Source organism: Apium graveolens, chromosome 4 (assembly GCF_009905375.1).
Source record: "Apium graveolens cultivar Ventura chromosome 4, ASM990537v1, whole genome shotgun sequence".
NCBI classification, from domain to species: Eukaryota; Viridiplantae; Streptophyta; class Magnoliopsida; order Apiales; family Apiaceae; genus Apium; species Apium graveolens.
Genome location: NC_133650.1, coordinates 315,668,267 through 315,740,355, shown reverse-complemented (window position 1 = coordinate 315,740,355; position 72,089 = coordinate 315,668,267). Strand labels below are relative to the sequence as shown.

The 72,089-nt window shown below is 32.2% G+C and overlaps 4 protein-coding genes and 2 pseudogenes across 4 annotated transcripts; all 6 read left to right on the top strand.

Annotated features, from left to right (window-relative positions):
• The first annotated feature begins 3,811 nt into the window (after positions 1-3,811).
• LOC141720275 (uncharacterized) lies at positions 3,812-7,906 on the top strand. Its single transcript, XM_074522623.1, has 5 exons — positions 3,812-4,958; positions 5,298-5,469; positions 6,100-6,995; positions 7,047-7,377; positions 7,456-7,906. The coding sequence occupies exons 1-5, from the start codon at positions 3,812-3,814 to the stop codon at positions 7,904-7,906; spliced, it is 2,997 nt and encodes a 998-aa protein (XP_074378724.1).
• Positions 7,907-8,604: 698 nt separating this feature from the next.
• LOC141721867 (S-type anion channel SLAH3-like) lies at positions 8,605-10,739 on the top strand (annotated as a pseudogene).
• Positions 10,740-23,143: 12,404 nt separating this feature from the next.
• On the top strand, positions 23,144-25,582 carry LOC141721868 (S-type anion channel SLAH3-like). The gene is made up of 4 exons (XM_074525009.1): positions 23,144-23,266; positions 23,580-24,350; positions 24,660-24,691; positions 24,789-25,582. The coding sequence occupies exons 1-4, from the start codon at positions 23,201-23,203 to the stop codon at positions 25,183-25,185; spliced, it is 1,266 nt and encodes a 421-aa protein (XP_074381110.1). The 5' UTR covers positions 23,144-23,200; the 3' UTR covers positions 25,186-25,582.
• A 22,459-nt stretch (positions 25,583-48,041) lies between these two features.
• Positions 48,042-48,941, top strand: LOC141720274 (uncharacterized). Its single transcript, XM_074522622.1, has one exon. The coding sequence runs from the start codon at positions 48,042-48,044 to the stop codon at positions 48,939-48,941; it is 900 nt and encodes a 299-aa protein (XP_074378723.1).
• A 119-nt stretch (positions 48,942-49,060) lies between these two features.
• LOC141720273 (uncharacterized) lies at positions 49,061-51,411 on the top strand. Its single transcript, XM_074522621.1, has 5 exons — positions 49,061-49,780; positions 49,875-50,485; positions 50,584-50,689; positions 50,786-50,972; positions 51,086-51,411. The coding sequence occupies exons 1-5, from the start codon at positions 49,061-49,063 to the stop codon at positions 51,409-51,411; spliced, it is 1,950 nt and encodes a 649-aa protein (XP_074378722.1).
• A 759-nt stretch (positions 51,412-52,170) lies between these two features.
• On the top strand, positions 52,171-54,339 carry LOC141720272 (S-type anion channel SLAH3-like; annotated as a pseudogene).
• The last annotated feature ends 17,750 nt before the right edge of the window (positions 54,340-72,089 follow it).

The window sequence follows — 72,089 nt, the reverse complement described above, 5'->3', positions numbered from 1 at the left end:
GTTATTTAATGAGTGATGGCCCTATATAACTAAAATTGCAAAATAATTGTTTAAATTGCCGAATCCCGGATGAAGATGACCAAAATCCCGGATGGAGCTGACCAAAGTCCCGAGCAAATACGGTAAACAAATATTGTCTCAACTAAATACGTCACACATATCAGCGTATATTTGTTTCACGCAAGTCCATATATCGAATCAATTCTCATATGTGAATATCAACAACTTATCACATTCATATGCTAAATAGGATATCCTATAATTTTGATACATTAGAGTTAACAACGTACACGTGAAATGTAGAGTGTTTACTTCGGGAGCACGAGGGGTAAACCATGTACAAAAAATATGACAGCGAATCTTACATCCATTCCAATAATTTATGTATATTTACCATTTGAATTTCCAATGGTCTAACAAAGCTACGAGTACGAGAGTAGGGTAAAAAAATAACACCAACTGAAGATGGTGGAGAACTAATGATGCTAATTGAGATTTGAATTGACTTGGTTCATCAAATAACTTGTAATGAAAAATTATGATGTCTAAGTGTAAAAATGGAAAAGAAAGAGAAGAGAGGAGAAACTGTCCGGAGAGAGGTCGTTAGAGGTGGATATGACGATAAAAGAAGAATGTGATGATGTTGAGGGAAGAGATGAGTACATATTGTTAGAAAATGGAAAGTTTGAGGCATATTTTATATATGTTCTTGATATGATTTCCGGAAACTAACACTTGGAGGTTATTCCTTGACATGAGGACTTAAACTTTCATATTTGGATCTAAGATATTTTCTTAATGGAATCCATGAATATATTGAGACAAAGTTGCTTGTTTGAAATGGGTTATGGGGATTTTGTCCCACATTGGTATTGTAAAAGAAAGATATTGAGTTTATATAGCATCTTGTGTTAGTGTTGTTTACAACTACTAGCATAAGTGGAATTCTCATTTCCATTCAATCTAAGTATCAACATGTTTTTACTAGTTGCTGTAATTTGCTGTAATTTGCAAGTATTAAGTATGTTGAACTGCACGTATATACGTTTCAGCATGGAAGAGAACAGGAACCTGAGTTTGGAAATGAAGGATTCCCCTGATCCACTACCACCACTCATTGAATATTTGTCTACTCATGAATTGGAATGCTTTTATAAATATTTTTCTTCTTAAATATTAGAAAGTAATTAAATTCAAAATGATCCGCCACTAATAAAAATCTTCTTTTACTAAGTTACCGTTAATACGTAATCAAAACTAGTCAAAATTTAAAAAGTTAGAATACAAAATAATATGCAAAATAAATAAATATGAAATGAAAATATAAATTTGGTTCTTTCGGTTCAGAACCGAACCGAACCGAATTTTACGGTTCGATTCCGGTTCGGTTCTTACATATAAACGGGTCCAGTTTGGTTCTTAAAATTTTCCTATTTCGGTTCTCGGTTCTTTCGATTCGGGTTTGGTTCGGTTCGGTTCTGACCCGTTGCTCACCCCTAATTAGTATGACAGTGTCTATCATACTCTGTGTCATCGCAGCAGTAACGGCCCTGCTCGTGACAACAATTTTCAGATTTTGGACGAAAGAGGAACTTAAAAGGTTGTGCTTGATTGGATCGTTAGTGTAACTTTGTATCATCTATGCCATGGACTCAATCCCTGGGAATCACAATCTCCTGATTTCTTGTTATATAAAGAAGATAAGGCTGGATCCATTGAGAATTGTCCGTATGCCTTTCCATTTGAGTTAAATATCAAAATGGTCACTAAATTGAAAGTCTGTTATTCCCTAACAATACAACAAGGATTACAGAAGGGGGGTTGAATATAATTCTGGCTACTTTTTCAAGATTTTAAAAACAGTTCTAACTCGATAAATATATAAGTGTTTGATTTGCAGATTACGGAATGAAGTAGTTATATAAATCAAAACACAAAGTAATAAAAATAAAGGCTTTTAAAACTTTTTGGTGGATTTGAAAGTATCCACCAGATATATATATATCTATATATATATATATATATATATATATATATATATATATATATATCTCGTGAATCACATGCTTTCCTTGTCTCGTGGTAAGTCAATATGTAATTCTTCGAGATTTTTGTTGTACTTAATTGATACTGTGAATCACATGCTTTTTGATTTATTGGCATACTTAGATTTAGATATTAATGTGGATTGTCATATTTGTGTTGCTTTTCCAAATAAAACATTTTTACTCCCAAAAATGTTTGCTTGCTACATCTTTTTTTTCATAGATAGATCAGCTTTTAGTCTCTACATGTTTTATATAACTTTCTATTCTGCACTGATAGTGATGCAAGATGGTTATAAATCTCTCAATCTTCATGATTCAATTGAATGATGCATTTCATAGTTACAAGTTATAACCAATGAGAAGACCGACAAGCAACAATCACTTTGCTCCTGTTTAGCTGCTGATCCTGTTCTGTTTCTTTTGTAATGGTAGTTCAAATTTTATTGGAACTTAATTACTTTAATGTTTCGTAATTTTGTGCTCTCTAAGGTCTGTCATATTAGGCTTCTGCAATAGCAAACATCACATTGCTAAAACATAAATAGACATGGGAAAAGAATATTTTGGTGTTGCAGTCTTTTTTTTTTTCAGTTTTCTGTATGTGTCCAGATCTCCATATCAATCTTATCTTAAATCCTTAACTGCTTCGACAACAAACTTGTTTGATTAGGGTCATGCATGTGATCTTTGAACACTAGTGAGTTTAAGTTGATCAAAATTAAGTAGTTAAGAGGACAGGGCTTTTTTGTCAAATTCAAAGGATTTGAAGTGATAAAAGTATAAAACTGATATTATGAATTCATAATGTTGGACTCTTCGGAAGAAACTTCGTTAATGTCTTTAAAATTCAACTTTTTGTTATGTTTTTAGTCATATACTATCTATGTAAACATGTATACCAAGATAGCTGTTATTTAAGCTCTGCAGTACCATGGACGTATGTGCTATTGAACATTTAATTAACTCTGGAGTTTATAGTCCAAAACTATATTATTTTGAAAAGTCTTTCCCATTAAATATTTCGCTAAACCTATGTTTATTTGTTACTTCTTGTAGTTTACATGTCATTTACCGGCAGTCTCACTACTTAGTAATGTCGTTGCAGCTGTTAGATTATTACTCTTCTATCTTTTAGATTGGCTATAGTGTTAGAATGTCAAACTCTTCGAGATGCATAGTTAATGAATAAAACAAAAGAATAATGTAATGCAAATCTTCATCCAGGAAAAATGGTAGGCAGCTCGGTGCAATAATTTGTTATACATGCATGGTCAACTATTCACATAAGAAATACAAAGAAGTCTTCCTAAGAATCAGGGAGTCGTATGGCGTTGGTATGCAGCAGCTGTTAAAATGAAAGGCTGGGTTTTATCAATGAGCTACTAGTTGGAAGAGTCAAGTTTGAATGCTAGATATAAGGTAGGCTGCATGTTTTCTAGTTAAAATAATATGTAAGCAATGACATAAGAAGTTTGTACACTATAAATAGACATACCCAGGAACATAGCATTACTACAAAAATTTGAAAACATCAGAGAGAAAAAAAGAGAGTCATAACTCTTGAAAAAAAGAAACAAGGCCGCAGCCTTAGTGTTATAAACAAAACAAAAGCTGTAGTTTTTATTTATATATAAAAAGTGTGCTTTGTCTGTTTTATTATCAAAAATAATTATACATACATAGCAGCAGGTGTTTTAAATATTAGAGTTAGCCCATTCACGTTTCCAACAACTGGTATCCGAGCCAGCGTTCCGTTCAAGAAAATGGCAAATATGGTGCAACCAAATATTCCAAAATTAACGGCAATAAATTACGGGAATTGGAGTATCCAGATGAAGGTGTTACTGGGTTCCTATGACAATTGGGATATTGTCGAAAGTTGGTTTATTGAGCCCGCAGATGCTGCCGCTGAAGTAGCACTACCAAATGCCGAGAAGACGGCATTAAAGGAATCCCGGAAAAAAGACAAGAAGGCGCTATATACAATTTTTCAAGGTGTTGACGAATCTACCTTTGAAAAAATTTCAGATGCAAAAACGGCGAAAGAGGCATGGGAGATTTTGCAAAAATCTTTCCAAGGTGTCGAAAAAGTTAAAAAGGTGCGGCTCCAAGTTCTTCGTGGCGAGTTCGAAAATATTAAAATGAAGGCCTCAGAAAATATTGGTGAATATGCTACTCGTTTAAAAATAGTGACAAACGAGATGAAGAGAAATGGAGAAAGTCTCGATGATGTTCGGGTCATGGAAAAATTACTCCGTTCATTGACAAGAAAATTTGACTATGTCGTTACTTCTATTGAGGAGTCAAAAGATTTGTCCACAATTTCCATTGATGAGTTAGTTGGTTCACTTCAAGCGCATGAACAGCGGATGAACCAGTATGATGATACAAGCCATTTGGAAAAGGCGTTGCAAAGTAAGGTGTCCATTGTTGAAAGTTCAAGCAGTAGCAGTTCTGGTCGTGGAAGAGGTGGCTTTAGAGGTGGCTACTGTGGTGGAAGAGGACGTGGAAGACAGTCCTTCAACAGAAGCCAGAACACTGAAGGTTATCGTCCATCTGGCCGTGGTCAGAATTTTAGAAGCCGAGGACGAGGAGGATTTCAACCAGGTGACAAGTCTCAATTTCAGTGCTATAATTATAATAAATTTGGCCATTTCAGTTATGAATGTAGATCACCAAAAGTGGAAGAAAGGAGTCATTTTGCAGCAGCAAAAGAAGACAACGATGTTGGCACTGCTATGTTCCTCACTTACAAAAGAGACGAGGAAAGCAAGAAGAATGTTTGGTATCTTGACTCAGGGGCCAGTAATCACATGACTGGTCACAAGGAATTATTCACGGAGATAGACGACACCATAAGCGGAGAAGTTACTTTTGGTGACTCGTCAAAGATTCCGGTGAAAGGAAAAGGTACCGTCACAATCATGTCAAAGAAAGGTGAAAAGAAATATATAAATGATGTTTATTATATTCGTGCATTGAAAAATAATATTATCAGTCTTGGTCAGCTTGTGGAGAAAGGATATAATATACAAATGCAGGACAATTCCCTCATTATCAGAAATCAAGCTCGGGAATTGATTGCAAATGTTGAGATGTCAAAGAATCGTTTGTTTACGCTTGATATGCAAATAAATGTGCAGAAGTGCTTAAAGTCGGTCATTAAAAATGACTCGTGGTTGTGGCATTTGAGATATGGTCATCTTGGATTTTCTGGCCTGAAATTATTGTCATAGACAATGATGGTAGACGGTTTGCCAGAAATCAACGAACCAGAAAATTTGTGTGAAGCGTGTGTCAAAGGGAAGCAACACAGACAAAGCTTTCCCGTTGGAAAATCGTGGAGAGCCAGGAGGCCATTGGAGATAGTTCATATAGATATAGCTGGTCCATTTGATATTCCATCACTTGGAGGTAATAGGTATTACCTAACATTTATTGATGATTTTAGCAGGAAAAGTTGGGTGTATATCATCAAAGAAAAATCGGAGGCTCTTGATAAATTCAAGGAGTTCAAAGCACTGGCGGAAAAACAAAGTGGATATTATTTGAAGACACTCAGATCAGATAGAGGAGGCGAGTATACTTCAAACATGTTCAAAAGTTTTTGCAGAGCACATGGCATCAATCATCAGTTGACAACAGCATATACTCCTCAACAAAATAGTGTTGCAGAAAGGAAGAACCGCATAATTCTTGACATGGCAAGGAGTATGGTGAAAGCAAAGCACTTGCCAAGAACTTTCTGGGCGGAAGCCGTTCAATGCGCAGTGTATTTGTTGAATCGTTGTCCAACAAAAAGTGTCAGAAATAAGACTCCGAATGAAGCATGGAGCGGAAGCAAACCATCAGTTGGACATCTCAGAATTTTTGGGTGTATTGCTTATGCCCATATTCCCGATTAGAAAAGAAATAAGCTGGATGACAAAGGCGAAAAGTGTATTTTTACCGGATATGACAAAAGAAGCACGGCGTACAGACTCTACAATCCCCTGACGAAGAAATTAATCATTTCTCGTGATGTTGAGTTCGATGAACCAGATTACTGAAGATGGAGCGAGGATGAAAGAAAAGTTGCTGGTTTATTTTTCAATGGTGATGACGATGACGGTGATAACCAGAACATTGAAGATGACAGAGATGATGATCAAACTCCTCCACCAAGTCCAAATCAACAAACTCCTGGATCGACACCATCCACGGGAGGAAGCAGCAGTTCAGGGAGAGCACCACGAAAGATGCGGAGTCTGGATAATATTTATGAAGCAGCAAGTCCGGTACAAACATCCTTTGATTATTCCTTATTTTGCTTAATGGCTGAATGTGATCCAGTTACATTTGAAGAAGCTTCTGAAGAAAGCAAATGGAACAAATCCATGAATGAAAAAATTGGCGCAATCAAGAAGAATGATACATGGGAGCTCACAGATCTTCCAGAAGGACACAAAGCAATTAGTGTCAAGTGGGTCTATAAAACCAAGACGAATCAAGATGGAGAAGTGGAGAAATACAAGGCGAGGTTGGTGGCTAAAGGCTACAAGCAGAGATATGGCATTGACTATGACGAGGTATTCGCTCCAGTTGCAAGAGTTGATACCATACGGCTTCTGACAGCAATTGCAGCTCAGAACCAGTGGAAGATATTTCAGATGGATGTCAAGTCAGCATTTCTAAATGGTTATCTCGAAGAAGAAGTCTACATCGAACAACCTCCAGGATATGTTCAGAAAGGCCAGGAAGATAAAGTCTACCGGCTAAAGAAAGCTTTATACGGCCTAAAACAGGCACCGAGAGTGTGGAATACAAGGGTTGATGAGTATTTTCAGAAAAATGGTTTTGTGAAGAGTCCATACGAGCATGCTCTCTACACGAAAACAAATTCAGGGGGAGATATTATGATCGTTTGCTTATATGTGGACGACATGATCTTTACTGGAAACAATCCTGGTATGTTTGATGATTTTAAGAAAGTTATGACTAACGAATTTGAGATGACAGATATTGGTCAAATGTCATACTTTCTTGGATTCGAGGTGAAGCAAAACAAAGACGGGATTTTTATATCTCAGAAAAATTATGCGGAGCAGATTTTAAAGAAGTTCAGAATGGAGGAATGCAAGCCAGTGAGCACGCTAGCAGAAGCAAGCATAAAGCTTAGAATTGATTCAACGAGGGAGTCGGTAAATCCGACATTGTTCAAAAGTTTGGTTGGAAGTCTGAGGTACCTAACTTTCACTCGTCCAGATATTATGTATGCAGTTGGAATAGTTAGTAGGTACATGGAAAAACCGAAGCAAGATCACTTCATGGCAGCTAAAAGAATCTTGAGGTACATAAAAGGTAAACTTGATCATGGTCTGTTTTACACGCATTCTCAAAATTCAAAATTAGTAGGCTACTGAGACAGTGATTATGGTGGTGACTTGGATGACGGGAAAAGCACTTCGGGTTATGATTTTCACATTGGTTCTGCAATTTTTTCGTGGTCATCAAAGAAGCAACAGACAGTTGCCCTCTCAACATGTGAGGCGGAATACAAGGCAGCAGCAGCATGCGTATGTCAGGCTATGTGGCCAGGCTACATATTGGGCGAGTTAAATCTTGCAGAGGAAGGTAAGGTTAAAATTTACGTGGATAATAAAGCCGCTATTTCACTCGCAAAAAATCCAGTGTCCCACAGTCGAAACAAGCACATCAATATTAAATATCATTTTCTTCGAGAACAGGTGAATGATAAAATCGTGGAATTGGTGCACTGCAGGACAGAAGAAAATTTAGCGGATATATTTACAAAGCCATTGAAGCCAAATATGTTTGGAAAAATGAAGCAGAAGCTCGGAATGCAAAATCGAGTTTGAGGGGGAGTGTTAGAATGTCAAACTCTTCCAGATGCATAGTTAATGAATAAAACAAAAGAATAAATGTAGTACAAATCTTCATCCAGGAAAAATGGTAGGCAGCTCGGTGCAATAATTTGTTATGCATGCATGGTCAACTATTCACATAAGAAATACACAGAAGTCTTCTTAAGAATCAGGGAGTTGTATGGCGTTGGTATGCAGCAGCTGTTAAAATGAAAGTCTGGGTTTTATCAATGAGCTACTAGTTGGAAGAGTCAAGTTTGAATGCTAGATATAAGGTAGGCTGCATATTTTCTAGTTAAAATAATATGTAAGCAATGACATAAGAAGTTTGTACACTATAAATAGACATACCCAGGAACATAGCATTACTACAAAAATTTGAAAACATGAGAGAGAAAAAAAAAAGAGTCATAACTCTTGATTGAAAGAAACAAGGCCGTAGCCTTAGTGTTGTAAACAAAACAAAAGCTGTAGTTTTTATTTATATATAAAGAGTGTGCTTTGTCTGTTTTATTATCAAAAATAATTATACATACATAGCAGCAGGTGTTTTAAATATTAGAGTTAGCCCATTCACGTTTGCAACATATAGCAAGGATGTGGATAATTTAATACAGTTATTATTAACTTTTAACGAGTAAAGGATCGTTGTATTTTAAATAATTTATCTATGTTTAATGCACTAGGAAACCAAGATAGATCCAGCTGAGATCCAAAACTGTGATTTTGAGTCCCACCAGAGAACACGATCCATTTCCATCAGCATGCCGCCTTCTCCTACAGAAGACCACATGGAGGGGAAGAAAAGAGTTCTCTTTAGGGATGATTGTGAATTAATTTCCAGCAGCGGTGTTTCACATTCTCCACTTTCTACTGATATTCCAAAGATCAAACAGCCAATCTTTTGTTCACAGCGGATACCAAAAGGCTCTGCGTTAAATGATGCAGTTGTAAGTGGAAAAACTCCTGACCGCCCCCTCAGAAACCCCATGAGAAAGACTCTTACAGATAAAAGATACAATTCTTTTAAAACATTTTCTGGAAAGTTAGATAGACAATTATCAAATTTGCGTGGAAAGGTAAATGAGACAGGAACAACACTTAAAAAAACTACTGAAATGGAGAATGTACCTGTGCACCGATATTTTGATGCCTTGGAAGGACCGGAGTTGGATACTCTTAGGGTATGTTCTGATGACCTTTTTTTACAAGTTCTTCATGTTCTCAATGTATTTGTGACAATTTGCATATCAAGATTTAGCTTCTACTTGTCAAACTAAAAACCTTTATACACAGATCAAAAAGTAAAGTTTCATTTGTATGGAATTGTTACCTTTTACTAATTTGTGTGCATTCAAGCGTCATTTACACAATTATAGACATATTTGTCAAATAGTGTGCCTTTGCACGCCAGAAAATTGAAATTCATGTAGTTCTGGCTTTAGTTGAAATACTAATATGTTGTTCAATTATATGTACTGTCATCAAACTTACAGCCTTCAGAGGAAATACTGCTTCCAGACAATAAACTGTGGCCATTTCTTCTTCGTTACCCTATCTCTTCATTTGGTTTATGCCTTGGTGTCAGCAGCCAAGCCATAATGTGGAAAAATTTAGCCACAAGTACTACAATGGGATCTCTCCATATTAGCACGAAAGTAAACATTATTCTATGGTTCTTATCCGTTGTTCTTTTTAGCGTGGTCGCTTTCACCTACATTCTGAAGATTGTATTCTACTTTGAGGCTGTTCGTCGTGAGTACTATCATCCAATACGTGTCAACTTCTTCTTTGCTCCGTGGATAGCCTTATTGTTCTTCGCTCTAGGAGTTCCACCTTCTTTGACAAAAGACCTACATCAGGCTTTATGGTATGTCCTCATGACGCCTATCTTAATCCTTGAGCTGAAGATATACCGGCAGTGGATGTCAGGAGGACAGAGAAGACTTTCAAAGGTGGCAAATCCATCAAACCATCTTTCTGTTGTAGGGAATTTTTAGGTTTAGTATGAATGACATTCAGTTTAGTAATTAATAAGTTTAGTATTTTCCCCAATATAAATTCTGTATTTGGTATTTAAGATTCCTTCAAAATTTAACTGTCTGAGGTTTTGAGGTTTATATCCTCGTCATTTATAGGTTTTCATTGGCTTGGTGGGCCTACACTTTCCCAAAGACCGGTGCTGCCATTGCAACCCTTAGGTACTCACTTGAAGTCTCAAATGTTATAACCAAGTCACTGTCGATCATACTTTGTGTCGTTGCAACATTCACAGTGACAGCCCTGCTCGTGACAACAATTTTCCATGCTTTTGTGCGTAAAGACCTTTTCCCGAATGACATTGCCATTGCCATAAGTGACAAAAGGCCAAACTCTGTCCGAAAATGGTACCATCGAAGAAATGGTAGCACAGATATGAAAGAAACCGAAAACTACCTCAAGTTTACAGACTCAAATGGCAAAGATATTGAGGCCTGTCTAAAATCTTCAGGTTCAGGCGCCAATGAAGAAAATACCCATGTTTCAGCTTTCTAGAACAATATCTCACTGCATTACAGTACATGAGAAATTAACTGTCTTAATCTTCACATCTGCGAGAGAGAAACTCGTTGTTGAACCATCTTCACTTCTTGGACAAAAGAGGATAGAAGGTTGTGCTTGACGGGATGCTTAAGTGTCTATCTGTATCAGCTGTCATGAGTTCAACCCCCGGAAATCTCCTAATTTATTATATATATGTTTGAATAAGGCAAGGCTGGTGCATTGGGACTTCTCCCCTATGTGAACGCCTTCTGCAGTGTGCACGGCCTAAGAGGAACTCGGTATACAGTTCTTGACCGGATGCTTAAGTGTCTATTTGTATCAGCTGACAAGAGTTTAACCCCCGGAAGTCTCCTAATTTATTATATATAGACTTGTTCATTTGAACACTTCTCTGAAATATTATGTTTGAGCAATGTTACTACATCAAGATATTATATTATAAATATATATGTATTGTAGGTTATTAGGACCTCCTTGGTGGTGAGATGATAATTCCAAAACTTTTGGCTCAAGTTTATGTTTATAAGAAAAATAAGCGTTATTTTATTTTGCTGATAATAAGCGCGATAAGATATGCTGCAACAATCATCTGTTCAATCGTTTGTCTTATTTAACATATGATATGACATATAATAAAATTTGTGTGCTAAAAGATTAGCGAATCTTGTTTGAGATCATTGTAACATAGAAGGAAATGCACCTGAATATTTACTAATTTTTTATAATATAAAGTAACTAATCGACCAAATAAAATATACACATTGCTTTAAAATGAGTAGATGATTTTTGATGGGTTGGGCCTGACCCTGTAGTGCCCAGTAGTCTGTAATTATTAACTTTAGTGAGTTGTGACTTGTTGGTACATAACTTTCTCTAACTGGGCTTTCAGTTCTGTACTCAAGTACATGATTTATAAGTTGTTCCACAGTCTCTAATCTTGCTTGAATATTCATTTTCCTATATATTAATGCAAACAAGCAAGGTTCAACTAATCATACTTTAGCAAAAACAAAAAAGTTTCTAGTAATAACAAATTGTCCATAGTAAGTGCATATATATATAAATATGTACTGCAGCTCCACTAATTTTGATGCCCATAGTTACATATGGTCTGTTTTTAAAATTTGTAGTTATTAAGTTCATAGATTAACCTGACAAAAAAAGGTTCATATATATTAATCCAGTAGATATGCCGAAGTAATTTACAACTAACAATATATAAATTTGTGTAAAAATCGCATGCATTTACGAATAAATAAGTTGTGAGTATCAAGTTTAACTTTGTAAACAAAATTAAATTCAAGTTGGAGATGACAACTGATCAAATATTTTTTTGTAAAACATACTATAAGATTTTGGAGAATGTTATATTTAAAATAAATTAATTATCATTTTTTGGTCGGGCTCCAGGTATATCCGGTACACTACGGTTAGTTGATAAAAATTGATATTCTTGTGTCGTTATTGGGGAACTAGGGATGAATATTGGTTCTTGGACCCGTCATTTTTTCATGTATATTATATAGTAATATATTTTGAGCATATATTTATTTCGATCATTATAAATTATAATGTGATTCGAAGTTATTTTAATATTAAAAAAAACAACTTTTGTCCATACATTTAGTTCGGTCATTACAAGTTTCTAAAATAAAAAATAACAAAATCAACAAACAGTCTATGCTAAGTAAATTATTTTTAAATCTAAAATTTATGTAACGTGTTCCGGTCCATGTGAATATACTTAATTGTATTGTTGGATTAATAACTCAAAGAGGATAGGGAGATGAGACCAGAAAATAGAAGCTTAGAAATGATGGAAAAGTTGTTTGCTAGAAAATTGTATTGTATTGTTGTGCACATCATATATAATGTGAAAAGTTGTTTGCTAGAAATCTTCGAGAGACAAGTATTATGTCTAGTTATTTTAGAAACCACTACGTTTTATATATGTACTACTACTACATGATAGTTCCGAATTTAAAGATCAAACTATTGAATAAAACAAGACAGTTGGCTGAAATATTATGTTTGAGCAATGTTAGTACATCAAGATAGCATCAGTTACAAATATGAATGTACATAGCGTATAGTTTAAATATTGCTGATCCCTGGCATTGTAGGTTGTTATAGGACCTCCTTGGTCTAAAACTTTCCCTCAAGTTTATGTATATAAGAAAAATAAGCGTTACTTTGTATTGCGGATAATAAGCGCGATAAGATATGTCGTAACAATCATCTGTTCAATCATTTGTCCAATTAAACATATGATATGACATATAATAAAATTTGTGTGCTAAAAGATTAGCAAATCTTGTTTGAGATTATGATAACATAGAAGGAAATGCACCTGGATATCTACTATTTTTTATAGTATAAAGTAATTAATTTGACCTAATAAAATTTACACATTACTTTAAAATGAGTAGATGATTTTTGATGGGTTAGGCCTGACCCTGCAGTGTCCAGTAGTCTGTACTTATATACTTGAGTGAGTTGTGACTTGTTGGTACATAATTTTCTCTAACTGGGCTGAACTATGTTCCAGTTCTATACTCGAGTACAGGATTTATAAGTTGTTCTACAGTCTCTGATCCTTCAGTTTCTTGCTTGAATATTTATTTTCCTATATATTTATGCAAACAAGAAAGGTTCAACTAATCAAACTTTAGCAAAAACAAAAAGGTTTCAAGTAATAACACATTGTCCATAGTAAGTGCAAATATTTAAATGTACTCTAGTTTCACTAATTTTTTTTCCTGATTACACACGCACACACATTAGTCGAACTCCCGATATCTCGTAAGGAGGCATAAGAGGTCAACCGGTCCGCCAACACTTCGTTGACCGTCCCACTAATTTTGATGCCCCTAGTTTCTTTATTATGGTACTTTTATAACAGAGTTGTTCTGTATTAACATGAGATTTGTTTATGAAAAATGTTGGAATTTTGTAGTTATTATGTTCATATATTAACCCCGTTGATATGCCGAAGTTAATTACTACTCACAGTAAATACATTTGTGTAAAAATCACATGTATTTGCGCATAACTAAGTTGTGAGTATCAAGTTTAAAATTATAAAATTACATTTAAGTTGGAGATGACTACTGATCAAATATTTTTTTTAAAACATATTATAAGATTTTGGAGAAAGTGATATTTAAATTAAATTAATATTGGGGGCCTCCACATATCTCTTCCAAATTAATTAATATCCTCCTATCGTTGGAGGCAGGAGTATTGTTTTATCGATATCACTCATCTTTCATAATTGATGTCCAGTATATAGTAATATATTTTTGACCATGAATTTATTTCAATCATTATAAATTATAATGAGATTAATTCAAAGTTATTTTTAAATTAAAAAACAACTTTTATCCATATATTTAGTTTGATCATTAAAGGTTTCCAAAATTAAAAAAAAGTAAAATCAATAAACATGATGCTCAGTAAACTATTTTTAAATCTAAAAATTATGTAACGTGGTTCGGTCCCATGTGAATATACTGATTTGTTAGGATATGGGTAATTCGAAAATGGTACCATTGAAGATGTGGTAGCAGTGATATGAAAGAAAGCGAAAATTAAGTTTACAGGCCCGAATAACAAAGATATTGAGGCTTGTGTAAAATCTTTTGGTCGTGGCGCCAACAAAGAAAATACACATGTTTCCGCCTTCTAGAACAATATCTTATTACTACGAGAAAATTAGGTTGTCAAATCTTCGTAGTTACTAGAGAAAACTCGGTGTCTAATCATTTTCAGATCAAGGACAAAAGAAGAAAAATGTTGTGCTTGAAGGGATGCGAAGTGTTTCGGGAAAATATCAAAATTTATTTATAAGTTTAGAACGTAAACATTTACTAATTGGTTTTAAGGTCCTTTTGTTCTTATCTCGTCTTGAATTTTGTATTTGATTTTTTTTTAGTATTATCAATAATGGCAGTCAAATTTTTATTTACTTCAAAAACGTATAAACAATTAAATATCCAAACTAGAAAAAAGATAAGCAGACCTGGGGAAATATGACAAAAACATGATTTTTGTAATAACTATCACAAAATAACTTATGATTTTATATAATTCTAAATTTATTGAAATTTAAAAAGTTTAATTATGAATTTGGCATGATACATAATTTGAAAAACTGTCTCAACTTTTTTTCTAAGGTATCATAGAAAACTTTGAGAGACGAGTTTTCATTATTTCGGTTTTTTGGCAAAATTAAAACATTAAAATATTAATATTAAGATGAATGGATTATATCAAGTCGGAGTGTTTTTTGCAAGTAATTTTTTGTTTCCTTTAAATAGCCGTATTAACCCCATTGCTTGCATAAGTAAATAAAACTCATAACATATACATTTTGCGTAAATTACATGCATTTGTGCATAAATTAATAATGAGTATTTAGTTTAATATTGTAAATGATGTTACATTTAAGTGGAGATAAGAATTCATCACATATTTTTGTTATATTTAAGTGGAGATAAAAAGGGATCACACATTGTTTGTTTTTTAACCTATAAAATTTTGGAGGATGCTAAATTTTGTTAACGATCAAAGAATATCATAGTCTATTAATATATAGGTTTGGTAAATTTGTACCTGAAAACAATTGATCAATTGTTATTTATTATGTTTGAGAGTTGTTTTGTTATGGAATAGAAAATTAAGGATATGATCGCTTTTTACCATCCAACATACGAGAACATTATAAGTTGTTAAATTATAAGGATATTCTCAAATACATATCTCATGCGACATATATATATATATTGTTAACTACACGTCGTCGCCATGAATATTACAATATTATACAGACACTTTAATACGATAGATATAAAATTGGACTGAGACATTGTCGATTCTACATACAACAAGTTTCAATTACTGTACACCTATAAATATTGTACCTACACAAACTACAATTAGTATCGATAAATTTTTAACTCAAAGATTGCATCTACTCAAAATATCTATCATAATCAGAATCATCAAAGACTGCAAAGAAAAAAGCCGAAACACTAAAAAATATTTCATCAATAAAAAGTCAAAACATTGGGTATAAGATGTTTCGAATGATATTTTACTACACTTCAAATAAATTATTAAGTAGTATACATTTTATTTTTTTAATAAAACTCGTACTAAAGTTTATTAAAAAATAAAAGTAACTTTTTTTTGTCTTTTTTCATGATAAAATCTAAGAACAAAACTTTGTATATAATATTAATGGCCATATTTTTTTCTTATTTTTTAATTTTTAAATATATTTACACTTAATTTAAAATTTAAAAGGTGAAAAAACTAATAATTAGACCACCTTAAGTGACTGTAAATGATAACTTATTGAGATCGGTGAACAAAATGATATATGTGCTCCATTTCAGTGACTAGTTTAATATTTAACACACTGAAAAAATCATTAAAATACTTGATATTATATCAAGAATATCATTCCGAAACTCTGTGCATTCCAAGTTAAAATCATAAATATATTTCGTTATCCATCACTTTGATAAATACAATGTCACCTGTGTCTTGTAGTGTTTACCACTTACGAAAATTGACGATAATAATGATTATGGTACGAAGTTGAAAAACTATAAGGATCCTGAATTGCCCACAAAGATGGTTTTCCTTTTAATATAAAAAGATATAATGTTATCTACATCCATACTTTAGAACTTTGCATTTTAAAATTTATTTTTCTTTTCGTAAAAGATATATAAATGTAATTGTATGTTGTTATGGATAATTGCAACTTTAAGTTTCCGGTGTCATCCTACTTCTTTCACATTTAGATTGCATGATTAAGAACGCAAGAATTTCATTACAAAATAATTTTTTTATTTAACATCTCACATTCAAAATGACAATCAATATGTATTTTAATGACTACTAGAGAATGACGCGTGCGTCCACGAGCTATTATGCTAGTTTATTTCTTAAAATTTAATCACTGTATTCACTTTGAAGACTCAAATGTTATAACTAAGTTATTGTTAAGAGTGAGCACTTCCTCGTTCGGAACCGAGAACCGAATCGAACCGATCAAAAATTGCGGTTCTGGTTCGGTTCTTCCCTAATTGGGGTCCGGTTCGGTTCTTGTTTTTTTAGAAATTTCGGTTATTGGTTCTGTTCGGTTCTTAACATTCTAGAGTCGTAAGAACCGAACCCAACCGTATATAAATGAATAAATACAAAAATATATATAAATATATGTATATATATATTACATATTATGTTTTCTTATTTATAATATTTTAATAAATTTTAAGAAAAATATGATTTTTATTGTATTACTCGTTTCTTTAAATATTTATCGAGTATTGAATATTTTTATAAATATTTTTCTTCTTAAATATTAGAAAGTAATTGAATTCAAAATGATCCGCCACTAATAAAAATCTTCTTTTACTAAGTTACCGTTAATAATCAAAACTAGTCAAAATTTAAAAAATTAGAATACAAAATAATATGCAAAAAAAAATATATATGAAATAAAAATATAATTTGGTTCAGAACCGAACCGAACCGAATTTTACGGTTCAGTTTCGGTTCGGTTCTTACATATAAACGGGTCCAGTTCGGTTCTTAAAATATTCTTATTTCGGTTCTCGGTTCTTTCGATTCGGGTTTGGTTCGGTTCGGTTCTGACCCGTTGCTCACCCCTAATTAGTGTGACAGTGTCTATCATACTCTTTGTCATCGCAGCAGTGACAGCCCTGCTCGTGACAACAATTTTCACATTTTGGACGAAAGAGGAACTTAAAAGGTTGTGCTTGATTGGATCGTCAGTGTAACTTTATATCAGCTATGCCATGGACTCAATCCCTCGGAATCACAATCTCCTGATTTCTTGTTATATAAAGAGGATAAGGCTGGATCCATTGAGAATTGTCCGTATGCCTTTCCATTTGAGTTAAATATCAAAATGGTCACTAAATTGAAAGTCTGTTATTCCCTAACAATACAACAACAAATACAGAAGGGGGGTTGAATGTAATTCTGGCTACTTTTTCAAGATTTTAAAAAAAGTTCTAACTCGATAAATATATAAGTTTTTAATTTGCAGATTACGGAATGAAGTAGTTATATAAATCAAAACACAAAGTAATAAAAACAAAGGCTTTTAAAACTTTTTGGTGGATTTGAAAGTATCCACCAGATATATATATATATATATATATATATTAGTATTTTGAGAATATATTGTTAAAATGTTGTTTTTGTTAAAAAATAGGCACACGCTGCGTGCAAACTTAGGGAAGGTTTTAAAAAATAAACATAATAAAACGATGATAATGAGAGAAACATCGAAGACTCACAACTTTACATGAATTAAATTTCAAAATTAAGCTTGTGTTATTGTTTTAAGCCTTTGATAATCATCACCACTTAAACATGGCCTAGTAAGATAATATAACATGTAACATGGTTTCAGTATAAGTTTTGTTGTTGTCAATTTCTTTTTAATTTTTTAATCTTAATTTATATGCACATATTTGTAGAGTCAAAACTAGAATTTATGTATATACATGTATATTTGGTATTAACTGGAGAAAATAAACTTGTATATACTTCTCATCAATTAAAAGATTACAAGTAGTGGTTTAAATAAAACTAAAATAATAGGTGATAACATTAAACCATCAACCCTTTCCTACTATTTCTCCACTAATAAACCTAAATGTCTACTACTTCCAGGTACTAATCCTACTGCTACAAATAAATAAAGCATGTTGACTTATTCAAATAAATAAAATAATAACTTAAACATATAATTTAGATTAAAATCCCAACAATCTCCCTCTTAATCTAAATTTTCCTAAATAAATACTAGCAGCCCGTATGGCTTTTAATATGGATAACTTGTAGGTTAAAATACTAGCAGATTCTAATATAGATAACTTGTAGGTTAAAATATAAGTTTTTGTTTCGTTATAAATACTCTTCATTTTTATTCATAAAATTCGTCGGGCTCTTCTCAGCATAAATCAGCAGTCTTGTAAAATTTGTAAAAAATTCATCGCAAGACGGAATTTATTGATTCTGGACTTTTTGGAACTCTCTTATCGTTCTTTACAACTTTCGTATTTCGTATTTTTCAAGAAAACGTCATTTAGAGGGTCAAAAAGGGTAAATTCTGATCTGATCAGGTTTTGAGGTAACTACTTTTTGACTTACTTTTATTTTCGGAAAAGTTTTGCGTATAAGATATAAGAATTTTGTTTAAAACTGTATAAGACATAAGATACGAGAATCTTTTGAAACTCAGTCTTTTCGAACGCGTTCATAATTTATACTATAGTTCCGGAACTAGCCTTAGATAACCTTAGTAGGCGCACGAGTGTGCAACTTTAGATACCTATTAAGGACGCGTAATTATTGAAATTTAGATGCCGACCACTGGAAAAGTGTGGTAAATAATTATAAGAATAAGAATAAGATGTCGGCTACTGGCAAAGTGTGGCCGTAGATCAAGACTGTGGTATTTAATAAGAATATCGTTTCGTTCTGTTTTATTCTGTTCTGATCTGTTATAAAATATGCTCTGTTCTGTTTTAAATTCTGAATTTTAAAATATAAAACTTTGGGTTGGATCTACTTTAGAAATTATTTTACAAAATTATTTTTGTTTTGAGAAAAAACGTTTTATTAAAACACGCATTGTTTTCCAGTTAAATAGTTAGTCAATTTGTACTTGCTGGGCTTCGTAGCCATTCTTTTAATATTTCAGGGTTCGTTTAAGATTTCGAGTTGGATAGCATTGGAGTTTAGAGGACTTAAGATTGAATTTGATTGACTTTTGGAAATCCGTTAGCTGCGCTTTTGTAAGTCACATTTGTAATAGAGATTTGGAATTAGTAAATTGTATTTTGTAATAGTTTTGGATTTAGAATTAATAGTCCGGAAGTGCGGGCTGTGACAATTATATATGATAAGTAAAAATAAATTTAATATTCTTGATTTAAATTTCACCAAAACATCCAAAAAGAGTTAACTTGAATTAGATTTATGTTTAAATAGTATGTATACATAATAATAATAATAATAATAATAATAATAATAATAATAATAATAATAATAATAATAATATATACAACAATTATAAGTGAGAAACTAGATTACAAAATTATATTATTTAATGAGTGATCGCCTTATATAACTAAAATTGCAAAATAATTGTAATAAATTGCCGAATCCCGGATGAATATGACCAAAATCCCGGATGGAGCTGACCAAAGTCCCGAGCAAATACGGTAAATAAATATTGTCTCAAATAAATACGTCGCACATATCAGCGTATATTTGTTTCACGCAAGTCCAGATATCGAATTAATTCTCATATGTGAATATCAACAACTTATCACATTCATATGCTAAATAGGATGTCCTATAATTTTGATACATTAGAGTTAACAACGTACACGTGAAATGTAGAGTGTTTACTTCAGGAGCACGAGGGGTAAACCATGTACACAAAATATGACAGCGAATCTTACATCCATTCCAATAATTTATGTATATTTACCATTTGTATTTCCAATAGTCTAACAAAGCTACGAGTACGAGAGTAGGGTAAAAAAATAACACCAACTGAAGATGGTGGAGAACTAATGATGCTAATTGAGATTTGAATTGACTTGGTTCATCAAATAACTTGTAATGGAAAATTATGATGTCTAAGTGTAAAAATGGAAAAGAAAGAGAAGAGAGGAGAAACTGTCCGGAGAGAGGTCGTTAGAGATGGATATGACGATAAAAGAAGAATGTGATGATGTTGAGGGAAGAGATGAGTACATATTGTTAGAAAATGGAAAGTTTGCGGCATATTTTATATATGTTCTTGATATGATTTCCGGAAACTAACACTTGGCGTTTGTTCCTTGACATGAGGACTTAAACTTTCATATTTGGATCTAAGATATTTTCTTAGTGGAATCCATGAATATATTGAGACAAAGCTGCTTGTTTGAAATGGGTTATGGGGATTTTGTCCCACATTGGTATTGTAAAAGAAAGATATTGAGTTTATATAGCATCTTGTGTTAGTGTTGTTTACAACTACTAGCATAAGTGGAATTCTCATTTCCATTCAATCTAAGTATCAACAAGTTTTTACTAGTTGCTGTAATTTCAGCATTGAAGAGAACAGGAACGTGAGTTTGGAAATGAAGGATTCCCTAGATCCACTTCCACCACTCATTGAATATTTGTCTACTCATGAATTGGAATGCTTATATAAATATTTTTCTTCTTAAATATTAGAAAGTAATTGAATTCAAAATGATCCGCCACTAATAAAAATCTTCTTTTACTAAGTTACCGTTAATACGTAATCAAAACTAGTCAAAATTTAAAAAGTTAGAATACAAAATAATATGCAAAATAAATAAATATGAAATGAAAATATAAATTCGGTTCTTTCGGTTCAGAACCGAACCGAACCGAATTTTACGGTTCGGTTCCGGTTCGGTTCTTACATATAAACGGGTCCAGTTCGGTTCTTAAAATATTCCTATTTCGGTTCTCGGTTCTTTCGATTCGGGTTTGGTTCGGTTCGGTTCTGACCCGTTGCTCACCCCTAATTAGTGTGACAGTGTCTATCATACTCTGTGTCATCGCAGCAGCGATGGCCCTGCTCGTGACAACAATTTTCATATTTTGGACGAAAGAGGAACTTAAAAGGTTGTGCTTGATTGGATCGTTAGTGTAACTTTATATCAGCTACGCCATGGACTCAATCCCTGGGAATCAGAATCTCCTGATTTCTTGTTATATAAAGAAGATAAGGCTGGATCCATTGAGAATTGTCCGTATGCCTTTCCATTTGAGTTAAATATCAAAATGGTCACTAAATTGAAAGTCTGTTATTCTCTAACAATACAACAAGAATTACAGAAGGGGGATTGAATGTAATTCAGGCTACTTTTTCAAGATTTTAAAAACAGTTCTAACTCGATAAATATATAAGTGTTTCATTTGCAGATTACGGAATGAAGTAGTTATATAAATCAAAACACAAAGTAATAAAAACAAAGGCTTTTAAAACGTTTTGATGGATTTGAAAGTATCCACCAGATATATATATATATATATATATCGAATGAGAACCCTGTGAAAATTAAATAGCTCACAACTGCTTACAAGTAGAACAAACAAACTACAGAGAAATTCTTGATAAGTACAACTTTATCTATCTGTCTTTTGAAATGTGTTTGCTTAGTTGAATGTTCTACTAGCTACACTTGGTTTATATATCACCAAGTTTACATGATAATAAGACAAGATAATAAAACAAAACATATCTAGTCTAACTCCATGCTACTTCACTACTCTATTCCAGCTTCTTTGAATATCTTCACAATTGCATGGAAATGGTAACACTTCTTTGTTCTCAAATTCCTACTTAACAGGCTACCACATTTCTTTTGCAAACACCCAACGCATATGACTGTGTTGTCACTGTCAACAGATATTTGAATTTGATCATCCGTCGGGTACATGCTTGTCATCCGTCGGGTAGCTTTGTTGATCATCCGTCGGGTGGCTTTGTTGATCATCCGTCGGGTAGCTATTTGTCACTTGACTCCATTTCACTTATACAGAATTACAAGACATCTTATATTTACAATTAATCAACCTATTCTGCATATCCACTAGTAGCCAACATGACTTATATGCTCCTACAAAATCTACACAAAGTTGTTTGCATAAATGTGCTACAAATTTTATTTTTACATAAGCTACTCACCCGGTGGATGTCAAGTCGGCATCCGTCGGGACTATATTTGATCATCCGTCGGGACTACAGATCATTGCCTCACATTCTGCGATTTTGGACACTTTGTGCAGTACATCCTAGCTGAACAAGAACTGAACACTTGATGCGCGTATTGGAATTCTCATTTCCATTCAATCTAAGTATCAACAAGTTTTTACTAGTTGCTGTAATTTGCAAGTATTAAGTATGAGAACATGTTGAACTGCAGGTATATACGTTTCAGCATGGAAGAGAACAGGAACCTGAGTTTGGAAACGAAGGATTCCCCTGATCCACTTCCACCACTCATTGAATATTTGTCTACTCATGAATTGGAATGCTTTGATAGTTTGGACAAAGACACTGACTTGGACACAGTCTTAGTAATGTCGTTGTAGCTGTTAGATTATTACTCTTCTATCTTTTAGATTGGCTATAGCAAGGATGTGGATAATGTAATACAGTTATTATTAACTTTTAACCAGTAAAGGATCGTTGTATTTTAAATAATTTATTTATGTTTAATGCACTAGGAAACCAAGATAGATCCAGCGGAGATCCAAAACTGTGATTTTGAGTCCCACCAGAGAACACGATCCATTTCCATCAGCATGCCGCCTTCTCCTATAGAAGACCACTTGGAGGGGAAGAAAAGAGTTCTCTTTAGGGATGATTGTGAATTAATTTCCAGCAGCGGTGTTTCACATTCTCCACTTTCTACTGATATTCCAAAGATCAAACAGCCAATCTTTCGTTCACAGCCGATACCAAAACGCTCTGAGTTAAATGATGCAGTTATAAGTGGAAAAGCTCCTGACCTCCCCCTCAGAAACCCCATGAGAAAGACTCTTACAGATAAAAGATACAATTCTTTTAAAACTTTTTCTGGAAAGTTAGATAGACAATTATCAAATTTGCGTGGAAAGGTAAATGAGACAGGAATACCACTTAAAAAAACTACTGAAATGGAGAATGTACCTGTGCACCGATATTTTGATGCCTTGGAAGGACCGGAGTTGGATACTCTTAGGGTATGTTCTGATGACCTTTCTTTTTACAAGTTCTATATGTTCTCAATGTATTTGTGACAATTTGCATGTCAAGATTTAGCTTCTACTTGTCAAACTAAAAACCTTTATACACGGATCAAAAAGTAAAGTTTCATTTGTATGGAATTGTTACCTTTTACTAATTTGTGTGCATTCAAGCGTCACTTACACAATTATAGATATATTTGTCAAATAGTGTGCCTTTGCACACCGGAAAAATTATATTCATCTAGTTCTGGTTTTTTGTTGAAATACTAATATGTTCATATTATATGTACTGTCATCAAACTTACAGCCTTCAGAGGAAATACTGCTTCCAGACGATAAACTGTGGCCATTTCTTCTTCGTTACCCTATCTCTTCATTCGGTTTATGCCTTGGTGTCAGCAGCCAAGCCATAATGTGGAAAAATTTAGCCACAAGTACCACAATGGGATTTCTCCATATCAGCACGAAAGTAAACATTATTCTATGGTTCTTATCCGTTGTTCTTTTTAGCGTGGTGGCTTTCACCTACATTCTGAAGATTGTATTCTACTTTGAGGCTGTTCGTCGTGAGTACTATCATCCAATACGTGTCAACTTCTTCTTTGCTCCGTGGATAGCCTTGTTGTTCTTAGCTCTAGGAGTTCCACCTTCTTTGACAAAAGACCTGCATCAGGCTTTATGGTATGTCCTCATGACGCCTATCTTAATCCTTGAGCTGAAGATATACGGACAGTGGATGTCAGGAGGACAGAGAAGACTTTCAAAGGTAGCAAATCCATCAAACCATCTTTCTGTTGTTGGGAATTTTGTGGGGGCACTATTGGGTGCAACACTGGGGTTAAAAGAAGGACCGATTTTCTTTTTTGCGGTTGGACTGGCTCACTACACAGTCCTGTTTGTTACACTGTACCAGAGGCTTCCAACAAATGAAACGCTCCCAAAGGAACTCCATCCCGTGTTCTTTCTTTTTGTTGCTGCACCTAGCGTTGCTTCAATGGCATGGGCAAGAATACAAGGATCATTCGATTTTGGGTCAAGGATTGCTTATTTTATCGCTCTGTTCCTTTATTTCTCACTGGTTAGTTCTTTTGCATAAATAAGCCACAAATCTTTATTCATATACCTACATTTCATTAATTCAATTCTCAGTAACACAGACTGTTGCTTCTAAACGTTTCCTATCATATTTAGGTTTAGTATGAATGACATTCAGTTTAGTAATGAATAAATTTACTTTTAGTGTTGTTTGCACAAAAAGTTGTGATACTAATCCTAGAATGATGCTCAAAAAAATATGGAAACTCATCAAGTTGATTGCGGTCCTGTTTCACTTGTTCAGTTCAAATATTTGTTGGCTAATAGTCCATCCCTCTTTTTGTTTCTGCAGGCTGTTCGAGTTAATTTCTTCCGAGGATTCAGGTATTTTCCACAATATGGATTCTGTATTTGGTATTTATGATTCCTTCAAAATATAGCTGTCTGAGGTTTTGAGCTTTATTTCCATCGTTATTTATAGGGTTTCACTGGCTTGGTGGGCCTACACTTTCCCAATGACTGCTGCTGCCATTGCAACCCTTAGGTACTCACTTGATGTGTCAAATGTTATAACCAAGTCACTGTCGATCATACTTTGTGTCGTTGCAACATTCACAGTGACAGCCCTGCTCGTGACAACAATTTTCCATGCTTTTGTGCGTAAAGACCTTTTCCCGAATGACATTGCCATTGCCATAAGTGACAAAAGGCCAAACTCTGTCCGAAAATGGTACCATCGAAGAAATGGTAGCACAGATATGAAAGAAACCGAAAACTACCTCAAGTTTACAGACTCAAATGGCAAAGATATTGAGGCCTGTCTAAAATCTTCAGGTTCAGGCGCCAATGAAGAAAATACCCATGTTTCAGCTTTCTAGAACAATATCTCACTGCATTACAGTACATGAGAAATTAACTGTCTTAATCTTCACACCTGCCAGAGAGAAACTCGTTGTTGAACCATCTTCACTTCTTGGACAAAAGAGGATAGAAGGTTGTGCTTGACGGGATGCTTAAGTGTCTATTTGTATCAGCTGACATGAGTTCAACCCCCGGAAGTCTCCTAATTTATTATATATATGTTTGAATAAGGCAAGGCTGGTGCATTGGGACTTCTCCCCTATGTGAACGCCTTCTGCAGTGTGCACGGCCTAAGAGGAACTCAGTATACAGTTCTTGAAGTTCCGATGACATTGTTGTGCACATCATATAGAATGTGAAAAGTTGTTTGCTAGAAATCTTCGAGAGGCAAGTGTTATTTCTAGTTATTTCAGAAACCGCTACGTTTTAAATAAAAAAATAATATATAACACCTTATACCCTTATAGAGATAAGACTGGCCTATCTTTATAATTGCCAGCGTCAACATTTATAGATATAACTTTGGATAGGCCAGTCTTATCTCTATAAGGGTATAAGGTGTTATATATTATTTTTTACTACAGTATAGTTACGAATTTAAAGATCAAGCTATTGAACAAAAACAAGATTAGACTTGTTCATTTGAACACTTCTCTGAAATATTATGTTTGAGCAATGTTACTACATCAAGATATTATATTATAAATATATATGTATTGTAGGTTATTAGGACCTCCTTGGTGGTGAGATGATAATTCTAAAACTTTTGGCTCAAGTTTATGTTTATAAGAAAAATAAGCGTTATTTTATATTACGGATAATAAGCCCCATAAGATATGCTGCAACAATCATCTGTACAATGGTTTGTCTTATTTAACATATGATATGACATATAATAAAATTTGTGTGCTAAAACATTAGCGAATCTTGTTTGAGATCATTGTAACATAGAAGGAAATGCACCTGAATATTTACTAATTTTTTATAATATAAAATAACTAATCGACCAAATAAAATATACACATTCCTTTAAAATGAGTAGATGATTTTTGATGGGTTGGGCGTGTAGTGCCCAGTAGTCTGTAATTATTAACTTTAGTGAGTTGTGACTTGTTGGTACATAACTTTCTCTAACTGGGCTTTCAGTTCTGTACTCAAGTACAAGGATTTATAAGTTGTTCCACAGTCTCTAATCTTGCTTGAATATTCATTTTCCTATATATTAATGCAAACAAGCAAGGTTCAACTAATCATACTTTAGCAAAAATAAAAAAGTTTCCAGTAATAACAAATTGTCCATAGTAAGTGCATATATATATAAATATGTAGTGCAGCTCCACTAATTTTGATGCCCATAGTTACATATGGTCTGTTTTTAAAATTTGTAGTTATTAAGTTCATAGATTAACCTGACAAAAAAAGGTTCATATATATTAATCCAGTAGATATGCCGAAGTAATTTACAACTAAGAATATATAAATTTGTGTAAAAATCGCATGCATTTACGAATAAATAAGTTGTGAGTATCAAGTTTAACTTTGTAAACAAAATTACATTCAAGTTGGAGATGACAACTTATCAAATATTTTTTTGTAAAACATACTATAAGATTTTGGAGAATGTTATATTTAAAATAAATTAATTATCATTTTTTGGTCGGGCTCCAGGTATATCTGGTACACTACGGTTAGTTAATAAAAATTGATATTCTTGTGTCGTTATTGGGGGGAACTAGGGATGAATATTTGTTCTTGGACCCGTCATTTTTTCATCTATATTATATAGTAATATATTTTGAGCATATATTTATTTCGATCATTATAAATTATAATGTGATTCGAAGTTATTTTAATATTAAAAAAAAATAACTTTTGTCCATACATTTAGTTCGGTCATTACAAGTTTCTAAAATAAAAAATAACAAAATCAACAAACAGTCTATGCTAAGTAAATTATTTTTAAATCTAAAATTTATGTAACGTGTTCCGGTCCATGTGAATATACTTAATTGTATTGTTGGATTAATAACTCAAAGAGGATAGGGAGATGAGACCAGAAAATAGAAGCTTAGAAATGATGGAAAAGTTGTTTGCTAGAAAATTGTATTGTATTGTTGTGCACATCATATATAATGTGAAAAGTTGTTTGCTAGAAATCTTCGAGAGACAAGTATTATGTCTAGTTATTTCAGAAACCGCTACGTTTTATATATGTACTTCTACTACATGATAGTTCCGAATTTAAAAATCAAACTATTGAATAAAACAAGACAGTTGGTTGAAATATTATGTTTGAGCAATGTTACTATATCAAGATAGCAGCAGTTACAAATATGAATGTACATAGCGTATAGTTTAAATATTGCTGATCCCTGGCTTTGTAGGTTGTTATAGGACCTCCTTGGTCTAAAACTTTCGCCTCAAGTTTATGTATATAAGAAAAATAAGCGTTACTTTGTATTGCGGATAATAAGCGCGATAAGATATGCTGTAACAATCATCTGTTCAATTATTTGTCCAATTAAACATATGATATGACATATAATAAAATTTGTTTGCTAAAAGATTAGCAAATCTTGTTTGAGATTATGATAACATAGAAGGAAATGCACCTGGATATCTACTATTTTTTTATAGTATAAAGTAATTAATTTGACCTAATAAAATTTACACATCACTTTAAAATGAGTAGATGATTTTTGATGGGTTAGGCCTGACCGTGCAGTGTCCAGTAGTCTGTACTTATATACTTGAGTGAGTTGTGACTTGTTGGTACATAATTTTCTCTAATTGGGCTGAACTATGATCCAGTTCTATACTCGAGTACAGGATTTATAAGTTGTTCTATAGTCTCTGATCCTTCAGTTTCTTGCTTGAATATTCATTTTCCTATATATTAATGCAAACAAGCAAGGTTCAACTAATCATACTTTAGCAAAAACAAAAAGGTTTCAAGTAATAACACATTGTCCATTGTAAGTGCAAATATTTAAATGTACTCTAGTTTCACTAATTTTTTTTCCTGATTACACACGCACACACATTAGTCGAACTCCTCATATCTCGTAAGGAGGCATAAGAGGTCAACCGGTCCACCAACACTTCGTTGACCGTCCCACTAATTTTGATGCCCCTAGTTTCTTTATTATAACATAGTTGTTCTGTATTAACATGAGATTTGTTTATGAAAAATGTTGGAATTTTGTAGTTATTATGTTTATATTTATATACTAACCCCGTTGATATGCCGAAGTTAATTACTACTCACAGTAAATACATTTGTGTAAAAATCACATGTATTTGCGCATAACTAAGTTGTGAGTATCAAGTTTAAAATTATAAAATTACATTTAAGTTGGAGATGACTACTGATCAAATATTTTTTTTAAAACATATTATAAGATTTTGGAGAAAGTGATATTTAAATTAAATTAATATTGGGGGGCCTCCACATATCTCTTCCAAATTAGTTAATATCCTCGTATCGTTGGAGGGAGGAGTATTGTTTTATCGATATCACTCACCTTTCATAATTGATGTCCAGTATATAGTAATATATTTTTGACCATGAATTTATTTCAATCATTATAAATTATAATGAGATTAATTCAAAGTTGTTTTTAAATTAAAAAATAACTTTTATCCATATATTTAGTTTGATCATTAAAGGTTTCTAAAATTAAAAAAAGTAAAATCAATAAACATGATGCTCAGTAAACTATTTTTAAATCTAAAAATTATGTAACGTGGTTCGGTCCCATGTGAATATACTGAATTGTTAGGATATGGGAAATTCTAAAATGGTACCATTGAAGATGTGGTAGCAGTGATATGAAAGAAAGCGAAAATTAAGTTTACAGGCCCGAATAACAAAGATATCGAGGCTTGTGTAAAATCTTTTGGTCGTGGCGCCAACTAAGAAAATACACATGTTTCCGCCTTCTAGAACAATATCTTATTACTACGAGAAAATTAGGATGTCAAATCTTCGTAGTTACTAGAGAAAACTCGGTGTCTAATCATTTTCAGATCAAGGACAAAAGAAGAAAAATGTTATGCTTGAAGGGATGCGAAGTGTTTCGGGAAAATATCAAAATTTATTTATAAGTTTAGAACGTAAACATTTACTAACTGGTTCTAAGGTCCTTTTGTTCTTATCTCGTCTTGAATTTTGTATTTGATTTTTTTTTGAGTATTATCAATAATGGCAGTCAAATTTTTATTGAATTCAAAATCGTATAAACAATTAAATATCCAAACTAGAAAAAAGATAAGCAGACCTGGGGAAATATCACAAAAACATGATTTTTTTAATAACGATCACAAAATAACTTATGATTTTATATATTTCTAAATTTATTGAAATTTAAAAAGTTTAATTATGAATTTGGCATGATACATAATTTGAAAAACTGTCTCAACTTTTTTCTAAGGTATCATAGAAAACTTTGAGAGACGAGTTTTAATTATTTCGGGTTTTTGGCAAAATTAAAACATTAAAATATTAATATTAAGATGAATGGATTATATCAAGTCGGAGTGTTTTTTGCAAGTAATTTTTTGTTTCCTTTAAATAGGCCCTCTGTATTAACCCCATTGCTTGCATAAGTAAATAAAACTCATAACATATACATTTGGCGTAAATTACATGCATTCGTGCATAAATTAATAATGAGTATTTAGTTTAATATTGTAAATGATGTTACATTTAAGTGGAGATAAGAATTCATCACATATTTTTGTTATATTTAAGTGGAGATAAAAAGGGATCACATATTTTTTGTTTTTTAACCTATAAAATTTTGGAGGATGCTAAATTTTGTTAACGATCAAAGAATATCATAGTTTATTAATATATAGGTTTGGTAAATTTGTACCTGAAACAATTGATCAATTGTTATTTATTTTGTTTGAAAGTTGTTTTGTTATCGAATAGAAAATTAAGGATATGATCGCATTTTACCATCTAACATACGAGAACATTATAAGTTGTTAAATTATAAGAAAATTCTCAAATACATATCTCATGCGACATATATATATTACAATATTGTACAGACACGTTAATACGATAGATATAAAATTGGACTGAGACATTGTCCATTCCACATACAACAAGTTTCAATTACTGTACACCTATAAATATTGTACCTACACAAACTACAATCAGTATCGATAAATTTTTAACTCAAAGATTGCATCTACTCAAAATATCTATCATAATCAGAATCATCAAAGACTGCAAAGAAAAAAGCCGAAACACTAAAAAATATTTCATCAGTAAAAAGTCAAAATATTGGGTATAAGATGTTTCGAATGATATTTTACTACACTTCAAATAAATTATTAAGTAGTATACATTTTATTTTTTAACAAAACTCGTACTAAAGTTAATTAAAAAATAAAAGTAACTTTTTTTTTGTCTTTTTTCATGATAAAATCTAAGAACAAAACTTTGTATATAATATTAATGGCCATATTTTTTTCTTATTTTTTTAATTTTTAAATATATTTACACTTATTTTATAATTTAAAAGGTGAAAAAACTAATAATTAGACCACCTTAAGTGACTGTAAATGATAACTTATTGAGATCGGTAAACAAAATGATATATGTGCTCCATTTCAGTGACTAGTTTAATATTTAACACACTGAAAAAATCATTAAAATACTTGATATTATATCAAGAATATCATTCCGAAACTCTGTGCATTCCAAGTTTAAATCATAAATATATTTCGTTATCCAACACTTTGATAAATACAATGTCACATGTGTCTTGTAGTGTTTACCACTTACGAAAATTGACGACAATAATGATTATGGTACGAAGTTTAAAAAATATAAGGATCCTGAATTGCCCACAAAGATGGTTTTCCTTTTAATATAAAAAGATATAATGTTATCTACATCCATACTTTAGAACTTTGCATTTTATAATTTATTTTTCTTTTCGTAAAAGATATATAAATGTAATTGTATGTTGTTATGGATAATTGCAACTTTAAGTTTTCGGTGTCATCCTACTTCTTTCACATTTAGCTTGCATGATTAAGAACGCAGGAATTTCATTACAAAATAATTTTTTTTATTTAACATCTCACATTCAAAATGACAATCGATATGTATTTTAATGACTACTAGAGAATGACGCGTGCGTCCACGGGCTATTATGCTAGTTTATTTCTTAAAATTTAATCGTTGTATTCACTTTGAAGTCTCAAATGTTATAACTAAGTTAGTGTTAAGAGTGAGCATTTTCTGGTTCGGAATCGAGAACCGAATCAAACCGATCAAAAATTGCGGTTCCGGTTCGGTTTTTGTTTTTCTAGAAATTTCGGTTCTTGGTTCGGTTTGGTTCTTAACATTCTAGAGCCGTAAGAACCGAACCGAACCGTATATAAATGAATAAATACAAAAATATATATAAATATATGTATATATATTTCATATTATATTTTCTTATTTATAATATTTTAATAAATTTTAAGAAAAATATGATTTTTATTGTATTACTCGTTTCTTTAAATATTTATGGAGTTTTGAATATTTTTATAAATATTTTTATTCTTAAATATTAGAAAGTAATTGAATTCAAAATGATCCGCCACTAATAAAAATCTTCTTTTACTAAGTTACCGTTAATATGTAATCAAAACTAGTCAAAATTTAAAAAGTTAGAATACAATATAATATGCAAAATAAATAAATATGAAATGAAAATATAAATTCGGTTCTTTCGGTTCAGAACCGAACCGAACCAAATTTTACGGTTCGGTTCCGGTTCGGTTCTTACATATAAACGGGTCCAGTTCGGTTCTTAAAATATTCCTATTTCGGTTCTCGGTTCTTTCGATTCGGATTTGGTTCGGTTCGGTTCTGATCCGTTCCTCACCCCTAATTAGTGTGACAGTGTCTATCGTACTCTGGTCATCGCAGCAGTGACGGCCCTGCTCGTGACAACAATTTTCACATTTTGGACGAAAGAGGAACTTAAAAGGTTGTGCTTGATTGGATCGTCAGTGTAACTTTATATCAGCTATGCCATGGACTCAATCCCTGGGAATCACAATCTCCTCATTTCTTGTTATATAAAGAAGATAAGGCTGGATCCATTGAGAATTGTCCGTATGCCTTTCCATTTGAGTTAAATATCAAAATGGTCACTAAATTGAAAGTTTGTTATTCCCTAACAATACAACAAGAATTACAGAAGGGGGGTTGAATGTAATTCTGGCTACATTTTCAAGATTTTAAAAACAGTTCTAACTCGATAAATATATAAGTGTTTGATTTGCAGATTACGGAAGGAAGTAGTTATATAAATAAAAACACAAAGTAATAAAAACAAAGGCTTTTAAAACTTTTTGGTGGATTTGAAAGTATCCACCAGATATATATATATATATATATCTCGTGAATCACATGCTTTCCTTCTCTCGTGGTAAGTCAATATGTAATTCTTCGAGATTTTTGTTGTTCTTAATTGATACTGTGAATCACATGCTTTTTGATTTATTGGCATACTTAGATTTAGATATTAATGTGGATTGTCATATTTGTGTTGCTGTTCCAAATAAAACATTTTTACTCCCAAAAATGTTTGCTTGCTACATATTTTTTTCATAGATAGATCAGCTTTTAGTCTCTACATGTTTTATAAAACTTTCTATTCTGCACTGATAGTGATGCAAGATGGTTATAAATCTCTCAATCTTCATGATTCAATTGAATGATGCATTTCATAGTTACAAGTTATAACCAACGAGAAGACCGACAAGCAACAATCACTTTGCTCCTGTTTAGCTGCTGATCCTGTTCTGTTTCTTTTGTAATGGTAGTTCAAATTTTATTGGAACTTAATTACTTTAATGTTTCGTAATTTTGTGCTCTCTAAGGTCTGTCATATTAGGCTTCTACAATAGCAAACATCACATTGCTAAAACATAAATAGACCTGGGAAAAGAATATTTTGGTGTTGCAATCTTTTTTCTTTCAGTTTTCTGTATGTGTCCTGATCTCTATATCAATCTTATCTTAAATCCTTAACTGCTTCGACAACAAACTTGTTTGATTAGGGTCATGCATGTGATCTTTGAACACTAGTGAGTTTAAGTTGATCAAAATTAAGTAGTTAAGAGGACAGGGCTTTTTTGTCAAATTCAAAGGATTTGAAGTGATAAAAGTATAAAACTGATATTATTAATTCATAATGTTGGACTCTTCGGAAGATACTTCGTTAATATCTTTAAAATTCAACTTTTTGTTATGTTTTTAGTCATATACTATCTATGTAAACATGTATACCAAGATAGCTGTTATTTAAGCTCTGCAGTACCACGGACGTATGTGCTATTGAACATTTAATTAACTCTGGAGTTTATAGTCCAAAACTATATTATTTTGAAAAGTCTTTCCCATTAAATATTTCGCTAAACCTATGTTTATTTGTTACTTCTTGTAGTTTACATGTCATTTACCAGCAGTCTCACTACTTAGTATTGTCATTGTAGCTGTTAGATTATTACTCTTCTATCTTTTAGATTGGCTATAGCAAGGATATGGATAATGTAATACAGTTATTATTAACTTTTAACCAGTAAAGGATCGTTGTATTTTAAATAATTTATTTATATTTAATGCACTAGGAAACCAAGATAGATCCAGCTGAGATCCAAAACTGTGATTTTGAGTCCCACCAGAGAACACGATCCATTTCCATCATCATGCCGCCTTCTCCTACAGAAGACCACATGGAGGGGAAGAAAAGAGTTCTCTTTAGGGATGATTGTGAATTAATTTCCAGCAGCGGTGTTTCACATTCTCCACTTTCTACTGATATTCCAAAGATCAAACAGCCAATCTTTTCACTACAAGGAAAACTGGCTCAGACAAGTATTTTAACCCGTTATCTAATTCCCTGAAAACCCGTTGTCTATTGAGTCGCCGTCTCTTACATGGATCAGACAACGATTAGAAACAGTTGTGTGAGTCATCGCAGACAACGACCAACTATGAGTCCCCATTGTATTACAACCAGAACAAACAACGTCTTTCCATAAATTATGTTGTAAGAAGATTTATTAGACAAGTAATGTTAAAAAGGTTGTGTATGTGGTCACTAAGAGTTTTAGAATAGAACATAACACACAACCCTTATTCAGATATATATATTGTCCTCTACCTTAACACACAATTCAAACGATAACCACCGGTGTATTACAACCATAACAAACAAGTATTTTCTATATATTCTGTTGTAACAAGTATATTTAGACAAGTTCTCTTGAAAACGTTGTGTATGTTCTTACTAAAAGTTTAGGAGTAGAACATAACATATAACCCTTATTATTTATTGTCCTCCACCTTAACACACAATTTTGAAAAGATAAAATTTTGTTGTCTTACAACCATATAGACAACCCCTTTATTTTAAATTTGTATTGTTGGAATTGCTTTATACAACATTTTTTTATCACTTGGTATTGTATGATTATGTTTTGCACTTATATTTTAATGTAAAAAGTGTTGTGTGGTCTTCAAGGCATAATTTTTTTTATTCTTAATAGCATTGTTGGACAATGGATAATAGTTAGTTTTGTTCAGACAATGGCTTTTTATTGTGTGAATCTTCTTTTAACAATGTTTAGTTTTAAATAGCATTGTTATATGTTATAAAACATGATGAGCTTGGTCTTTATAAGTGTTGTGTGAGACACAATATAATATGGTTATTGTATAAATTTATTGGCTAAAAGCTCCTCAAACAATGGTTTTTCAAATTAAAATTAAACACAACAACATTATAAAATGAACATGCCATAAAAATTAAAACCCAAACTATCATTCAGATTACAAGCAAATTGTCACCATTACACCAACAATCAACCATCAATCCTTCTATTACACCAACAATCAACCAACCCTCCATTATATGAATCCACTAAACCAATATTTAACCATTGCAACCAAGAACTAACTTATAACCAAGTTTTATCTTAAACAAAACAAGATCATTCAAGTAGAAAGCAAAATATTTTCAGGTGAACATATCCACAAAAACGCCAGTAATTAGAAACAACGTTTAAATAGAGTTAACTACCATGACTACAACTCCCAAATTTCAACACAAAATATGTTCACAACTCAAAATACCCAGCAGCACTGTATGCAAGTTCAAGTGGCATGCTTCTTCATGAAGTACTTTGCCCATTCAGTCTTTATCTCGTTCAGTTCTTTCATGCCATAACTTAGGTTGCTTCTGCGTAACCACTGAAACATGGATGTAAAAATCATATTTATTTACCACAATACGCTTGGATATAGAAAAAAGAAAGATAACTATAACATTACCTTCTCATGAAATTTTAATTCCATATCGGCACAAATCTCTTTCATGTAACCCATTATAAACAAACCACAATCTTTGTTCCCAGTTTGGACAGGTACCCCTTGGAGAACATTAAAAACTTTATATATGTCTAGCTACACTATTCTTGTAGAATAGAGAAATTGATAAAATATACTATATTTACCCCCAGATTCTCCCAAGATATTTTTTTCTTTAAGAACTTCTTTGCTTTTTCCTGGTAGAGTTTGATGGCACTACGAAAATATAATATAGATCAATTGTAAGTCATGTTTGTATTTAATTATTAAAGTGATTGTAGTTGAAATAAAATTTTAATATTGTACTCACTTGTCAATCACTTCTGTCCATTCTTCAGTTGCAATCCTGCGCTTCAATGGGTCCATATGGTAAACAGTTTGTGAATCTGGATTTACAGCATTGAGCGTCCAATGATTCCTGCTAATTTATGAACAACAAAATCTATAATAACATACAAAGATGATGATATACAAAAAATAATCTTTAAGTAAGGAATATATTATTTATTATAACAGGTACTAACACAACATTATATGGTAGCAGGAAAATTTGTCCTTGTTTAGCGTTCCTGAATCTGATAGATAAGGATTTTGACCTCTCTCCTGGACTACCACAACCAAGTGCGCCTATCATCCCAGGATCAACAAACATTATCATGTCAACCATCTTGCGCTTTTTCAAATTCTCTTGCAATAAACTGTTAAAAATTGGAGATACAGATTATGAAAAATTCAAAAAAAAAACTCAATAAGTATTCATAAAGGCAACAAAACTTTAGAAAAACGCTTACTTGATAAAAATGCAAATGGTGGACCCTGATATCTCACCCCTAGAGCACAAAGCGTGCACATCCGATAAAAACAGCGCCTTCTTAGCGGTTACTCCAAAAACTTCTTGGCATAGATAAAAAGAGTTTACTTGTCCATTAGCTAGGGCATTTTTTGCCCAAAGCCACAGACGTTTCAAAACAGGGGGATAATTCGCACCCATGTCCAATACATACTCTGGTTCCGGGACACAATCTTTTACCTTCTTCCATTTTTTCCCAGTAGTTTTCTTGCCTCCCTGAATTGAAAATATGAAAATAAAATTGAGAATGCAAAGTTAAAGAAAGTTGACATGTTAAGTAATTGAAAATCTAAATTATGTTTTTATTCTTTACTTTTAAAAAACAACATAAGTTTCAAAAGAAATATAATATAAACAGATTTAATTCATTAATACGTAATAAATTAAAAATTGCATCATTATTAATTTAATTAACAAACCTATTTCCAACATTTTAACAAAAATAAATATGTGACAACCACCACAAAATCAACACTGAAATAAGGGGAAAAATTATTATATATAAAACTGAACCAAACAATTATTCAACCTAAACATGAGAAACAATATCGCAAAAACTTACCTATATAGAGACCCGATATTGTAAAAATTAGATTACTAAGTTTAAAAATATACTTGCATATATATATAGAGAAAATTTAACCTTTGGACTTCCTTTCACTGTAGCGGCGCTTGTCTTCACTTCCATTATGAGGTTTCTCGTCCATGCAATATATGTTCCCACAGCTTGTTCCACCGTCACGATCTCATCTTGGACTGGGAATGGAATCTTTTCAGATCCTTGGAGTACACGAGTGATTGAGACCCGTACATTTTCTTTTTCCAGTTGTTTCCCATGAAGAACCTGACACTTAGTATCAATTGTTGCATAAGCAACGATATTTGTCGGGGAGCCAATTGCTTATTCCCACTCTGTGCATCCTTTAACCTCCAACACCTCCTCATTATTAGGTTCCAGACACACATCCTCAACCAACATTTGATTATCCTTAACATCAACAACCTTGAGAGCCTCGCCATGTTCCTGAATATGTTCTTCGCCATCCACCAAAGGTTTCTCCTGAATATGTTCTTCAATATGTGTTTCCTTACCGATACCCACATTTTGAATGAGATCCAGTTTTTTCTTTACACCTTGCAAATCAAAGTCCTTCAGAATGTCATGTGCTCCCTTGGAACAACTTCCTTGTTGAGATCCAATATTTGGACTTAACCCAGTTTCAATAAGCTTCCCTCCTATACCAGCTTTCAGCTTTTGAAACTCTGCAGCCCAAAAGGCATCTCGCTTTTCAACTATCCTTTCTGTCTCTTCTTTCATAAATTTCTGAATACCCTCTTGAATCCTCTCCTCTATTGTCCTACATGTCTTCTTCTGCCTTGGAAGATGAAAGTATGTAGACTGCTTCACAAAGCGCCCTTGTCCACGCTCCCGTCCCCTGTGTTCAGGGCTACCAAGCACCTTGGTCAAGATATCATCACTGCATTCCACAGTCACCTCCCCTTCACTAACTCTTTGTTTCATTTTTCCCTAAAAATTTGATAAATAATAGAAGTAATTAACCAACAAAACAGATATTTGGTGATAAAAGAATATATTAACAACAGAAATAAAAACTTACAATCGCCTGAGCAATTTCTTTAACTGCTTCTGACTTGAAGTTTCCATCTTTATCTTTCCTTGCATGAATCCAGCTATCTGATCTATCTATCTCCATTTCAGGGTCAGCTTGAGTCTCCATCTGTATGAACATGTTTAAAATATTATACAATAAAATTGAAATAAAAGAATTGAAAAAAATTATATGATGTACGCGTGAAAGAAATATGTTTCATGATAACTAACCATTTCATGCTCTAGGTTAGAATAGCCCTTTCGAGAAATACAATGTGGATATAAATTAAGACTCCTCCTTAGTTTCTGTTTTTCGTGGATGTCCTTGGAGAAAAAAAACACATAAATGTTAGCAGCATAGTTTCTTTCGCTATTTACTTATGCTACATGGGAATTTTATAAAATAAAAAAGATTAAAGAAAAAACTCACTAAAAATTCATCAGTTAGACGGCCTGAAAGAAAAATATCCCAGTGTGCCTTCTCAATAAAGGAGTAGTCAGCCGGAGGAAACTTTAACAACTCAGGTTGATCTTTATTAGGAATGATATATTCAGTTGTTAAACGGCTTTTAAACTCCCTCCATTTCTGGCATGCCGATTGCAGAACAAGCTTTCGTGCTGATGGTGGTACAATGTATGCCATCTACGTACATAAATAAAAAATTTTATTATCACATGTGTGTTAACTACAATTGGTAGTCATAATTTAACACAAGTAAAATTCTTAGTTGGTTTTGTAGATGCAACTTCTTTTACCTGCACACAATCCCAAATCTTGTTTTTTCTTTCTATCGGAACACGTAACCAACTGTCATACCATATCGGGGCTTTTGTTCTGGCAAGAACCCCAACATAAGACTGCATTTTTTTAGCAGCATCCCCATATGGCTCACCCTTTTTATTAAATAGCACCTCAAGCTTAATTCCCAGCATCTTACACCTAACAATCCTGTGCATCGTAACTGCTCCGCGTTTTAGAAGCTTAAGTCCCTCTTGTTTGGTTGTTGTTTCTTCCACTCGTTTCCTTTTTTTAGATAATTTGCTTTTTAGATTCTTAGAAATTCCATTCTTCTTTACTGATTCAGGGGATGAATTCCGAAGGCAAGACTCCACTGGCTTTTCCTTCACAGGTTCAGACACCGCCTTGTTCTTTTCTAGCGCCCCTGCCTTTATTTTTAGTTCCTCTGTTTTGTTCTTCATAGGTTCAGGGTGAATCGGCTTGCTCATTTTTCGTTCCTCTGTCTTGTTCTTCATAGGTGTGGACTTAACCGCCTTGCTCATTTTTGGATTCTCTGTCTTTTTCTTTACATCTGCCTTGTTCTTTTTTAGTGCCTTGATAAGGTTTTCACTAGTTCTACGAGGATCGGATTTTGTTTTTCTTGAAGGCGCCATAATTAATCTACACTTAAAACATTAAGTTTAATCTAATTGCTTAACACAAAGCCAAAAAACTACATGAATATCAGTTGATTACAATTATATTAATGGAGGTTCTAAGGACACTCATGTGGCATCTCTATTAATGCACCTAAAATGTTTTCATTTCTTCTGCATTATGCACATAATACATATTGATAGTTGAGAAGCAATCAAGTATAGGCAAACTCGTGATTCCCCTCATGTAAGACAGTCATACGGCAACACAATCTAACACATCACTTTCCTAAACTTTCACAGCCCAAAAGACATGACATTCAAGGCAAAAAAAAAAATAAGCCTAATCTACCACTTTCACAACCCAAAAAAAAAACATCACTTCAGAGAAATAAACCTAAATCTACAACTTTCACAACCCAAAATATAAACACATTAACTTATTAAATAAACCCTAATCACATTTCATAATCCCAAAAAACATCACATTCAAGGCATAAAAAATAAACCCAAATCATAAATAAGCCCCAAGTATAAATAAAAAAACATCAGTTATACTACACTACCATCATACCAAAATCACAAAAATAAGTGCATGCATATCAATACCCCAATCGATGTTCAATTTAAAATAAAATATAAACCCAGATCATAAATAAGCCCCAAGTATAAATCAAAAAACATCAGTTATACTACACTACCTTCATACCTAAATCACCAAAATAAGAGCATGCAAATCAATACCCATATCGATGTTCAATTTAAAGAGAGGGAGAAAGAGGAGGAGAGAGAGAGAGAGAGATAGAGAGAGAGAGAGGAGGAGAGAGGGAGATTGAACCTGTATTGTGACTTCTGAGAGCTCTGAGAGGAAAGAAAAGAGAAAATGGAGAATGAGAGGGAAGTGGAGTGGGGAGTGAAAAAAGAAGGGGGAAGTGAAATAATTTAATGGCTCAGATGCACTCCAGCTAAACTACTTTAATCCAACGGTATATAATGTTGCCAGCAAAACAAATAAAGTAAAAAGTAAATTAGAAAATGGTATAAAAAATTGTGGGCTGAAATTCAAAAATTTTAAACTCTTGTCTTAAACACATTCAGACAACGGATTTACAAAAAATAGTATTGTAAGAAACATAATTACCGAGCAAAAAAGTATTCTAATAAAATAGTATTATAAGTACTAGGATAACGATTTTACAGTAAATATTATTATGAATTATTATGTGAATAATAGTATTTTGACCGGTACTTGTAACTTGTGTTTAGTCTCGTACTAAAGTTTCTATTTTTTAAAAAAGTTTATGAATGATCCAACCGTACGGATGTTAAGAACTATATGTTTTAGTGATATGAGAAAATTTTGATAAAAAAATAAATGTGTTTGGTTTGTTATTTTAAAAGTCAACCGGTGTTTTCACCGGTACTTGTAACTTGTGTTTAGTCTCGTACTAAAGTTTCTATTTTTTTAAAAAAGTTTATGAATGATCCAACTGTACGGATGTTAAGAACTATATGTTTTAGTGATATGAGAAAATTTTGAAAAAAAAATAAATGTGTTTGTTTTGTTATTTTAACAGTTAACCGGTGTTTTGACCGGTACTTGTAACTTGTGTTTAGTCTCGTACTAAAGTTTCTATTTTTTAAAAAAGTTTATGAATGATCCAACTTGTACGGATGTTAAAAGCTATATGTTTTAGTGATATGAGAAAAATTTGATAAAAAAATAAATGTGTTTGGTTTGTTATTTTAAAAGTCAACCGGTGTTTTGACCGGTACTTCTAACTTGTGTTTAGTCTCGTACTAAAGTTTTCATTTTTTTAAAAAAGTTTATGAATGATCCAACCGTATGGATGTTAAGAACTATATGTTTTAGTGACATGAGAAAAATTTGATAAAAAAATAAATGTGTTTGTTTTGTTATTTTAACAGTTAACCGGTGTTTTGACCGGTACTTGTAACTTGTGTTTAGTCTCGTACTAAAGTTTCTATTTTTTAAAAAAAGTTTATGAATGATCCAACCGTACGGATGTTAAGAACTATATGTTTTAGGGATATGAGAAAAATTTGATAAAAAAATAAATGTGTTTGGTTTGTTATTTTAAAAGTCAACCGGTGTTTTGACCGGTACTTGTAACTTGTGTTTAGTCTCGTACTAAAGTTTCTATTTTTTTTAAAAGGTTTATGAATGATCCAACCGTACGGATGTTAAGAACTATATGTTTTAGTGATATGAGAAAATTTTGAAAAAAAATAAATGTGTTTGTTTTGTTATTTTAACAGTTAACCGGTGTTTTGACCGGTACTTGTAACTTGTGTTTAGTCTCGTACTAAAGTTTCTATTTTTTAAAAAAGTTTATGAATGATCCAACCGTACGGATGTTAAGAGCTATATGTTTTAGTGATATGAGAAAAATTTGATAAAAAAATAAATGTGTTTGGTTTGTTATTTTAAAAGTCAACGGGTGTTTTGACCGGTACTTGTAACTTGTGTTTAGTCTCGTACTAAAGTTTCTATTTTTTAAAAAAAGTTTATGAATGATCCAACCATACGGATGTTAAGATCTATATATTTTACTTATATGAAAAAAAATTGAGAAAAAAATAAATGTGTTTGGTTTGTTATTTTAACAGTCAACCTGTGTTTTGACCCGTACTTGTAACTTTTGTTTAGTCTCGTACTAAAGTTTCTATTTTTTATAAAATTTTATGAATGATCCAACCGTACGGATGTTAAGAGCTATATGTTTTAGTGATATGAGAAAAATTTGATAAAAAAATAAATGTGTTTGGTTTTTTATTTTAAAAGTCAACCGGTGTTTTGACCGGTACTTGTAACTTGTGTTTAGTCTCTTACTAAAGTTTTCATTTTTTTAAAAAAGTTTATGAATGATCCAAACGTACGGATGTTAAGAACTATATGTTTTAGTGATATGAGAAAAATTTGATAAAAAAATAAATGTGTTTGTTTTGTTATTTTAACAGTTAACCGGTGTTTTGACCGGTACTTGTAACTTGTGTTTAGTCTCGTACTAAAGTTTCTATTTTTTAAAAAAAGTTTATGAATGATCCAACCGTACGGATGTTAAGAACTATATGTTTTAGGGATATGAGAAAAATTTGATAAAAAAATAAATGTGTTTGGCTTGTTATTTTAAAAGTCAACCGGTGTTTTGACCGGTACTTGTAACTTGTGTTTAGTCTCGTACTAAAGTTTCTATTTTTTTTAAAAAGTTTATGAATGATCCAACCGTACGGATGTTAAGAACTATATGTTTTAGTGATATGAGAAAATTTTGAAAAAAAAATAAATGTGTTTGTTTTGTTATTTTAACAGTTAACCGGTGTTTTGACCGGTACTTGTAACTTGTGTTTAGTCTCGTACTAAAGTTTCTATTTTTTTAAAAAGTTTATGAATGATCCAACTGTACGGATGTTAAAAGCTATATGTTTTAGTGATATGAGAAAAATTTGATAAAAAAATAAATGTGTTTGGTTTGTTATTTTAAAAGTCAACCGGTGTTTTGACCGGTACTTCTAACTTGTGTTTAGTTCGTACTAAAGTTTTCATTTTTTTAAAAAAGTTTATGAATGATCCAACCGTATGGATGTTAAGAACTATATGTTTTAGTGACATGAGAAAAATTTGATAAAAAAATAAATGTGTTTGTTTTGTTATTTTAACAGTTAACCGGTGTTTTGACCGGTACTTGTAACTTGTGTTTAGTCTCGTACTAAAGTTTCTATTTTTTAAAAAAAGTTTATGAATGATCCAACCGTACGGATGTTAAGAACTATATGTTTTAGGGATATGAGAAAAATTTGATAAAAAAATAAATGTGTTTGGTTTGTTATTTTAAAAGTCAACCGGTGTTTTGACCGGTACTTGTAACTTGTGTTTAGTCTCGTACTAAAGTTTCTATTTTTTTTAAAAGGTTTATGAATGATCCAACCGTACGGATGTTAAGAACTATATGTTTTAGTGATATGAGAAAATTTTGAAAAAAAATAAATGTGTTTGTTTTGTTATTTTAACAGTTAACCGGTGTTTTGACCGGTACTTGTAACTTGTGTTTAGTCTCGTACTAAAGTTTCTATTTTTTAAAAAAGTTTATGAATGATCCAACTGTACGGATGTTAAAAGCTATATATTTTAGTGATATGAGAAAAATTTGATAAAAAAATAAATGTGTTTGGTTTGTTATTTTAAAAGTCAACCGGTGTTTTGACCGGTACTTCTAACTTGTGTTTAGTTCGTACTAAAGTTTTCATTTTTTTAAAAAAGTTTATGAATGATCCAACCGTATGGATGTTAAGAACTATATGTTTTAGTGACATGAGAAAAATTTGATAAAAAAATAAATGTGTTTGTTTTGTTATTTTAACAGTTAACCGGTGTTTTGACCGGTACTTGTAACTTGTGTTTAGTCTCGTACTAAAGTTTCTATTTTTTTAAAAAGTTTATGAATGATCCAACTGTACGGATGTTAAAAGCTATATGTTTTAGTGATATGAGAAAATTTTGATAAAAAAATAAATGTGTTTGGTTTGTTATTTTAAAAGTCAACCGGTGTTTTGACCGGTACTTCTAACTTGTGTTTAGTTCGTACTAAAGTTTTCATTTTTTTAAAAAAGTTTATGAATGATCCAACCGTATGGATGTTAAGAACTATATGTTTTAGTGACATGAGAAAAATTTGATAAAAAAATAAATGTGTTTGTTTTGTTTTTTGCACAGTTAACCGGTGTTTTGACCGGTACTTGTAACTTGTGTTTAGTCTCGTACTAAAGTTTCTATTTTTTAAAAAAAGTTTATGAATGATCCAACCGTACGGATGTTAAGAACTATATGTTTTAGGGATATGAGAAAAATTTGATAAAAAAATAAATGTGTTTGGTTTGTTATTTTAAAAGTCAACCGGTGTTTTGACCGGTACTTGTAACTTGTGTTTAGTCTCGTACTAAAGTTTCTATTTTTTTTAAAAGGTTTATGAATGATCCAACCGTACGGATGTTAAGAACTATATGTTTTAGTGATATGAGAAAATTTTGAAAAAAAATAAATGTGTTTGTTTTGTTATTTTAACAGTTAACCGGTGTTTTGACCGGTACTTGTAACTTGTGTTTAGTCTCGTACTAAAGTTTCTATTTTTTAAAAAAGTTTATGAATGATCCAACCGTACGGATGTTAAGAGCTATATGTTTTAGTGATATGAGAAAAATTTGATAAAAAAATAAATGTGTTTGGTTTTTAATTTAAAAGTCAACGGGTGTTTTGACCGGTACTTGTAACTTGTGTTTAGTCTCGTACTAAAGTTTCTATTTTTTAAAAAAAGTTTATGAATGATCCAACCATACGGATGTTAAGATCTATAAATTTTACTTATATGAAAAAAAATTGAGAAAAAAATAAATGTGTTTGGTTTGTTATTTTAACAGTCAACCTGTGTTTTGACCCGTACTTGTAACTTTTGTTTAGTCTCGTACTAAAGTTTCTATTTTTTATAAAATTTTATGAATGATCCAACCGTACGGATGTTAAGAGCTATATGTTTTAGTGATATGAGAAAAATTTGATAAAAAAATAAATGTGTTTGGTTTTTTATTTTAAAAGTCAACCGGTGTTTTGACCGGTACTTGTAACTTGTGTTTAGTCTCTTACTAAAGTTTTCATTTTTTTAAAAAAGTTTATGAATGATCCAAACGTACGGATGTTAAGAACTATATGTTTTAGTGATATGAGAAAAATTTGATAAAAAAATAAATGTGTTTGTTTTGTTATTTTAACAGTTAACCGGTGTTTTGACCGGTACTTGTAACTTGTGTTTAGTCTCGTACTAAAGTTTCTATTTTTTAAAAAAAGTTTATGAATGATCCAACCGTACGGATGTTAAGAACTATATGTTTTAGGGATATGAGAAAAATTTGATAAAAAAATAAATGTGTTTGGCTTGTTATTTTAAAAGTCAACCGGTGTTTTGACCGGTACTTGTAACTTGTGTTTAGTCTCGTACTAAAGTTTCTATTTTTTTTAAAAAGTTTATGAATGATCCAACCGTACGGATGTTAAGAACTATATGTTTTAGTGATATGAGAAAATTTTGAAAAAAAAATAAATGTGTTTGTTTTGTTATTTTAACAGTTAACCGGTGTTTTGACCGGTACTTGTAACTTGTGTTTAGTCTCGTACTAAAGTTTCTATTTTTTTAAAAAGTTTATGAATGATCCAACTGTACGGATGTTAAGAGCTATATGTTTTAGTGATATGAGAAAAATTTGATAAAAAAATAAATGTGTTTGGTTTGTTATTTTAAAAGTTAACGGGTGTTTTGACCGGTACTTGTAACTTGTGTTTAGTCTCGTACTAAAGTTTCTATTTTTTAAAAAAAGTTTATGAATGATCTAACCATACGGATGTTAAGATCTATATATTTTACTTATATGAAAAAAAATTGAGAAAAAAATAAATGTGTTTGGTTTGTTATTTTAACAGTCAACTTGTGTTTTGACCCGTACTTGTAACTTTTGTTTAGTCTCGTACTAAAGTTTCTATTTTTTTAAAAAGTTTATGAATGATCCAACCGTACGGATGTTAATAACTATATATTTTAGTGATATGAGAAAATTTTGATAAAAAAATAAATGTGTTTGGTTTGCTATTTTAACAGTTAACCGGTGTTTTGACTGGTACTTGTAACTTGTGTTTAGTCTCGTACTAAAGTTTCTATTTTTTTTTAAAGTTTATGAATGATCCAACCGTACGGATGTTAAGAGCTATATGTTTTAGTGATATGAGAAAAATTTGATAAAAAAATAAATGTGTTTGTTTTGTTATTTTAACAGTTAACCGGTGTTTTGACCGGTACTTGTAACTTGTGTTTAGTCTCGTACTAAAGTTTCTATTTTTTAAAAAAAGTTTATGAATGATCCAACCGTACGGATGTTAAGAACTATATGTTTTAGGGATATGAGAAAAATTTGATAAAAAAATAAATGTGTTTGGCTTATTATTTTAAAAGTCAACCGGTGTTTTGACCGGTACTTGTAACTTGTGTTTAGTCTCGTACTAAAGTTTCTATTTTTTTTAAAAAGTTTATGAATGATCCAACCGTACGGATGTTAAGAACTATATGTTTTAGTGATATGAGAAAATTTTGAAAAAAAAATAAATGTGTTTGTTTTGTTATTTTAACAGTTAACCGGTGTTTTGACCGGTACTTGTAACTTGTGTTTAGTCTCGTACTAAAGTTTCTATTTTTTTAAAAAGTTTATGAATGATCCAACTGTACGGATGTTAAGAGCTATATGTTTTAGTGATATGAGAAAAATTTGATAAAAAAATAAATGTGTTTGGTTTGTTATTTTAAAAGTTAACGGGTGTTTTGACCGGTACTTGTAACTTGTGTTTAGTCTCGTACTAAAGTTTCTATTTTTTAAAAAAAGTTTATGAATGATCTAACCATACGGATGTTAAGATCTATATATTTTACTTATATGAAAAAAAATTGAGAAAAAAATAAATGTGTTTGGTTTGTTATTTTAACAGTCAACTTGTGTTTTGACCCGTACTTGTAACTTTTGTTTAGTCTCGTACTAAAGTTTCTATTTTTTTAAAAAGTTTATGAATGATCCAACCGTACGGATGTTAATAACTATATATTTTAGTGATATGAGAAAATTTTGATAAAAAAATAAATGTGTTTGGTTTGCTATTTTAACAGTTAACCGGTGTTTTGACTGGTACTTGTAACTTGTGTTTAGTCTCGTACTAAAGTTTCTATTTTTTTTTAAAGTTTATGAATGATCCAACCGTACGGATGTTAAGAGCTATATGTTTTAGTGATATGAGAAAAATTTGATAAAAAAATAAATGTGTTTGGTTTGTTATTTTAACAGTTAACCGGTGTTTTGACCGGTACTTGTAACTTGTGTTTAGTCTCATACTAAAGTTTCTATTTTAATTATAATAGACCTTACAACGGTTTGTTTTAAAAAGTCGTTATATAACTTGTTTTCAGACGATTGAACAATGTATCTGTTATACAACGGTTTTTTAAATATTTGTATTGTCGTTATTACTGTGATACAAGGGGTTTGGCTGCTTTACCGTTGTCGGAGTTGTTTGTTAAAAAAAGCACAAAATGTGTGGTACTCATTAATAGCCCCATATCTTTGTCTTAAGCCATTCAAACCTCTCAGATCTTTGTCCTAAGCCATTAATTTTCTAGCCTTTGACTCTATTTCTTCATCTTCTTCACTCGATTTCTTGAATCGATTTCTTCATCTTCTTCACTCGATTTCTTGACTCGATTTCTTCATTTTCTTCACACAATTTCTTTACTCAATTACTTCACTCAAGCTCTTCATCCTCTTCATCAAAATAACTTCAAAAAAACTCGATTGAAACCATAACTTCATCTTTTTGATTGGGTCTGTGTTAAGGTAATTACTTCATCTCCATTATGTTTAATTTCATTAAATTTTTAGGGTTCTTAATTATATTTGGGCAATGTTTTAGTGTTAATTTTTATTTAATTTGTATTTGCAGTTAGTAATTAGTAGTAATTAGTAGTATAATTAGTAGTACAATTATGTGTTAAGCTCATTAGTTGTAACTTTTAATTATGTGTCATATTTTGAATTAAAACAGATGGACAGGTCTTGGTTAAAGGCAGATAGAAGAACAAAACAATTCAAAAAAGGAGTCGAGGATTTGTTGTTGTGTGCATTTGAGAACGGATTTAGTGAAAATAAAATATGTTGTCCATGTATAAAATGCGCACATAGTAAATATTGGCATGCTCGAAAAGTAAGGGACCATCTTTTTCTCAATGGTATCGATCAAGCATACAAGTGTTGGATTTGGCACGGAGAGTGCAATACAGAAGGAGGTGAGCCTACCACTAAAGGGACGGGTAGTTCAGAATCGGTAGATCAAATCCCAGTCGGTAGAAATGATGATGTATCCCTGGACTCCTCGGAAATGTTTAACCATATTCAATCTGAATATGAACCTCTTTATCCAGGATGTGAAGGATACACTAAGATGAAGGCTTTGGTAAAGTTTTATAACTTGAAAGCAAAATACGAAATATCTGATACTTGCTTCTCTGAAATGCTACTTTTGGTCGGGTCTATGCTTCCACAAGGCAACACATTTCCTTCTTCATTCAGTGAAGCTAAAAAAAGCTTGTGTGCCTTGGGAATGGAGTATGAAAAAATACACGTATGTCTGAATGATTGTTTACTATACCGTGGAGAGAGAGATGAAGATGAGACGAAGTGCCGCATTTGTCAGGCCTCTCGATGGAAGTTAAACAAAAAAGGAGATGAATTGGAAGGGATTCCTGCCAAGGTTTTATGGTATTTTCCATTAATACCACATCTGAGGAATTTGTTCAACTCACCTCAAACATCTAAGGACTTGACTTGGCATGACAGAGAAAGGTTAAATGATGGTAAATTAGACACCCTGCTGATGCACAAACATGGAAGGAAGTCGATGCAAGGTGGCCAGACTTTTCTTCAGATCCTAGAAACTTACGGTTAGCTCTATCTTCTGATGGATTCAATCCTTTTCATAGCTGTAATCTTGATTACTCATGTTGGCCTGTTTTGATGTCAATTTATAATCTTCCACCATGGCTTTGTATGAAACGGAAGTATATAATGCTATGCTTGTTGATATCTGGACCAACTCAACCCGGAAATGATATTGATGTGTTTCTTCAACCACTTATAGATGATTTAAAAAAGTTGTGGCATGGGAAACAAGTGTACAATGCTTACAAGAATGAGCAGTTTTTGCTAAGAGGCATCTTGTTATGGACTATTAGTGATTATCCAGCCTATGGTAACTTGTCGGGAAATATAATCAAAGGGTATAATGGTTGTCCTATCTGTGTTGATCAAACAAAAGCTACAAGGCTTGTCAATTATCGTAAGTGCGTGGTCATGAGGCATCGAAGGTGGTTGCCCCCTCATCATCCTTATCGTCGGAAGAAACAAGATTTTGATAACACCGTAGAAAAAGAAATAGCTCCAGTTCCATTAACCGGAGAGGAGGTACTTGAAAGAGTGCAACATTTAAAGGGACATGTCTATGGTAAAACACAACGCCAATCACGTTTGAAGAAAGGTGATGCTCGACCTTTATGTAAGAAGGTTTCTATATTTTTTGAACTTGAGTATTGGAAATTTTTGCCGGTTCGACATGTTCTCGATGTGATGCACATCGAGAAAAATATATGTGAATCTTTACTCGGTACGATGCTTAATATACCAAAAAAGATGAAAGACAAGGAATCTGTGCGCATTGACATGGCTGAAATGGGGATTAGAACAGAACTAAGGCCAAAAACTTCGGGGATAAAGGAGAAGTTACCAATGGCATCTTGGAATCTAACCCATTCTGAAAAAAAAGGTTGTTTTCTCATCCTTCCTTGGCATGAAGTTGCCTGATGGTTTTTGTTCTAATATTCAGAACCTGGTTTCAATGGAAAATCTTCGTCTTACCGGAATGAAATCTCACGACTGCCATACGATTTTGCATCACTTGCTCCCAATTGCGATTCGCTCGTCACTACAAAAACAGGTTAGGAAAATTATTATCAAGTTTTGTCTATTTTTCAAAGCGATCTGTAGTAAAGTTATTGAGGTTGGTAAGCTGGAGAAAATGCAATCGCAACTGGTAGAAACTCTTTGTCATCTTGAAAAATACTTTCCTCCCTCGTTGTTTGATTTAATGTTTCATATCTCGGTTCATCTTGTAAGAGAAGTCAAGCTTTGTGGACCAATTTTCCTTAGGTGGATGTATCCTTTTGAGAGATACATGAAGACATTCAAGGGATATATAAGGAATCGAGCTCGTGCAGAAGGTTGCATCGCTGAGGCCTATATTGCAGAAGAGGCTGTTGAATGTTTGGTGAATAATGAAGAAGTGACAATTGGGGTACCAAAAAAAGGTAGGCATATCAAGGATTCTATTTGCAAGCCATTATCCGGTGCAACGATTATAACCCCGAGCTGTACTGATTTGCACGTAGCACATTTATGTGTTCTACAAAATACCACTGCTGTTAGGCCATATATTGAGTAACTTCTTACACTTTCTCTCTCTTTACTTGAAAAATTGCATATATATTTTCTGTCATTAGTTCAACCAACTTATATTGTCTTATCTTTAAATGCAGTGAACACATGGCCTTTTTAATGACAAAATATCCGGAATATGAAAATGATGAAATGTGGCTTAAAAACAAGCAAAATGAGACATTCCCAAAATGGTTTAAGGAAAAGGTATTACGTGCGTCGTTTGATGTATTTTTTTCCCACTGTTTTACAACTTACTACCTCACCTGAATTATTTTACATGTTTGAATTCCTTTTTTTCAGATTCTGGCCGATGAAAAAGAGATATCGGCCGAGATAAGGTGGATTGCAGATGAGCCCAACAAGGATGTTCCTACATTCAGTGGCTACAGAATGGATGGTGTTACCTTTAGTACCAAGGATCGTGATGATATGCGTCAAGTTCAATGCAGTGGTGTGTGTGTAGAAGTAGACACAATGGTTGTGCAGGGTAAGGATCAAAATATTGCGCACATATCACATATATATTACGGAGTTATAAAAAGTATATGGAGTTGGACTATAATCACTTTAGGGTCCCTGTTTTTCTTTGCAATTGGGTAGATATAAACAAAGGGATTAAGGTCGATGACTTGGGATATACATCGGTTAATTTGAATAGGTTGGGTTTTTTGAATGATCCGTTTGTTTTAGCAAAACATGTTAAACAAGTTTGTTATATCGACGATCCCTCTGAAAAATTATGGTCGGTGGTGCTGAAATTGCCCGAGAAAAAGTACCATGAAGATAATGATGATGCAGATGAGGAATCCGTCGAAGTGGAACTCGAGAATGACTGTTTCATGCCCAATTTTCCCGAGATAGATGATAGTGGTGATGACATGGATAGTTACATGCGGGATGTTGATGAACTAATTCAACTTTCTTGAAGTATTTTTATTTGTACTTTCAATTACTATACTTTGTATGAACATGCATAATAACTTTGGCTTGGTTCTGTTATTTATTTTCAGTTCTTGATTGTTGGTTGATTTGCTTGTTGCATCTGGTTTGGGTGGTTTTCCTTGTTGCCTTTGGTTTGGCACGTTTAATTTGTTTCTGGTAATGTTTTTAAAAAAAATCACCAGAGTAAGAGAACAGTTTTATTGATTAGCCCATTGTCTGAAAGTATAATCTACAACATAGAAAAACACTTGTATGTCGTTTTTAATTCAGACAACACTTATACTTGTACGTTGTTTGACACCATCTTAAATTACCAACAGAAAAAACCCTTGTTTCAATTTTACAACTGTTAATTGAGACGTTGTCTCAATATCTTTCAGACATATCATTTAAAAACCGTTGTGCAAACTTATTCACTTGCACAACATGATGTTAGAAAGTGTTGTCAGCCTCTAAGAACTAGACAATGGATTTTATAGCGTTGTGGTAATGCTCTAAGTTTGTCATTCACACAACATGAGGTTTATGAAAAGATTTGTCTGACTTGTTTTACTAGACAACAGTTTTGTTTTGCTTGTAGTAATATATATCAGCCAACACCTGTTTTTTGGTTTTTGAAAAACTGTTGTATAAAAATTCTGGGCAACATGAAATTCGTAGGCTCAACAGAATTAGTTAAAGTGCAACTGTTCACAAATGAGACAGTCTCTTTTGTCTTAGCAAATGAGACAGGATGTAACTGAATGAGACAGATACTATATATTGAGCAGAATGTAAGTTGGAGAAATATAAATGATGCAGTTATAAGTGGAAAAGCTCTTGACCTCCCCCTCAGAAACCCCATGAGAAAGACTCTTACAGATAAAAGATACAATTCTTTTAAAACTTTTTCTGGAAAGTTAGATAGACAATTATCAAATTTGCGTGGAAAGGTAAATGAGACAGGAACACCACTTAAAAAAACTACTGAAATGGAGAATGTACCTGTGCACCGATATTTTGATGCCTTGGAAGGACCGGAGTTGGATACTCTTAGGGTATGTTCTGATGACCTTTCTTTTTACAAGTTCTTCATGTTCTCAATGTATTTGTGACAATTTGCATGTCAAGATTTAGCTTCTACTTGTCAAACTAAAAACCTTTATACACGGATCAAAAAGTAAAGTTTCATTTGTATGGAATTGTTACCTTTTACTAATTTGTGTGCATTCAAGCGTCACTTACCCGAAAAATTATATTCATCTAGTTCTGGTTTTTTGTTGAAATACTAATATGTTCATATTATATGTACTGTCATCAAACTTACAGCCTTCAGAGGAAATACTGCTTCCAGACGATAAACTGTGGCCATTTCTTCTTCGTTACCCTATCTCTTCATTCGGTTTATGCCTTGGTGTCAGCAGCCAAGCCATAATGTGGAAAAATTTAGCCACAAGTACCACAATGGGATTTCTCCATATCAGCACGAAAGTAAACATTATTCTATGGTTCTTATCCGTTGTTCTTTAGCGTGGTGGCTTTCACCTACATTCTGAAGATTGTATTCTACTTTTAGGCTGTTCGTCGTGAGTACTATCATCCAATACGTGTCAACTTCTTCTTTGCTCCGTGGATAGCCTTGTTGTTCTTAGCTCTAGGAGTTCCACCTTCTTTGACAAAAGACCTGCATCAGGCTTTATGGTATGTCCTCATGACGCCTATCTTAATCCTTGAGCTGAAGATATACGGACAGTGGATGTCAGGAGGACAGAGAAGACTTTCAAAGGTAGCAAATTCATCAAACCATCTTTCTGTTGTTGGGAATTTTGTGGGGGCACTATTGGGTGCAACACTGGGGTTAAAAGAAGGACCGATTTTCTTTTTTGCGGTTGGACTGGCTCACTACACAGTCCTGTTTGTTACACTGTACCAGAGGCTTCCAACAAATGAAACGCTCCCAAAGGAACTCCATCCCGTGTTCTTTCTTTTTGTTGCTGCACCTAGCGTTGCTTCAATGGCATGGGCAAGAATACAAGGATCATTCGATTTTGGGTCAATGATTGCTTATTTTATCGCTCTGTTCCTTTATTTCTCACTGGTTAGTTCTTTTGCATAAATAAGCCACAAATCTTTATTCATATACCTACATTTCATTAATTCAATTCTCAGTAACACAGACTGTTGCTTCTAAACGTTTCCTATCATATTTAGGTTTAGTATGAATGATATTCAGTTTAGTAATGAATAAATTTACTTTTAGTGTTGTTTGCACAAAAAGTTGTGATACTAATCCTAGAATGATGCTCAAAAAAATATGGAAACTCATCAAGTTGATTGCGGTCCTGTTTCACTTGTTCAGTTCAAATATTTGTTGGCTAATAGTCCATCCCTCTTTTTGTTTCTGCAGGCTGTTCGAGTTAATTTCTTCCGAGGATTCAGGTATTTTCCACAATATGGATTCTGTATTTGGTATTTATGATTCCTTCAAAATATAGCTGTCTGAGGTTTTGAGCTTTATTTCCATCGTTATTTATAGGGTTTCACTGGCTTGGTGGGCCTACACTTTCCCAATGACTGGTGCTGCCATTGCAACCCTTAGGTACTCACTTGAAGTGTCAAATGTTATAACCAAGTCACTGTCGATCATACTTTGTGTCGTTGCAACATTCACAGTGACAGCCCTGCTCGTGACAACAATTTTCCATGCTTTTGTGCGTAAAGACCTTTTCCCGAATGACATTGCCATTGCCATAAGTGACAAAAGGCCAAACTCTGTCCGAAAATGGTACCATCGAAGAAATGGTAGCACAGATATGAAAGAAACCGAAAACTACCTCAAGTTTACAGACTCAAATGGCAAAGATATTGAGGCCTGTCTAAAATCTTCAGGTTCAGGCGCCAATGAAGAAAATAGCCATGTTTCAGCTTTCTAGAACAATATCTCACTGCATTACAGTACATGAGAAATTAACTGTCTTAATCTTCACACCTGCGAGAGAGAAACTCGTTGTTGAACCATCTTCACTTCTTGGACAAAAGAGGATAGAAGGTTGTGCTTGACGGGATGCTTAAGTGTCTATTTGTATCAGCTGACATGAGTTCAACCCCCGGAAGTCTCCTAATTTATTATATATATGTTTGAATAAGGCAAGGCTGGTGCATTGGGACTTCTCCCCTATGTGAACGCCTTCTGCAGTGTGCACGGCCTAAGAGGAACTCAGTATACAGTTCTTGAAGTTCCGATGACATTGTTGTGCACATCATATAGAATGTGAAAAGTTGTTTGCTAGAAATCTTCGAGAGGCAAGTGTTATTTCTAGTTATTTCAGAAACCGCTACGTTTTAAATAAAAAAATAATATATAACACCTTATACCCTTATAGAGATAAGACTGGCCTATCTTTATAATTGCCAGCGTCAACATTTATAGATATAACTTTGGATAGGCCAGTCTTATCTCTATAAGGGTATAAGGTGTTATATATTATTTTTTACTACAGTATAGTTACGAATTTAAAGATCAAGCTATTGAACAAAAACAAGATTAGACTTGTTCATTTGAACACTTCTCTGAAATATTATGTTTGAGCAATGTTACTACATCAAGATATTATATTATAAATATATATGTATTGTAGGTTATTAGGACCTCCTTGGTGGTGAGATGATAATTCTAAAACTTTTGGCTCAAGTTTATGTTTATAAGAAAAATAAGCGTTATTTTATATTGCGGATAATAAGCGCGATAAGATATGCTGCAACAATCATCTGTTCAATCGTTTGTCTTATTTAACATATGATATGACATATAATAAAATTTGTGTGCTAAAAGATTAGCGAATCTTGTGTTAGCAATCTTGTACGATAAAGACATTGTTATATATATATATATATTGAATATATAACTACTTCACAAAACATTGTTAATTCTTAAATCACATAAGCATATGAGAATTAACAATTAAATTAGGAGAAAGGTTTGAGAAAACAAACAGAGATTGGATTTAATCTCGAGTCCAGAAAACTGTCTCCTTAAAGCAGTTTCGCCCCGCACCATCCGTGTTTAGCGACCTGCTTCCCAGGATAAAACGAGATACTAGTATAATCGATAGATCGAATATACTCTCAGCGAACTTGAACTGAGCCCGAGAACTATCACCGGAATATTGAAAAAATTTAAGACTAAAGAGACCGAGAATGAAAGAGATGACTCTTATTTCCTCGACTTAATAAAACTGGTGCCCTAAGACTCTATTTATAAAGAGAGGCTTGAAAGGACTTATTTTTCTTTTCGATGTGGTACATGGTATTTATAAGAAAAACTAAGGAATAGGTTTGTGCTGCTACTCTCGATGTGGTACAAAACCACTTTTCATATTAAAAGGTAAAACTTTGGAACATCAGTTCTCATTCACCTTTTACTCATTTTGAGCGTGTTAATATGCGTTGGAATCCCCTCGAAGAGAAGAATACGTTCCAATAAATACACACCACTAACACATAATGTGTCTCACTCATATAGAGTCTCAAAATGATTGACAACTTAGTCTAAAATACTAAGTTTGTCCAACAATCCCCCACAAATGAGATTGATGGTCCAGTAGCACGCACCATATAGACAGACAGACGCGGAGCTTGACTTGGTGATAGTTCCGGCGGTCAGATATAGCATACGATAGGTAGAGAATGCTCCTTGAACCTTCGCTCGAATAAGTATATCGACTTTACTGGTAGACAGTATGACGCGATGTCCTTGAACTGTTCGACCGTTTGTGTAAACGATGACATACTCATCACTATAACTTTCCTGACTCATTCAGTTCTCATGATTATGTCCATTTTGGCCCTGGAACATCGTCCTGGTTCTGCAAGAGTTTCTAAAGAATTGTGCCTCGCAATTCTCCTTTGAAGCGGCCATACTTCTCTCTTACATAGGTGATCTTTATCTTATAGAGTAACCCGCGTTTACTTAACCGAATATTATGTATTCAAACTTGAAATCCCTGTATTCGTCAAAGATCATTAAAAGCATAAAGCTTAACCTCGTACCTTACGGGTCTCACTGTTTCATCATCATAGAAATAGGACAGGGGTTACCCCCACAGTGATTTGGTCATCATGATTTAGTTGTCCCATTGAACCAAGTTCTTGGGATCTCCAGTCAGCAAGGTTGGGTGTCCACCATGACGCCGTTAAGCAATAGGCAAGGCCCATTCCTCTTGATGATTTGACAACTATCTCTCGGTCTAACTAGATTCCTTTGGCTTAAACAGATTCGCTCAGTTTAACCATCTGGTTAGTGGATCCAAACATTATCATTTAACTTTACATAGTCAATCATGATAATTCTCGTTGAGAATAGTTGTTTAATGGTATTATGTCCTCATCATAGATTTGAGACATACCATTTCATACACAATAATGTGATCTCCCAATTTGCATATTGATTACATGATATATGCATATTGAAGACACATTTTCCTTGTCATTTAGGAATATCCTTACAAAGTGGCTACTCGGCCTTTTAACTGCATTTATTTTATGCACCAGACTCGTATTCCATCATGAATCGAGCTAAGTTTAGGATTTCCATGACACGACTGCTAAGTGTGAAATGTATTCTCGAATGACTTTTAAGTTCTTAAAGTCAAATATCTAATTTACATACTATATTCACATAGTACAATTAGATATCTTTCGTATTGAAGTCCAAGCTCACGAGCACATATCATACACCTTAAATATCATTGCAATCACTTCCAAGTGACCAATTTCCATTGTACTCGTGCATCTACCCAGTTTACCAATTGTGTAGCCTATGTCTAATTTTGTACAATTTTAAAAAGTACAACAGACTTGCAATCCTTCTTGAGAGATCCTTGTTCATCTACGCTTGGATATATATAAATCCATTCCAGCTATGACAACTTTAGCTTCGTTGACCTCTTCAAAATTCACATCACCAACATGTGACATGTATCATCTAAAACTTTTAAAGTCACGAAGATTGTAATCTTCAAATCAAAACTTTTCAATCTCATCAAGATTTTCAGAGATGATCCTCTTGTCATTACTTCTCGTAATGATCAGATCACTCACATGCAATCAATTATGACTTGCATATCATGTGTAAATAACACATGCACACTTGTCAATTCTCTGATTTTGAATCAGTTTGACATCTCATATTGACATATTTCATATTTGTGAAATAACTTTACTAGTTATTACTTAAGGCTTCACTTGTTATTGATATTACCAGATTTTAGCGTCCCAAAAACCAGCAATTTCAGTTTGCATCATTACCGAGTTTAAGCGTCCTTAAACTGGCAATCATTATTCACATAGCAACTAATATTGAGCGTCCTCAAAATGGCAACCATGTCATTTATTTGAAGCCATTGCTTATCATAGCAATATCAAATTTAATATGCCATTATTTCGTGTCAATGTTGTTTCACTCAACATGATCACCGAAAATACAGATTTTCTACTCTTGCTTTATCTAGAGCAACCCTCGGGTTCACGTAAATAGATATTTCTCCAAATATCTATTTAGAAAGACCATCTCAATGTTCATTGATGCACTTTTAAATTTCACAATACGATAATTTTAGTATCATCTTAATGAACCTTATTCTCAAAACTCGAGAATATTTCATAAATTATATAAGGTCATCACTTTCGACTGTAATATTTTTGTATCAGTCTGACCTTATACTTCCTTCAGACCCAGATATATTTTCCCAATTTAAAAATTCATTTGGGTCCTAATGCTTCTATCTCGTAAGAAGATCTATATATTTTTTTTAAACAAGATTCTGTCAAACAGAACCACTCTCTCTATTTCTTAACATCCTTTCCCCCACAAAGGACATAGAGAGAACATGCACAATCCATTTTCTAGTACACGTGCTAGAAAATCTTGATTTATTGACTCTCAGTAATAGTCAAATTTTCTCTTGATATATTCACTTATCAAGAAATTATACGTGAAGCGCATTGCTTCTATTAAATTTACGAGTTCACCTTCAAGCAAATTATCAAGACATTCGGGACTAGCAATTATCCAAGTCTTTTGCTCTCTGCAGGTTCATCCTCACATTCATCCAATAACTCGTAAGTTCATTTAGATGACTTTTAATTACAGATCTACTAGGATCTACTAGCTTATCGCATAAGCATTCCTAAACTCTGTAATAGTATTCTTACGAATCTCAAAAATTAGATTCATATATCGGATATTATTAGACTCAACCATTGTCTATGTATCCATCCAAAATATCTCAATTGATTTTGGATCTCATGCTACCAACAGAGGTATTGATATCAAGTTTCGAGATACCCCCACATTTCAATTATTTTCAAGAATGTTTCATTACATTCCACTATTCATAGAAAATTCAATAATTTTCTATTTTAGATACCCCACAATTTTAATATTTTACAGAATGTCAGAAAATATTCCAAAACTAATAGGAAATTTAATTATTTCCTTCTGTGGTATCATGTTTAAGGAACGATTAGCCCTTCGTAACTAATATCCTCAAATTCAGTGATAGTCTGAGCTGATCACAATCGTTTTGCATCTTTTTCAGAGCGCAACTCAAGTCTGCATCTACTCCATTTATATAATGCGAGTAAGGTGCAACGACCTCATAAATATTCACGTTGCAAACAGAATTTGCCCGGTGATTATTCATCATCAAACTTATTCACAACCATCTTAATTATCTGTATTAAGTTGGATTTACCCTTGAGTTTATAGAGCACACATCTCTCTATTTAGCTTCAATATTGACTCGACTACGAGTACGAGTGACAAATGTTTCACTATCAAACTAGACAGTAAACACGTATCGTGTCACTACCTCTCATCTGAGTAGGTTTTACGTTATTCATTAAAACCTATAAGATTTTAATATCATGTTAAAAGAACTTCCCGTAGTTCTTATCATTAAAAATTCAATTACCGAATTTCTCGAAAATATTTACATGGTTCACACGAACCTACATTTATGGCTCACCTACTGGTACAACCAGAAAAGGCCCAAGGAAGAACATAAATCTTCAATAAACCCACATTCAGTGATCCTTGATCAACTGATGCGTTAAGGTTAACAACTTTTCGGATTCTCTCCAAAGTTCAGCATAAATACTGATATCAATATTCGCCTTATTAAGTATCACATGGATCACTATAATAGGCTCGTGTGAAACTGCTTTAAGATTGTTAGCAATCTTGTACGATAAAGACATTGTTATATATATATATATTGAATATATAACTACTTCACAAAACATTGTTAATTCTTAAATCACATAAGCATATGAGAATTAACAATTAAATTAGGAGAAAGGTTTGAGAAAACAAACAGAGATTGGATTTAATCTCGAGTCCAGAAAACTGTCTCCTTAAAGCAGTTTCGCCCCGCACCATCCGTGTTTAGCGACCTGCTTCCCAGGATAAAACGAGATACTAGTATAATCGATAGATCGAATATACTCTCAGCGAACTTGAACTGAGCCCGAGAACTATCACCGGAATATTGAAAAAATTTAAGACTAAAGAGACCGAGAATGAAAGAGATGACTCTTATTTCCTCGACTTAATAAAACTGGTGCCCTAAGACTCTATTTATAAAGAGAGGCTTGAAAGGACTTGTTTTTCTTTTCGATGTGGTACATGGTATTTATAAGAAAAACTAAGGAATAGGTTTGTGCTGCTACTCTCGATGTGGTACAAAACCACTTTTCATATTAAAAGGTAAAACTTTGGAACATCAGTTCTCATTCACCTTTTACTCATTTTGAGCGTGTTAATATGCGTTGGAATCCCCTCGAAGAGAAGAATACGTTCCAATAAATACACACCACTAACACATAATGTGTCTCACTCATATAGAGTCTCAAAATGATTGACAACTTAGTCTAAAATACTAAGTTTGTCCAACATCTTGTTTGAGATCATTGTAACATAGAAGGAAATGCACCTGAATATTTACTAATTTTTTATAATATAAAATAACTAATCGACCAAATAAAATATACACATTGCTTTAAAATGAGTAGATGATTTTTGATGGGTTGGGTCTGACCCTGTAGTGCCCAGCTTTAGTGAGTTGTGACTTGTTGGTACATAACTTTCTCTAACTGGGCTTTCAGTTCTGTACTCAAGTACAGATTTATAAGTTGTTCCACAGTCTCTAATCTTGCTTGAATATTCATTTTCCTATATATTAATGCAAACAAGCAAGGTTCAACTAATCATACTTTAGCAAAAACAAAAAAGTTTCTAGTAATAACAAATTGTCCATAGTAAGTGCATATATATATAAATATGTACTGCAGCTCCACTAATTTTGATGCCCATAGTTACATATGGTCTGTTTTTAAAATTTGTAGTTATTAAGTTCATAGATTAACCTGACAAAAAAAGGTTCATATATATTAATCGAGTAGATATGCCGAAGTAATTTACAACTAACAATATATAAATTTGTGTAAAAATCACATGCATTTACGAATAAATAAGTTGTGAGTATCAAGTTTAACTTTGTAAACAAAATTACATTCAAGTTGGAGATGACAACTGATCAAATATTTTTTTGTAAAACATACTATAAGATTTTGGAGAATGTTATATTTAAAATAAATTAATTATCATTTTTTGGTCGGGCTCCAGGTATATCTGGTACACTACGGTTAGTTAATAAAAATTGATATTCTTGTGTCGTTATTGGGGGGAACTAGGGATGAATATTGGTTCTTGGACCCGTCATTTTTTCATCTATATTATATAGTAATATATTTTGAGCATATATTTATTTCGATCATTATAAATTATAATGTGATTCGAAGTTATTTTAATATTAAAAAAACAACTTTTGTCCATACATTTAGTTCGGTCATTACAAGTTTCTAAAATAAAAAATAACAAAATCAACAAACAGTCTATGCTAAGTAAATTATTTTTAAATCTAAAATTTATGTAACGTGTTCCGGTCCATGTGAATATACTTAATTGTATTGTTGGATTAATAACTCAAAGAGGATAGGGAGATGAGACCAGAAAATAGAAGCTTAGAAATGATGGAAAAGTTGTTTGCTAGAAAATTGTATTGTATTGTTGTGCACATCATATATAATGTGAAAAGTTGTTTGCTAGAAATCTTCGAGAGACAAGTATTATGTCTAGTTATTTCAGAAACCGCTACGTTTTATATATGTACTTCTACTACATGATAGTTCTGAATTTAAAGATCAAACTATTGAATAAAACAAGACAGTTGGCTGAAATATTATGTTTGAGCAATGTTACTATATCAAGATAGCAGCAGTTACAAATATGAATGTACATAGCGTATAGTTTAAATATTGCTGATCCCTGGCATTGTAGGTTGTTATAGGACCTCCTTGGTCTAAAACTTTCGCCTCAAGTTTATGTATATAAGAAAAATAAGCGTTACTTTGTATTGCGGATAATAAGCGCGATAAGATATGCTGTAACAATCATCTGTTCAATTATTTGTCCAATTAAACATATGATATGACATATAATAAAATTTGTTTGCTAAAAGATTAGCAAATCTTGTTTGAGATTATGATAACATAGAAGGAAATGCACCTGGATATCTACTATTTTTTTATAGTATAAAGTAATTAATTTGACCTAATAAAATTTACACATCACTTTAAAATGAGTAGATGATTTTTGATGGGTTAGGCCTGACCCTCTAGTGCCCAGCTTTAGTGAGTTGTGACTTGTTGGTACATAACGTTCTCTAACTGGGCTTTCAGTTCTGTACTCAAGTACAGGATTTATAAGTTGTTCCACAGTCTCTAATCTTGCTTGAATATTCATTTTCCTATATATTAATGCAAACAAGCAAGGTTCAACTAATCATACTTTAGCAAAAACAAAAAAGTTTCTAGTAATAACAAATTGTCCATAGTAAGTGCATATATATATAAATATGTACTGCAGCTCCACTAATTTTGATGCCCATAGTTACATATGGTCTGTTTTTAAAATTTGTAGTTATTAAGTTCATAGATTAACCTGACAAAAAAAGGTTCATATATATTAATCGAGTAGATATGCCGAAGTAATTTACAACTAACAATATATAAATTTGTGTAAAAATCACATGCATTTACGAATAAATAAGTTGTGAGTATCAAGTTTAACTTTGTAAACAAAATTACATTCAAGTTGGAGATGACAACTGATCAAATATTTTTTTGTAAAACATACTATAAGATTTTGGAGAATGTTATATTTAAAATAAATTAATTATCATTTTTTGGTCGGGCTCCAGGTATATCTGGTACACTACGGTTAGTTAATAAAAATTGATATTCTTGTGTCGTTATTGGGGGGAACTAGGGATGAATATTGGTTCTTGGACCCGTCATTTTTTCATCTATATTATATAGTAATATATTTTGAGCATATATTTATTTCGATCATTATAAATTATAATGTGATTCGAAGTTATTTTAATATTAAAAAAAACAACTTTTGTCCATACATTTAGTTCGGTCATTACAAGTTTCTAAAATAAAAAATAACAAAATCAACAAACAGTCTATGCTAAGTAAATTATTTTTAAATCTAAAATTTATGTAACGTGTTCCGGTCCATGTGAATATACTTAATTGTATTGTTGGATTAATAACTCAAAGAGGATAGGGAGATGAGACCAGAAAATAGAAGCTTAGAAATGATGGAAAAGTTGTTTGCTAGAAAATTGTATTGTATTGTTGTGCACATCATATATAATGTGAAAAGTTGTTTGCTAGAAATCTTCGAGAGACAAGTATTATGTCTAGTTATTTCAGAAACCGCTACGTTTTATATATGTACTTCTACTACATGATAGTTCTGAATTTAAAGATCAAACTATTGAATAAAACAAGACAGTTGGCTGAAATATTATGTTTGAGCAATGTTACTATATCAAGATAGCAGCAGTTACAAATATGAATGTACATAGCGTATAGTTTAAATATTGCTGATCCCTGGCATTGTAGGTTGTTATAGGACCTCCTTGGTCTAAAACTTTCGCCTCAAGTTTATGTATATAAGAAAAATAAGCGTTACTTTGTATTGCGGATAATAAGCGCGATAAGATATGCTGTAACAATCATCTGTTCAATTATTTGTCCAATTAAACATATGATATGACATATAATAAAATTTGTTTGCTAAAAGATTAGCAAATCTTGTTTGAGATTATGATAACATAGAAGGAAATGCACCTGGATATCTACTATTTTTTTATAGTATAAAGTAATTAATTTGACCTAATAAAATTTACACATCACTTTAAAATGAGTAGATGATTTTTGATGGGTTAGGCCTGACCCTGCAGTGTCCAGAGTACTTATATACTTGAGTGAGTTGTGACTTGTTGGTACATAATTTTCTCTAACTGGGTTGAACTATGTTCCAGTTCTATACTCGAGTACAGGATTTATAAGTTGTTCTACAATCTCTGATCCTTCAGTTTATAAGTGCAAATATTTAAATGTACTCTAGTTTCACTAATTTTTTTTCCTGATTACACACGCACACACATTAGTCGAACTCCTGAGGAGGCATAAGAGGTCAACCGGTCCACCAACACTTCGTTGACCTTCCCACTAATTTTGATGCCCCTAGTTTCTTTATTATAACAGAGCTATTCTGTATTAACATGAGATTTGTTTATGAAAAATGTTGGAATTTTGTAGTTATTATGTTCATATATTAACCCCGTTGATATGCCGAAGTTAATTACTACTCACAGTAAATACATTTGTGTAAAAATCACATGTATTTGCGCATAACTAAGTTGTGAGTATCAAGTTTAAAATTATAAAATTACATTTAAGTTGGAGATGACTGCTGATCAAATATTTTCTTTTAAAACATATTATAAGATTTTGGAGAAAGTGATATTTAAATTAAATTAATATTGGGGGGCCTCCACATATCTCTTCCAAATTAATTAATATCCTCCTATCGTTGGAGGGAGGAGTATTGTTTTATCGATATCACTCACCTTTCATAATTGATATCCAGTATATAGTAATATATTTTTTACCATGAATTTATTTCAATCATTATAAATTATAATGAGATTAATTCAAAGTTATTTTTAAATTAAAAAACAACTTTTATTAATATATTTAGTTTGATCATTAAAGGTTTCTAAAATTAAAAAAAGTAAAATCAATAAACATGATGCTCAGTAAACTATTTTTAAATCTAAAAATTACGTAACGTGGTTCGGTCCCCTGTGAATATACTGAATTGTTAGGATATGGGAAATTCTAAAATGGTACCATTGAAGATGTGGTAGCAGTGATATGAAAGAAAGGAAAATTAAGTTTACAGGCCCGAATAACAAAGATATTGAGGCTTGTGTAAAATCTTTTGGTCGTGGCGCCAACAAAGAAAATACACATGTTTCCGCCTTCTAGAACAATATCTCATTACTACGAGAAAATTAGGTTGTCAAATCTTCGTAGTTACTAGAGAAAACTTGGTGTCTAATCATTTTCAGATCAAGGACAAAAGAAGAAAAATGTTGTGCTTGAAGGGATGCGAAGTGTTTCGGGAAAATATCAAAATTTATTTATAAGTTTAGAACGTAAACATTTACTAATTGGTTCTAAGGTCCTTTTGTTCTTATCTCGTCTTGAATTTTGTATTTGATTTTTTTTTTGAGTATTATCAATAATGGCAGTCCAATTTTTATTTACTTCAAAATCGTATAAACAATTAAATATCCAAACTAGAAAAAAGATAAGCAGACCTGGGGAAATATCACAAAAACTTGATTTTTTTAATAACGATCACAAAATAACTTATGATTTTATATAATTCTAAATTTATTGAAATTTAAAAAGTTTAATTATGAATTTGGCATGATACATAATTTGAAAAACTGTCTCAACTTTTTTTCTAAGGTATCATAGAAAACTTTGAGAGACGAGTTTTCATTATTTCGGGTTTTTGGCAAAATTAAAACATTAAAATATTAATATTAAGATGAATGGATTATATCAAGTCGGAGTGTTTTTTGCAAGTAATTTTTTGTTTCCTTTAAATAGCCGCTCAGTATTAACCCCATTGCTTGCATAAGTAAATAAAACTCATAACATATACATTTGGCGTAAATTACATGCATTCGTGCATAAATTAATAATGAGTATTTAGTTTAATATTGTAAATGATGTTACATTTAAGTGGAGATAAGAATTCATCACATATTTTTGTTATATTTAAGTGGAGATAAAAAGGGATCACATATTTTTTGTTTTTTAACCTATAAAATTTTGGAGGATGCTAAATTTTGTTAACGATCAAAGAATATCATAGTCTATTAATATATAGGTTTGGTAAATTTGTACCTGAAACAATTGATCAATTGTTATTTATTATGTTTGAGAGTTATTTTGTTATGGAATAGAAAATTAAGGATATGATCGCTTTTTACCATCCAACATACGAGAACATTATAAGTTGTTAAATTATAAGGATATTCTCAAATATATATCTCATGCGACATATATATATATATATATATATATATATATATATATATATTGTTAACTACACGTCGTCGTCATGAATATTACAATATTGTACAGACACTTTAATACGATAGATATAAAATTGGACTGAGACATTGTCGATTCCACATACAACAAGTTTCAATTACTGTACACCTATAAATATTGTACCTACACAAACTACAATCAGTATCGATAAATTTTTAACTCAAAGATTGCATCTACTCAAAATATCTATCATAATCAGAATCATCAAAGACTGCAAAGAAAAAAGCCGAAACACTAAAAAATATTTCATCAATAAAAAGTCAAAACATTGGGTATAAGATGTTTCGAATGATATTTTACTACACTTCAAATAAATTATTAAGTAGTATACATTTTATTTTTTAACAAAACTCGTACTAAAGTTAATTAAAATATAAAAGTAACTTTTTTTTTGTCTTTTTTCATGATAAAATCTAAGAACAAAACTTTGTATATAATATTAATGGCCATATTTTTTTCTTATTTTTTTAATTTTTAAATATATTTACACTTATTTTATAATTTAAAAGGTGAAAAAACTAATAATTAGACCACCTTAAGTGACTGTAAATGATAACTTATTGAGATCGGTGAACAAAATGATATATGTGCTCCATTTCAGTGACTAGTTTAATATTTAACACACTGAAAAAATCATTAAAATACTTGATATTATATCAAGAATATCATTCCGAAACTCTGTGCATTCCAAGTTTAAATCATAAATATATTTCGTTATCCAACACTTTGATAAATACAATGTCACATGTGTCTTGTAGTGTTTACCACTTACGAAAATTGACGACAATAATGATTATGGTACGAAGTTTAAAAAATATAAGGATCCTGAATTGCCCACAAAGATGGTTTTCCTTTTAATATAAAAAGATATAATGTTATCTACATCCATACTTTAGAACTTTGCATTTTATAATTTATTTTTCTTTTCGTAAAAGATATATAAATGTAATTGTATGTTGTTATGGATAATTGCAACTTTAAGTTTCCGGTGTCATCCTACTTCTTTCACATTTAGCTTGCATGATTAAGAACGCAGGAATTTCATTACAAAATAATTTTTTTTATTTAACATCTCACATTCAAAATGACAATCGATATGTATTTTAATGACTACTAGAGAATGACGCGTGCGTCCACGGGCTATTATGCTAGTTTATTTCTTAAAATTTAATCGCTGTATTCACTTTGAAGTCTCAAATGTTATAACTAAGTTAGTGTTAAGAGTGAGCATTTCCTGGTTCGGAACCGAGAAACGAATCAAACCGATCAAAAATTGCGGTTTCGGTTCGGTTTTTGTTTTTCTAGAAATTTCGGTTCTTGGTTCGGTTTGGTTCTTAACATTCTAGAACCGTAAGAACCGAACCGAACCGTATATAAATGAATAAATACAAAAATATATATAAATATATGTATATATATTACATATTATGTTTTCTTATTTATAATATTTTAATAAATTTTAAGAAAAATATGATTTTTATTGTATTACTCGTTTCTTTAAATATTTATGGAGTTTTGAATATTTTTATAAATATTTTTATTCTTAAATATTAGAAAGTAATTGAATTCAAAATGATCCGCCACTAATAAAAATCTTCTTTTACTAAGTTACCGTTAATATGTAATCAAAACTAGTCAAAATTTAAAAAGTTAGAATACAATATAATATGCAAAATAAATAAATATGAAATGAAAATATAAATTCGGTTCTTTCGGTTCAGAACCGAACCGAACCGAACCGAATTTTACAGTTCGGTTCCGGTTCGGTTCTTACATATAAACGGGTCCAGTTCGGTTCTTAAAATATTCCTATTTCAGTTCTCGGTTCTTTCGATTCGGATTTGGTTCGGTTCGGTTCTGACCCGTTGCTCACCCCTAATTAGTGTTACAGTGTCTATCATACTCTGGTCATCGCAGCAGTGACGGCCCTGCTCGTGACAACAATTTTCACATTTTGGACGAAAGAGGAACTTAAAAGGTTGTGCTTGATTGGATCGTCAGTGTAACTTTGTATCAGCTATGCCATGGACTCAATCCCTGGGAATCACAATCTCCTGATTTCTTGTTATATAAAGAAGATAAGGCTGGATCCATTGAGAATTATCCGTATGCCTTTCCATTTGAGTTAAATATCAAAATGGTCACTAAATTGAAAGTCTGTTATTCCCTAACAATACAACAAGAATTACAGAAGGGGGGTTGAATGTAATTCTGGCTACTTTTTCAAGATTTTAAAAACAGTTCTAACTCGATAAATATATAAGTGTTTGATTTGCAGATTACGGAATGAAGTAGTTATATAAATAAAAACACAAAGTAATAAAAACAAAGGCTTTTAAAACTTTTTGGTGGATTTGAAAGTATCCACCAGAGATATATATATATATATATATATATCTCGTGAATCACATGCTTTCCTTCTCTCGTGGTAAGTCAATACGTAATTCTTCGAGATTTTTGTTGTTCTTAATTGATACTGTGAATCACATGCTTTTTGATTTATTGGCATACTTAGATTTAGATATTAATGCGGATTGTCATATTTGTGTTGATGTTCCAAATAAAACATTTTTACTCCCAAAAATGTTTGCTTGCTACATATTTTTTTTCATAGATAGATCAGCTTTTAGTCTCTACATGTTTTATAAAACTTTCTATTCTGCACTGATAGTGATGCAAGATGGTTATAAATCTCTCAATCTTCATGATTCAATTGAATGATGCATTTCATAGTTACAAGTTATAACCAACGAGAAGACCGACAAGCAACAATCACTTTGCTCCTGTTTAGCTGCTGATCCTGTTCTGTTTCTTTTGTAATGGTAGTTCAAATTTTATTGGAACTTAATTACTTTAATGTTTCGTAATTTTGTGCTCTCTAAGGTCTGTCATATTAGGCTTCTGCAATAGCAAACATCACATTGCTAAAACATAAATAGACCTGGGAAAAGAATATTTTGGTGTTGCAATCTTTTTTCTTTCAGTTTTCTGTATGTGTCCTGATCTCTATATCAATCTTATCTTAATTCCTTAACTACTTCGACAACAAACTTGTTTGATTAGGGTCATGCATGTGATCTTTGAACACTAGTGAGTTTAAGTTAATCAAAATTAAGTAGTTAAGAGGACAGGGCTTTTTTGTCAAATTCAAAGGATTTGAAGTGATAAAAGTATAAAACTGATATTATGAATTCATAATGTTGGACTCTTCGGAAGATACTTCGTTAATATCTTTAAAATTCAACTTTTTGTTATGTTTTTAGTCATATACTATCTATGTAAACATGTATACCAAGATAGCTGTTATTTAAGCTCTGCAGTACCACGGACGTATGTGCTATTGAACATTTAATTAACTCTGGAGTTTATAGTCCAAAACTATATTGTTTTGAAAAGTCTTTCCCATTAAATATTTCGCTAAACCTATGTTTATTTGTTACTTCTTGTAGTTTACATGTCATTTACCGGCAGTCTCACTACTTAGTAATGTCGTTGTAGCTGTTAGATTATTACTCTTCTATCTTTTAGATTGGCTATAGCAAGGATATGGATAATGTAATACAGTTATTATTAACTTTTCACCAGTAAAGGATCATGGTATTTTAAATAATTTATTTATGTTTAATGCACTAGGAAACCAAGATAGATCCAGCTGAGATCCAAAACTGTGATTTTGAGTCCCACCAGAGAAGGCGGTCCATTTCCATCAGCATGCCGCCTTCTCCTACAGAAGACCACATGGAGGGGAAGAAAAGAGTTCTCTTTAGGGATGATTGTGAATTAATTTCCAGCAGCGGTGTTTCACATTCTCCACTTTCTACTGATATTCCAAAGATCAAACAGCCAATCTTTTCACTACAAGGAAAACTGGCTCAGACAAGTGTTTTAACCCGTTATCTGATTCCCTGAAAACCCGTTGTCTATTGAGTCGCCGTCTCTTACATGGATCAGATAACGATTAGAAACAGTTGTGTGAGTCATCGCAGACAACGACCAACTATGAGTCCCCGTTGTATTACAACCAGAACAAACAACGTCTTTCCATAAATTCTGTTGTAAGAAGATTTATTAGACAAGTAATGTTAAAAAGGTTGTGTATGTGGTCACTAAGAGTTTTAGAATAGAACATAACACACAACCCTTATTCAGATATATATATTGTCCTCTACCTTAACACACAATTCAAACGATAACCACCGTTGTATTACAACCATAACAAACAAGTATTTTCTATATATTCTGTTGTAACAAGAATACTTAGACAAGTTCTCTTGAAAACGTTGTGTATGTTCTTACTAAAAGTTTAGGAGTAGAACATAACACACAACCCTTATTATTTATTGTCCTCCACCTTAACACACAATTTTGAAAAGATAAAATTTTGTTGTCTTACAACCATACAGACAACCCCTTTATTTTAAATTTGTATTGTTGGAATTGCTTTATACAACATTTTTTTATCACTTGGTATTGTATGATTATGTTTTGCACTTATATTTTAATGTAGAAAGTGTTGTGTGGTCTTCAAGGCATAATTCTTTTTATTCTTAATAACATTGTTGGACAATGGATAATAGTTAGTTTTGTTCAGACAATGGCTTTTTATTGTGTGAATCTTCTTTTAACAATGTTTAGTTTTAAATAGCATCGTTATATGTTATAAAACATGATGAGCTTGGTCTTTATAACTGTTGTGTGAGACACAATATAATATGGTTATTGTATAAATTTATTGGCTAAAAGCTCCTCAAACAATGGTTTTTCAAATTAAAATTAAACACAACAACATTATAAAATGAACATGCCATAAAATTAAAACCCAAACTATCATTCAGATTACAAGCAAATTGTCACCATTACACCAACAATCAACCATCAATCCTTCTATTACACCAACAATCAACCAACCCTCCATTACATGAATCCACTAAACCAATATTTAACCATTGCAACCAAGAACTAACTTATAACCAAGTTTTATCTTAAACAAAATAAGACCATTCAAGTAGAAAGCAAAATATTTCCAGGTGAACATATCCACAAAAACGCCAGTAATTAGAAACAACGTTTAAATAGAGTTAACTACCATGACTACAACTCCCAAATTTCAACACAAAATATGTTCACAACTCAAAATACCCAGCAGCACTGTATGCAAGTTCAAGTGGCATGCTTCTTCATGAAGTACTTTGCCCATTCAGTCTTTATCTCGTTCAGTTCTTTCATGTCATAACTTAGGTTGCTTCTGCGTAACCACTGAAACATGGATGTAAAAATCACATTTATTTACCACAATACACTTGGATATAGAAAAAAGAAAGATAACTATAACATTACCTTCTCGTACTAAAGTTTCTATTTTTTTAAAAAGTTTATGAATGATCCAACTGTACGGATGTTAAGAGCTATATGTTTTAGTGATATGAGAAAAATTTGATAAAAAAATAAATGTGTTTGGTTTGTTATTTTAAAAGTTAACGGGTGTTTTGACCGGTACTTGTAACTTGTGTTTAGTCTCGTACTAAAGTTTCTATTTTTTAAAAAAAGTTTATGAATGATCTAACCATACGGATGTTAAGATCTATATATTTTACTTATATGAAAAAAAATTGAGAAAAAAATAAATGTGTTTGGTTTGTTATTTTAACAGTCAACTTGTGTTTTGACCCGTACTTGTAACTTTTGTTTAGTCTCGTACTAAAGTTTCTATTTTTTTAAAAAGTTTATGAATGATCCAACCGTACGGATGTTAATAACTATATATTTTAGTGATATGAGAAAATTTTGATAAAAAAATAAATGTGTTTGGTTTGCTATTTTAACAGTTAACCGGTGTTTTGACTGGTACTTGTAACTTGTGTTTAGTCTCGTACTAAAGTTTCTATTTTTTTTTAAAGTTTATGAATGATCCAACCGTACGGATGTTAAGAGCTATATGTTTTAGTGATATGAGAAAAATTTGATAAAAAAATAAATGTGTTTGGTTTGTTATTTTAACAGTTAACCGGTGTTTTGACCGGTACTTGTAACTTGTGTTTAGTCTCATACTAAAGTTTCTATTTTAATTATA

What these genes read in the sequence shown, in the direction of transcription:
- LOC141720275 (XM_074522623.1), top strand. Translation starts at nt 3,812, where the DNA reads ATGGCAAATATGGTGCAACCAAATATTCCAAAATTAACGGCAATAAAT. An exon ending in GATTCCGGTGAAAGGAAAAG is followed by an intron (nt 4,959 to 5,297) that starts GTACCGTCACAA and finishes CAATGATGGTAG; the next exon opens with ACGGTTTGCCAGAAATCAAC. An exon ending in CCATCACTTGGAGGTAATAG is followed by an intron (nt 5,470 to 6,099) that starts GTATTACCTAAC and finishes AGATTACTGAAG; the next exon opens with ATGGAGCGAGGATGAAAGAA.
- LOC141721868 (XM_074525009.1), top strand. Translation starts at nt 23,201, where the DNA reads ATGGAGAATGTACCTGTGCACCGATATTTTGATGCCTTGGAAGGACCG. An exon ending in TGTTCCTTTATTTCTCACTG is followed by an intron (nt 24,351 to 24,659) that starts GTTAGTTCTTTT and finishes TTGTTTCTGCAG; the next exon opens with GCTGTTCGAGTTAATTTCTT. An exon ending in AATTTCTTCCGAGGATTCAG is followed by an intron (nt 24,692 to 24,788) that starts GTATTTTCCACA and finishes CGTTATTTATAG; the next exon opens with GGTTTCACTGGCTTGGTGGG.
- LOC141720274 (XM_074522622.1), top strand. Translation starts at nt 48,042, where the DNA reads ATGGACAGGTCTTGGTTAAAGGCAGATAGAAGAACAAAACAATTCAAA.
- LOC141720273 (XM_074522621.1), top strand. Translation starts at nt 49,061, where the DNA reads ATGCTATGCTTGTTGATATCTGGACCAACTCAACCCGGAAATGATATT. An exon ending in TAAAGGAGAAGTTACCAATG is followed by an intron (nt 49,781 to 49,874) that starts GCATCTTGGAAT and finishes TCTAATATTCAG; the next exon opens with AACCTGGTTTCAATGGAAAA. An exon ending in GCTGTTAGGCCATATATTGA is followed by an intron (nt 50,486 to 50,583) that starts GTAACTTCTTAC and finishes CTTTAAATGCAG; the next exon opens with TGAACACATGGCCTTTTTAA.